The 59560-nt window shown below is 36.2% G+C and overlaps 6 protein-coding genes and 1 pseudogene across 7 annotated transcripts; 2 read left to right on the top strand and 5 right to left on the bottom strand.

Annotated features, from left to right (window-relative positions):
* Positions 1-1923: 1923 nt before the first annotated feature.
* LOC132186542 (red chlorophyll catabolite reductase pseudogene) lies at positions 1924-2553 on the bottom strand (annotated as a pseudogene).
* A 3834-nt stretch (positions 2554-6387) lies between these two features.
* HSF4 (heat shock factor 4) lies at positions 6388-9159 on the bottom strand. Its single transcript, XM_059600688.2, has 2 exons — positions 8165-9159; positions 6388-7408 (listed from the first exon to the last, which is right to left on the bottom strand). Exons 1-2 carry the CDS (start codon positions 8366-8368, stop codon positions 6821-6823), a joined length of 792 nt encoding a protein of 263 aa, XP_059456671.2. The 5' UTR covers positions 8369-9159; the 3' UTR covers positions 6388-6820.
* A 9240-nt stretch (positions 9160-18399) lies between these two features.
* On the bottom strand, positions 18400-19588 carry LOC132186681 (uncharacterized). The gene is made up of 2 exons (XM_059600687.2): positions 19003-19588; positions 18400-18697 (listed from the first exon to the last, which is right to left on the bottom strand). The coding sequence occupies exons 1-2, from the start codon at positions 19499-19501 to the stop codon at positions 18615-18617; spliced, it is 582 nt and encodes a 193-aa protein (XP_059456670.1). The 5' UTR covers positions 19502-19588; the 3' UTR covers positions 18400-18614.
* Positions 19589-22502: 2914 nt separating this feature from the next.
* LOC132186680 (CLK4-associating serine/arginine-rich protein) lies at positions 22503-27858 on the top strand. The gene is made up of 13 exons (XM_059600685.2): positions 22503-22834; positions 23202-23240; positions 23361-23509; positions 23702-23777; positions 25006-25294; positions 25406-25515; positions 25645-25692; positions 25794-26003; positions 26246-26347; positions 26605-26738; positions 26853-26997; positions 27333-27461; positions 27544-27858. The coding sequence occupies exons 1-13, from the start codon at positions 22638-22640 to the stop codon at positions 27569-27571; spliced, it is 1656 nt and encodes a 551-aa protein (XP_059456668.2). The 5' UTR covers positions 22503-22637; the 3' UTR covers positions 27572-27858.
* A 2708-nt stretch (positions 27859-30566) lies between these two features.
* On the bottom strand, positions 30567-33068 carry LOC132186679 (uncharacterized). Its single transcript, XM_059600684.2, has 2 exons — positions 32807-33068; positions 30567-31936 (listed from the first exon to the last, which is right to left on the bottom strand). Exon 2 carries the CDS (start codon positions 31934-31936, stop codon positions 30887-30889), a length of 1050 nt encoding a protein of 349 aa, XP_059456667.2. The 5' UTR covers positions 32807-33068; the 3' UTR covers positions 30567-30886.
* Positions 33069-41189: 8121 nt separating this feature from the next.
* LOC132187393 (uncharacterized) lies at positions 41190-42738 on the top strand. The gene has a single exon (XM_059601690.2). The coding sequence runs from the start codon at positions 41335-41337 to the stop codon at positions 42535-42537; it is 1203 nt and encodes a 400-aa protein (XP_059457673.1). The 5' UTR covers positions 41190-41334; the 3' UTR covers positions 42538-42738.
* Positions 42739-48119: 5381 nt separating this feature from the next.
* ABA1 (zeaxanthin epoxidase (ZEP) (ABA1)) lies at positions 48120-56261 on the bottom strand. Of its 2 annotated transcripts, none has more exons than XM_059600709.2 (16): positions 55557-56261; positions 54150-54312; positions 53863-53937; positions 53444-53504; positions 53186-53254; positions 51830-52041; positions 51335-51426; positions 50752-50866; positions 50402-50505; positions 49868-49913; positions 49677-49741; positions 49479-49565; positions 49172-49226; positions 48974-49062; positions 48803-48890; positions 48120-48432 (listed from the first exon to the last, which is right to left on the bottom strand). In XM_059600709.2, exons 1-16 carry the CDS (start codon positions 56060-56062, stop codon positions 48358-48360), a joined length of 1902 nt encoding a protein of 633 aa, XP_059456692.2. In that variant the 5' UTR covers positions 56063-56261; the 3' UTR covers positions 48120-48357. The 2 variants fall into 2 exon arrangements, with proteins under 2 accessions (XP_059456692.2, XP_059456691.2); XM_059600708.2 differs by having other exon boundaries at positions 53139-53254; positions 53404-53504; positions 55557-56258.
* Between the last annotated feature and the right edge of the window lie 3299 nt (positions 56262-59560).

Below are 59560 nucleotides of genomic sequence, written 5' to 3'. Positions count from 1 at the left end.
CCGAACTATGATTTGAAATATGAGATATTCGAGATGAATGTAAGCAATTGTGAATTGATGATCTTTAGTTTGTTTCTTGAGATTTTTTTTTTTTTTTGTACCAAACATTGTTTTAAATTAGAGATTAGTTAGAGATGAATATGTTTTCGTTTTATTTTGTGAAATTTTTTGTTCAACTTTTTTTTTTTCCCCTTAATTAATTCATTTTGACCTTTCGTTTTATTAACTTACATTTATCTTTCTCACCCTAAATCACATCGGTCTCTCTCACTCTAAACTCACCCTCTTCTTCTACAGCAACAACATTTTAAAACACTTTTCTATAGAAGTTGACGGTTGTACAAAATTTATTTGATCAGTTTCATGGAAATATAGAAGTTGACGGTTGAAAATTAGTATACATTTTTCGTGCTTTTTTTTTTTATGCTTTTCATTTTAAACTACACACATGGGAACGAATTTGGTTTGTTTTAATTTATTTTTTAGATTAAGGGAAGATTGAAATGATTTATTTGATTGTATTAAATATTGAGTGAAAGATTTTGTTATTTTTGTATCCATATAAAAAAAAAAAAAAAAAAAAAAAAAGATTTGTTATTTTGCCTTATATTATTTTTTAAATGTCCAGAATTTTATGAGTTTTATTTGTATTGAAATATAATAGGTATTACACAAAAACCTATTGGGTTTAGGGTTACTCTCAATTTTGCTATCATTCTCAATATATTGTTATAGGGTTTAGGGTTACTCTTTCCTTATTTTCGGTTCTAATTTATATATTATTTTTCACTCAAATTTCTTATTGTTCTTTTGTAAATTTAATTGACTTTGTTGTTTATTATGTTTATTTGTGTTTCAATATTCCTTCTACGATTTTTTATCTATTTCTTTGATGAAAGAAATAAAACTACTCCTAGGAGAATAAATATTTTAATATGTTTTATGGGTCTTACATTTTAACTCATTCCAACTGGTTTTAAATTACACATATGAAATTTTTTTAATATGTTTTAATTTATATGGATTAAAACTAAAATTATATATGGTTCTTTTGATAGTATATTTTTATGTGATTTATATATTCATGCAAACTTATGTGTAATTGTGTCACTATGTTCAACAAAATACTTTTGAATAACCTTTAGTATTTATTTATTTATTTTATTGAAATAGGCATGATAGATTTTTTTACACAACTTTTTTAACCTATAATAAAAAATACAATGGAGATGTGTTTTAAGCTTTAAAATCAAATTATAATGAATAATCTCGTGCATAGCGCGGGCTCTAAGCTAGTTTATTATAAAAGTTGACATAGTAATCAACTACAAATTTTCTAGCAACCAATAATTAGTGAAATGAATGTCTATGTTACATATGTTATTAATGGAAATTTTTTGATGTAGTGAGTAAGAGCTCTGATTGTTTGCTCTTCAAAATTTTTTGTTTAGGTAGTTTTTATGATCTAAGATTTTAATTATTCTATGTTTCAACAGTAGTATATTGTTCCACAAAGCTAAGGTCCAAACTATGAAAGAAAGAGGTGTTTCCACGACTCCATCACCCAGTCAATTCTATTCCGCTTAATCCCTATTTCATGGCTACAAATCTTTCCGGTTAAAGAATGGGAAACCTTTCTCTTGTTATATGAATCCCTATTTTATGTTTCTAAAACTGAAAAATTAACAAATATCATAAAATACAAAAGCATTCTTAAAAATTATATATATATATAACGCCAGGATACTTTTTAAAATAAAAAACAAACAAAAAAATCCCACAAAATTGTCATATCAATTTAAAATTGTTCATTCAATTTACCTTAATTCTAATAGATAAAATTGTGACATGCGAAAGAGAGAAAAAGAACAGGACATTTCTAAAGAAACAAAAACAGCTGGTTTTTTTACCCTTTTCTTGGGGTTAATCAATCACATTATTTACATTAATTCTCACATTGTAATGCACAGAACAAAATAGGTTTTCATGCAGTAAAAACTCCCGTACGGATCCCAACACTCGTTATGCTACTTCAGGCCCAAACAGCCTCGGCAGGCTCGAGCCCAGATCAATCTCAATAGTCCTGCTCTTAACCAACCCATCCCTCTTTTCCAAATAAGCTCTCTCAGTCTCTCCCACCTCTCTCTACCCACAAGCACATTGATCCAACCAGATTCTCAGCACTTCCTTTGCAATGGGATCTATATGACCTTTTATGACCTCCTCCATGCATCCCTGTTTGCTGGCCTCCGTCTCAATACGAACCGTAATGGCCATGGGAGACACTAGGGAACGTATGTAAAGGGATGAAGAGACATAGGGTCGAACCTAAGGGATTTTCTCTAGTGTTTGCCGATGTTTGTCCAGCTGGGTGTCTTCGTAGAATGTGCGGAGGTAGTCTGGGGAGAGAACAAGGTCCTTTCGAGGAGGCAAGTCAAGAATGAGAATTAAGTATGTTGGGCTGCTCTGAATGAGCTCAAAAACGAAATTTGGTGCATCGGTGGGAGGGTTCAGATAGGCTGACAGGCTTGTTATGTTCAGTGCTACTCCCATTGGGGAAGATGAACCAGAGAAAGAAAAAGAGGGAGAGAAAGAAGACGAAACTGGCCGAGTTGCTGATCATCATCCCTTTTGTAAATCATAGTTGCTGATCATCATCCCTTTTCCTTCTGGTTTTCTCCAAACTCTGCGTCAACCCCATCTCTTCTTTCTTCATCACATGCATCCAAATCCCAGATAAATAGGATTGAACTTTGAAATTTTGAGACTTGTTTATAAAAATCTCTATCGAGCAGAGTTTGAGTTCAAATCGGACTAAAAAAATGCTTGTCCGAGCTTAATTTGCTAGAGACTTAGCTCGAACTGGTTTAACCATATTCAAGTCGAGTATAATACGTACCAGCTCAAATTAAATTATTTAATTTTAAAACGCCTAATCCAAACTTAGTTAAAAAACATGTTCAAGACTTATTTGGGTAGCTCCGCTAGGTTAGGACTAGTCAAAATCCCACCCAAATTACGAATATTCTTGCTCTAAAAAAGTATAACTTTATTCATCAAGAATATTCTGTCAATTACAACAATAATCCGAAAAATTAAAAAACTGACATTAATTACCTTCAAACAAAACTGTATGTCGCACACTATATGTGTATTATCAATCTTCCTTGTTTCCTTATGTCCCCGACCGGGCCGACCCTGAGGGAACGCACAGGATTTGTTGCAGAAGACTCCGGTGATTGAGGAGTTGTTGAGAAAGGGTGTTCGTAGGAAGCTTAATTTGAGAAGATGAAACGGCACCGTGAGGAAATGAAATGGAGGAAGGCTGAGATTATTTTATGGGAAGTCAAAGTATGATGCGGGACAGCTGATGACTTTATTAACAGCTGGTTGGTTGGAGTTAGATGGATAATTAGCATAAAGGACAAAAAAACGGAAAGGGAAGGGTGGCTAATTGCTATACAACTATCTATGCCATAGCTTTCTTTTTCATTAACTTATTTCAAATTGCAATGCATACGTCAAGTCATCTCAGATTGCCTATACTTAAAAAGCATTTTCAGTTTTTTAGGTTATAGTTTTATTAAGGCGACAAACAGTGGTAATGAAACTTCAAATGCTTTAGAATTCACAAAAATGGTATACATTATGTTTAGGGTTAATAACTTTTTTGGTATTTGATTTTAAGGTTTTTCTCTTTTTTTTTTCCATAGGTTTTAAAACGTTATTAATCGAGTACCTCACTTATTGGAAAAGACAGAATCAATACTTCCGTTATTTTCCGTCAATCCCAACTAACGGAATTCCACATGTCACTCACACAATACGCCACATGTCCTAAAATAATAAATAAATAAATAAATAAAGCTCTTTCTTGCTTCCTTTCTCCTTCTCCCTCTCCCTTGTCGTCTACCCAACCCTCCTCCACCTCCTCACCAATCCTTTCCCCAAAAACACCCAAGTCCTCCTTTGTGCCCACCCTTTTGATTTCCATACCCACCACGATTATTTACAAATCGTGGCACTAAAATAAAGCATTCAGACTGAATTACATCTAAGAATTACAAAAAAAATCTAGAGAGAGAATCAGAATTTTAGAGAGAGAGAATAGATCGGATCATAATTTTGCTTTGTATTTAGTTTATAGAAATTTTTTCAGATCTGAAGATTATTGTAAGCCTTTGATTTTCTCGTCGACAACCTCAAATCCGATCCGAAACCCAAAATGTACAGGACCAAAATTCCGTTTCAAACCGGAATTTGAACCCGTTTTCTTCTATCCCGACCATGTTTTAGCTGAAAGCTGACATTGTTTCGGTTTTGTTTGATTCTGCATTGAATGCGGTTTTGATTCTGCATAGAAGATGTGGTAGACACTGAAGGTGTTGGAGCTGACGGTGAGTAGAGAGAAGGCACAAATGAAGAGGGAGTAGAGGAGAGAAAGGAGTTCGTTGTTGGAGAATATGGGTTCTTGTTGATGATGATGATGGTGGTGGGTATGGAAATCAAAAGGGTGGGCACGAAGGTATTTGGGGAAATGATAGGTGAGGAGGTGGAGGAGGGTTGGGTTGACGATGAGGGAGAGGGAGAAGGAGAAAGGATGTAGGAGAGAGCTTTTTATTTTATTTTATTTTTTTATTTTTTATTATTTTATTTTTTATTTTTTAATTTTTAATTTTTTAGTTTAGGACACGTAGCGTATTGTGGGAGTGACACGTGAAATTCCATTAGTTGGGATTGACGAAAAATAATGGAGGTATTAATTCTGTCTTTTCCCATAGGTGAAGTACTAGATTAGTAACGTTTTAAAACCTAGGGGAAAAAGGAAAAACCTTAAAACTTAGTACCAAAAAAGTTATTAACCCTTATGTTTAAGCAGCATCATTTATGATGTTAAATATAAAAATATAGATATTTATAAAATAACTAATTTATATTTTACTTGAAATAAAGAGAATATTTACTTTTTGGATTAAGGGTGGCGACTCTGACGAGCTGTTCATTATGAATGAATACGATTTGAACAGGGTTAAAATAGAAACAAGTGAATTGTTAAGATATTTTTTGGGTAAATGTTTGGTGGTCGAACCATCGAAGTGGGTGGTTCAGCCATCTAGAAAAGTTGGTCTAAAAGTTTGAGAATGATTCGGCCACAACTAAATCTAGTTAGAGAGAGTGAGTCAATCACTCCAAACAATCCTTGAATACCACTAAGGTGGTAGTTGAGTTGGTAAAGCAGCAGGGGATAAGGTTCAATTCCCCTCCCCCCCTTCCTTTTTTCTTAGTGGTCACAGATTCAAACCCACTTGTGGTAGTAGTCCGCGAATCAGATGCTACTAAGAAAGGGCTTTACCAACTTGCACTTTGATGGAGTTGTGGTGATGAACTCGCCTTCCCAAGCAGTAGCTACGGCTCAAACTGAACATTCTACAGCGGGTGGAAACTCCGATGGTCATACCTAATAAGGGAAATTACACTGGCCACCACTGCCTCCCTTAAAAAAAAAAAAAAAAAAACCTTTGGGTGTTCGACCACCAAACATTCATATATACATACCAAAAAATTACTTCAAGAACCCACAAAACAAGTATTGCATGGAAATTCAATTCTACTTTTTCATCGCCACCTAACATGTTGAATCTCAAATACACAAGCAAATTATGTAGTGTTGCAGAATATATTATTATAAACCATCAATACATTCATTGGCAATGAGCTGATAACATGTGAATCCTAGGCGCTACCCAAGGAGTAAGCTTGAAGGCAAGTGACTAGAAGAAAATTAATGATCATATTAAAACACAAAACACATAAACAAAAATACAAAATAATCCCTAAGCAACACAACCAATTCGTCCCTGGAAGCTCTCTCCGGTGACTGGTTTCGAAGAAACTAACGGGGACACTGGGGGGTGCAGCCTTTGAGGTGGCGCTACCAATTGTCCGTCAAGGCCGTTAGGGAGAAATCAGTTTATGCAGGCTAGAGAATTTGTTAAGGATTGATTATTTGTGCGCTGGTTTGTTTATTAGTTGAGTTTTCTCCCTAGCTTTACTCTAGTGGAGAAGGACAAGTTTTTCCAAGCAATATAAGTCTGTGAAAGAAATCGAAATTGATATATCTCAAATAGAGGAGGATCTGGCCAAACAATGGGCAAACCTCAAGTTGACGAAGGATGAAGATACTGAATTGGATATTCAAATGGAGGAACTAGACGACGGCATAGCTTGCGGTAAGGCATGTGTTGTTGGAAAATTGGTTTTAGTTAGAGAGATATACCCCCTGATTGTATTCGTCACGCTTTGTTACTTGAGCAATTCGCTCTTGTTTCTTGATAAATAATGAGAAGGTTATTCTTATCAACAAAAAAAAAAATACAAAATACAAAATACAAAATAAAACAAAAATTAGACATAATCATACGAGAAAATGCTGAAGTTATTACAATTTATGCTCATAAAGCTACAGTAACACGATTATATTACATCCAATTCTTGATTAACCTCAAGGTGCACATTGTACACATGGTATGTATTGTGACTGTCAACGGTGAGGGATGGTGGAGACCCATTTGCCTTTGACCTCCACCTTTCACGACAACTACTCTATGACACCTACATTATACAAAGAGAGATTTTTAAAACCACCCATGACCATCCTTATTATACTTTTGCACATAATAAGAAAATTAATAAACCTTACGGTCGCTGTACTTAAAAAGAAGAGGGTGCACCGGACCTTATCCTATGCACCTCATTTGTCTATTTTGTTTCTAACGTGGCGTGCGCTGGTTCGTCAATTGCAAACCTTCATTTCCTTACCCTAGGCCCCACCGAACCCAATTTTCTCATCACGCGCCCTCTTCCTATTACCTTTCAACCAAACACCGAACAGTTTCAAACTCTCCCCGTTTTCTTCAACCCCGTTCTTTTCGTCATCATCATCGTCGCCGTGGGATCCAACCCCACTGGCCCCACAGCTTCCTTGCCGCATCATGCTATTGATCTGATCGGGCCCCACCTTCAGATACCCGGTGAGAAACGCGATCAGCTCGTCGCACTGCCGCTTCGTCCGAGCCAGCTCCGAGCTCAGGTTCTCGTTGTCCCTCTTCAGTTTCTCGTTCTCGTCCGATAAGTCGGCCGCCAGTACCGTGGCAGTGGCCGTCGTTGTCGTCTCCACCGACCCCGGGTTCTTCGAATCCGGGGACGAGGTGGAGGTGGACCCCATGTCATCGCCGGAGTTAGACGCCGACGAGGGACCACCACCGGCGGATTTTCCGCCGGGGGAAACATTTTCGGGCGCCGATGTGACCGTTTTCCGGCGACGGATCTGGGAGAGTAGCTCCTTCTGCTCTCGCCGGAAGTTCTCGTTCGCGAACTCCCATTTGTCCGGCACGATCTTCCGAAAACCCTGGAAAAAATGGAAAATAATAATAACAATTAGTTTCTTGTTTGTAAATTTCCTGTAACCGTCAGATTGGAAAACAGATCGATGGTCAAGGAGTCCACACGTGTTGCATGCAAATCGGATGGCCCAAAAATCCGGCACAAAGATAATTAGGAGTCTAGGACCACGGATTGCATAGGCCTGTACTCCGATTGCATAGGCACAAAGATAATTTCGTTCCAGAAATTTCTTGAATGACAGAGAGTGGGGCCTGTACTCCGATTGTACAGTAGCAGAACCAATATTAATAATTATGCATAAATTGGAAAGACTTCTATAGCCCTCAACTACCCCCATATTTGTGTGCTGTCGAAGGATAATACCGTACTTTTGATTGATATATAAAAAAATACCAGAAAGAAGAAGAAGAAGAAGAAGAAGAAGAAGCAGCTTGAAGTTTCTCCCTAGAATTAATAAAATACTGACTTTTAGCAACGACGTTCTACCTTTCTATATCGTGTCACTCACATGAAAACTATTGAAACTAGAACAGATGAAAGAAAGAGAGATGGAAATGTTCAACTTAATATAGAATATGTTTATATCAAACTCAAATTCAAACCAATCATTTTTGTTTATGAACGATATTGATGCATGTAGAATATATATGATCAAACAAATTAATCTTACACAAACAAGAAAAATGCAATAACCACGAAACAACAATAGGTGTTTGAGAATATTTATACGATGAAATTAATTAAGGAAATGTGAACTTACATAGGTGTTAAGCTGCCGGACGAAGCTTGAGAAATTGTTGTGCTTGAAATAGTTAGGGAGCAAGTCCCTGGCGAAGTCGGCAGTCTTCCACACCACAAAAGTGGAGCCACTTTCACTCCACGATATCACGTCGTCCGTGCTCGGATCATCCACCAACTGAAACGTCTTTGTCAAAAACGGCGCCGGAACAGACCTTTGCGCCATTTCTACCCGATTTACCCCTCACCAACCACCCAAATGACGTTCCTCAGCCCCTCCCCTTATTCACAAAAAGAAGAAAGAAAAATCTAGAAAATTAAGGTACTAAAAGGGATGGTGTATTTTTTTCTGGGGGGGGGGGGGGGGGGGGATTGTAAATTGTTTCTTCAGCAACTAAAAAGCAGGAGAGCGGTCAAGAACTCCCAGCCCCAGCAGTAGAACCCAGAAAGAAAGAAGCGAGAGTGAACACAAGGCTTGCTTCTGCGATGATCAGCTTCCATTGGTCAGCAAGAAAACCAGGTCTCGTGGTTGAGTTGGAAGCACTACCATAACTTCCCGTGGAAACACTGGGGAGGATTCTTTTTCTCGTTTGTTCGGGGAAAGCTACTGTCTTTATAAAGGAAAAGAATTAAGGTCACAGAAAATGATGTGGGTTCTAGAAATCTTGAGAGACGCCAATGAAAGAAAAGAAAGAGGAACCCACAAAGCCCATTTTTGTTTAGTCGTCTTTCAAACGTAAGAGAGGAGAGAGAGAAAGTGAGGAGCGAACAGAGACAAACCACACGCTTTTCTTGGTCTTTATTTTCTCGAGGGAAGCTTCTGAGACGTTTCAAAAGGGAAGATAGATAGGCAGCTTAGCTTGGGTGGGTGATCTGGGATCGGTGCTAATTGGACGCGTGGATTTCACCGCTGCTACTTTTTTTCTAAGAAGAAGAAGTGGCTTGGCGAAGAGGGTAAAGGAGGGGAGAAGGATGCCTCTTCCTTTCCCACCTAACACCTTCCAATTTTCAATTGCTTCTTTTCATCGTTACTTACGCTACATTACATGTAGCCGTAGAATGAGACATTTATATATTTATTTATCTAAAAAATAAATGGATATTTACGAGTCAAACTAGCTAGCATATTCAATTTCTCCCATTTTTCGTTTACCATAGAACATCCATGTGTCCTGTTCGATCATGTGCAAATACATGTTACTTCATGTCCTTTATCTTAATTAAAATAAATACCACCACCAATATTACATACGAGAGAATTTTTACAAAATAATATTTGTTTAAACAAATAAAATTACCAAAAATTTCTATCCGATTGTTTTGAGGATGAAGTTACTAAAAAAAGTCTCTAATAATCTCCTCTTGCCCCTTTTATTTATTTATTTATTTAAATCCTAAAACAAAAACACATGATCGATCATGTCTTCTCATCTTATAAGTATGATCTATTTTAATTTGTATATTTACAAAATAATCTATTGTTTCTCTTGTTGATTTCTTTTTTTGTAAACATCTTCATTTAAAAAAAAAAAAAAAAAATCTAAAATCTACTGCGAGAGGATATTTGAAGGTTAGGCAAATGCAAAGTGGGGTTTATGAAGTTGTTGGCGGAACCTATAGTCAATTAAGCATGATTAGTTGACAGCGTACGAACACCCTGCTTCTGAGAATTTGGAGAATGTAAAATTAACATTGAAGTAATTGACTTTTAATTTGGTGAGGGAGATTGAAATTTAACACCACTCTATCCCACTATAGCATATCATCAACTTCTTACTGAAGAATTAAGGTTGATAGTATCTTCGTAATAGATTTAGAAGTTATGGGAATTAGCATTTAGGGATTTGTGAGAGAAATATAAATGAAAATGTTAAGATCATTTGAATTTGGAAAAATAAAAAGAAATATAGTTTTTCTCTATCTTGAACAAAGAAAAATTATTTTTATGGTGTAGATAGAAAAATGAATAGTCTTAGCTACTTTAGTAGGTTATTAAAGGTCTAGATGCTTTGATAATTAGGCTTAATATCTAGGTTTTAATCTTTCATTGTGCCATACAATCAAGGAAACACAACTTTGGTTGTTCAAATTAAGCATGGAGTTATTGTTAGTTGTTACTTAATTACATTAAAGCTTCATTTGGTTGATTAGAAAAAGCTTCATTTGGTTAATTTTACCCATCTTCCAATATTAATAAGAAAGAAAAAATAAACACAACTTGACGATATAATAGTAAAAATCAATTCTTGGTCTAATAGATTTAGAAGTTATATAGCAATCTACTAAAAATACTTACTCTTTAACTTCTATTTTGTTAACCCGTATGGGTTGGTCTAGTGGGATAGGATAAGGCATAGACCCGCTCATGTTAGGATCCCATTAACTTTCAAATAATTGAGATGCTGACACATTAGCGACCAAGAAAAAGAGGGAGTGCCACATCTAATGTTTGAAAAACTTACTTGTCTCCTTCTTTAAAATATAAAAATATCTTATTTGGCCTCTAAAATTTTAAGAAATTCCCATGCATCACTCGTAAAAATTTTCTTAAATTTTTTTTTAAAAAAAACCCTCAACCCTCCTCCATAAACTTGAGGAAAAGATGTATATATAGTTTCATCAATTCAATCTACAAGTCATTTTTTTCTAAAATAAACTGAAACCTTTACAAGTTTGTATAAACCAAAAGATGTCTTTTTTCTGAGACGCGTTTGATTTTTCTTCGTCCTTCCCGAAACTTCTTCTCTATCTCATGCTTTCTATCATATATCTTATCCGAACTTTTCGAGTCCCAATTGAAAAACTTTCTTGTCTTACTTGAAAACTATTAAAATATCTTATTCGGCCTCTCAAATTTTTATGAAAATTTTTGTGGATTCATCCTGAAAATCTAAACATGCCCTTTAATCTTCTTAATTTTTTTTTTAAAAAAAAAAAACCTCAACCTTCATCCAAAAACTTGATTAAAAAAACATATTGGTTTTTTTTTTTTTTTTTTTTTTTTTTTTTTCTAAAATCCAAAAATTCTAAGTCTTAAAATGTTTTTATAAATCAAACGATAAAACTTTACTTATTCCCTGAACTACAATGCATTTTTCAATATCTTCCTGAACTTTCAAAATTTGTAATATGAAGTTCTGATTTATTAATCTATTTTAATACTTGTATGTTAGAATTATTTTTATTTTATTTATTTATTTTTTTTAAAAAAATTGTTAGAACACGTGGGTTATTTTTTCTTTTTCTTTTTCTTTTTCTTTTTAACGGAATATAGACGGAAGTACTAATTCCGTTTTTATCAATAACATATGTATCATGATACAAATTAAAACCTAGATAAAAAAAAAAAATGGTTAAAACCTAAATACTAAAAAAAAATTATTTAACCCGGTCAAAATCTTACCTTGTAAATTTTTAAAGAAGTAATTTTCTTCATCGTTCCGTCAACTCCTCTCTCTCTCATGCTTTCTGTCTTATTTAAAATTTTCAAAATTGCCTTTCCAATTCTCTTCCCTTCTTTGAGACACGTGTTCGTGAGGTCTTAAAACAGGACATGTGTTTTATATTTCATACGACTGTATACCGAGACGTAAGTTAGAGCTGGACCGTCTGGGTTATTTGTTTTTTTTAAGAAATAATTAGTGTTAATATTTTGTTTATATTTTTTCATCTTATAAATTAATTATTAAATTTGTTTACTTTATCTCATATAAGTTGATGAATTTTATAAATTTAATAGTTGTTCCATTAAATTTATAGGAGATCATTTATCTTCTTTCTCTCGCCACCGCCACGTGAGCATGGGGTGTAAAATATCCGCCCAACACCATCGTTCGGCCATCTCAGGCGACACGGCTTTCGTTTTCTTGGACCTAAAAATATCTTTATTGGTAGCGTGACGTGAAAGAAAGTCTCCCATACATACATGTATCGTGCCAGCACAGATCTTGGAATTTAATCACCCATCATATATTGACTTTCCATCTTTCTCTACATAATATATATTTTTTCTTTGTCAAGTTCTGACTGCGACGGGAATGTGCTTCATGCGTTAGATGTTGAGATTTTAGAGGGCGATTTGTTCTACGATTTTATGCCAACACAAATTTTTAAATAAAATCATATAAAGTATTCTTTTTGAATATGTGTTTTAAAAAATAATACTTAATTAAATAATTTTTTTTTATATCAACTTAAATTTTTAAAATAAATAATAATTTAATATGATATTAAAATCAAAATTTTTAACATCCAACCCCCAGAGTAGACTGTTGGAATGTTTTAAATGACACTGAATTTCTGTTGTTCAAACTTCAAAGGCTGAAAAGCTAGAGGACCATGACCATGAGGGAGCCTACATGTATGAGAAGCCCTTTCAATGTGAAAAGAACGACGCCGTAAGGTTGCCATAACTTGATTTTGTCAATGTTTGCAATGGAAGAGAAGCAGCGTATGTTGACCTTTTCCAATAAATTGAAAATTCAACTTTTATAGTATAATTAAGGTAAATATCAAATTATTTAATCCAAATAAATTGGAAGTGCACGCTACGGTCATTTGTTGGCCGCGTAAAACGCATGGAACTTGCATGCCAAACACTGACCATAATTTTTTATTCTTCTATATAATTAAATACTATTTAACAATAATAACTAGTAGCGAAAATTTAATTATATAAATATCTTCTGTTATTGCTTTGCTTTTTTGAACAATAGCTGACAACAGAAAAAAAATATAGAGAAAAATGTTATTCTGACATATGCCCATTAGTATAATACAGGACTTTTTATAGGTAGGTCAAGAACCTTTATTCTTAATTATTATTGATTTTGTTCGTCCCATTAAGGAGCAAAATCATAAATTTCATAACAACTTTTTGAATTCCATGAGTTATAATAAATTCATTGATATTGTAACGGAAAGATTATAATGAATATAATCGTAACCGAAATTATAATAAATATAATCGTAAATAAATGTAGCATAAAGGCTATACCCCGAAAGAATTTTCTTACAGATAGTACATGCATTTTAGAAGAAGGTCAAATATTAGAGCAAGTATAGTAATTTAATTGAGTATTCAAAAATAATATTGCATAGCTTCTGATTATCACGCGTGATGCATATTAATTGGCGAAGGCGGCTCTTGACCAATCTTCCAAATAAATATAAATGAAAGAATACATTGTTTAATTCATGATATTATGATCGATCACTTCATAGAGTTGTACATATTCGATGATATTAATGAAAGTTTGAAATTTTTATTTAAAACAAAAAAAATGAATTTATTCTTGTTGTTATTATCTGTATGACATTTAATCAATTTGACTTTTTTTTTTTTTTTTTTGAAAAGAAATCTGTCTTTATTGCCAACCACTCTATGTAAAGAACAACAGAGAGTCTAGAGCGGTGAAACACTCTAAGTGTAAAGAGCATAAAGCTCTAGATTTACAATATCAGAAATACAACTAGGGGTTTCCTCAATCCAAGTATGATCGACCATGAATGCCGTTGCTTCCTTTGCTAGTCTATGTGTAGCCTGGTTAGCATCTCTCTTAACATGACAAACCTTCCAAGTGCGAAGAGATCCCAATACTACCTTTGTGTCCTCTAAAATCTATCCAAATGGCATCAGGCTGGTCTCTAGCTCCCCAATAGCTTTGACTACAGTTAAAGAATCTCCTTCTAAAATAATGTCAAGGAACCCCAATTCGCTGCAGAATTCAGCTACCCGAAGAGCCCCCCAAGCCTCCCGAGTACTCGGTTCTTGGATCATCTAAATTACTTCACTTTTTGCTGCACTAACCATTCCATCATGGTCCCTCACAATGACACCAACCCCCATCCTTTTATTCTTAAAATCAAAAGAAACATCCCAATTTACTTTGAAGAGTCCCACCGGTGGAGGAGCCCACTTCTCCTTGAACTCGCTCACCCCAGCCGAAGAACCCTCCTTCATTCCCAAAGATTCGTTAAATTGACTCAAGAGGAGCTCGCCCTCTTGGATCATTTTATTTGGATGCATGAAGTCACCTCCATGAAGTCATTTTATTTAATCAATTTGACTTACACCAATATACTTGACTAATTATAACATGTCTTAAATTAATTACTCCAAACTCGCATTGGTGAAACACAGTTTGATCAAATTAGTGGAAGTCAAATAGTCAACCTCCAAAGGTTAATGGAAGTCATGCTCTCGCACGGTAAGTCGTTTCAGTTTGTCAGATTATATATGATCAACCAAGCTCCATTTGGTAATGCTTTATGGATTTTTTTTATTTTTTTTATTTTTATGTGATATACATGTGAAAATATTTTTACATATTTTGTGTTTAAATAATAAAAATACCACCAATTTTATTGTTCATATTACTAACAATTCAGGCAACAAAATTACGAAAACAGATATTGAGCAGCTCACCTATCTACTTGGACAGATGAATTTGTAAGACAATTCAGACAACAACTTACTAAATATATGGATTATTGGATACTTAATTTGTGTTTTGAAGTGTTTGTTAATAGTTTTGTTTTTTTTTTAAAGAAAAAAACAAAAAAAAAAAAGAAAAAAGAAAAAGAGGAAAACAAAGATTGTAACATGATGTTTTATTGAAAGACGACCACCACAAAGTGAAAAAATGGCGAATTGGGTACGTTTTGGGGTTCATTCCTCTAGCTGCCCCGGAACTCCGATCCTGCAAAGTCAAGTAAATAGATCGCACCCACCACAAACAAGCAACAAAAAGATTAGGTGATAATAAGTTGAAGAATTATAATTATATTTCATGCTGAAGATTAAAAAAAGAAGGGAAAAAAAATGAAAAATAAGAAGAAGAGACTAGTCTTCCACAGTACCATGACGATTGCATATAATTTATCCTTAACGTTTTTTATACCTCCATTTTTTTTTTTCTTGAACAAATTAAAAACTTATTTTAAATCATGTTAAATCACCACTTATTTTAAAAACTTAAATTAATAATAATAAAAAAAAAAACCTAATTAATACTTTGACACATAACCACGATACAATGAGTCGCATGAGACCCATAAGAGCAAATAGGGAAGATAGTCGGAAGCACACAACAATAAAAAAAAAAAAAAAAAAACACCATATAAATAGCATTAATAAATTATTCGTAGTCAAAGATCAATGTATTTTCCTCATTCTTAGATTCTTAGTATACACACATCATCGTTTGTTTAAGCTGGTGGCTATTTTATGGATGCTCATCGTGCCAAAGTTGGCTTTAGATTCCTCCAGCACCTTCTAGAAACGTATAAGGCGGCTCTCCATTAACAGAGTGTCGCATGTCTTTGTTTGAGTGTAGAAGAAACGTCCAAATGCAAAGAGTTAGGAAATCAAAAGAGGTAGATAGTCCCATTAACCTGCTGTGAAGCATATATACATATATATATAACCCAATAATTCACTTACTGACTAATAACTATGACTGCTGCTGAAATGACACAACATAAAAAATATGAAATGAAAACAGTATTTTTGGAAGTGTTGTACTTTTGTTGCCAAAACCACAACCTATGGTTGTAAAATGTAGTGACAAAAGCTTTCTGGGCCCAACAAAATGCAGTCGAATGATTTGAATGCAACATACTGTATGGTTGTAAAATGTGGGGCCAAGTCTTAGGCCCCATCTATTGGGCTATATGATTACAGGCAGTTGCTTAAGCCATTGGGGTACTAGTCACTAGAAGGGGTCCAGTTGGCCCACAAAATGGCCAATACAGGTTGGAAATCTTTGTTCCATGGCCCATCTTGACACCACTAAGAGTCCGTTCCACCAATTTCGAGCGTTTTTAAACTAAATCACAGAAAATATATCTTTTAAGTGGGTGTGTTTTTTTAAAGGCCAAAACAGAATTTTAAATGCTGAATCGTAACTTTATCATACGTTTAATTGTGACTTTAAAAATTATTTTTGTGGTAACTGCATTTTCAAATTGCTATATATCACACAAACGTAAAACAATATCATGGTTTTGATCATTAAGATGAGAAAATACAATAAAAGGCCATGACCAAGAAAAAAACTATAATGTCTTGGGGTCCATGTTGTTACCACTAAAAAAAAGAAGAGAGAGAGTCTCCTGATGAAGCTCCCGATTTGGAAGTTCTCCTAAACAAACACATGCAAGTAACAGTAGCAAGTGTCCCTTAATTAGAGAGCATAAAGTTTGAATTGAAATTCATAGTGGTCTCTAGTAATGATAAGGACCAGGCTTAGTGGTCGATCGGGCCACCTACTTTAATATATATGAGTTGCACACTTCATCCTCATCCACCTAATGCTTTTTGAACATGATAATAATAATAATAATAATATTTAATTTCTTCCATTCCATTATTTTGAGGATACGAACTACCATGTGAACTATTACTTCTTAACGAAGTAAATACAACCTTCTGCTTATTTATTGAAAAAATAAATAAATAAAAAAGTGCATCATGGGCCTTGAGTTTAATAGATCAGTTGTGCCATATGGTAAGGGTATATTGGAATTTCAATGTTACTAAATTACGATTTAATTGATTGACAAAATGTATATGTTATAGCTCCATTCTTTGTTGACATAGTAAAAAAGTAGCCACCCGCTCTTGTGGACCAAGGTTGCATCTTCGAATGTTGAGATTCTTCCCTATTTTCTTATTTCTTTTTCCCACGGTAAATATGATTTTTTTTTTTGAAGCGATCAATATGAAATTCGTTAAAATGGGAAAGAGATAATATTAATAAGTGATGTAATTTTTAAAATTACCATTATATTACATTAAAATTAAATAATAATAATAATTTTAAAAGTCACATCACTATTCAAAATACGAGAGATAAATAAAATTTCCTTCTAAAATTGATCAATACGAAGGGAGAGAAGCATAAAGTTTCATGACAAAAGAAGAGTTGCGGCCTCTTGAATGGGCATTGACTAGTCGAAGTCGAAGGTGTGGAAAACACGTTTATAATGAAGGATCAGCTGACTTCCATTTATGAAGGACGTACAAAACATATAAAATGAACATCCTCAAAATGGGAATAGGATTATATCTAGTTTATTTTGGCCTGGAGAATATCCAGTTCATGGATAAGATTTATTCTTAGAAATCTTAGAGCGATAAATGAGACACTTGTCCCACTAACAAAAAATAATAATAAAATACTATTTCATATTTAAAAAAATATATAAAATAAAATAATAAAATAATAAGGGGTGGCCGAAGCCACCCCATGGCCCTTGGGGGTGGTCGGACCACCCCCAAGGGCCAAATCTAAAAAACAAAAATTTACTTGGCCATTGGGGTGGCCGAACCACCCCCGTTGGGCCTGGAGTGGCTTTGACCACCCCAGACCAGCCACCCTATGGCCTTGGGGGTGGTCGGGCCAAACAAATTTTTTTTATTTGTTCGTTTGGCTTTTGGGGATGACCGGACCACTCCAGACCAGCCTTTTGAGGTGGCTGTAGCCATCCCCAAAGGCCAAATGATTTTTTTTTTTTTTTTAAGATTTGGTCCACCCCCAAGGGCCATGGGGTGGCTTCGGCTACCCCAGACCAGCCACCCCAGCTCACAACTGGGGTGGCCAACTACCTCTTATTTTTTTATTATTTTATTTTTAATATGAAATAATATTTTATTATTATTTTTTGTTATTGTGATAAGTGTCTCATTTGTGGCTCTAAAATTTATAAGAAAAAATCCTATTCATAAATTGGATATTCTGTCATCCAAAATAAACTAAAGAGCATTTGTTCCCTCAAAATTGTTAATTGTCAAATTCATCAACGTAATATTTTTTCTTGAAGATCAATACGTAATTAATTTGCCGGCATCATTGAATGTAATGATGGACACTCAAATGACTTTCCTTCTCACGAAAGAAAATAGGTTCTCCCTTGAAAGGAAAACGAGTTGTATCCATTAAGAAAAGCGATTCTTATTCGAGACCAGAAAAACCTATGCCACCCTTTATATGACAGAGAGATAGAGATAGAGATAGAGAGAGAATGTTGTCGTATTTACATAACCTTAACTTTCCCAAAGCAACCAAAAACTACAGAACCCTATTCAATCTGCAGACACAAATATCCTTTTTTTTCTTGACCTTCCTATTTTAAGAGTACTTTCAGACGTGAAAAATCTACCTAGACCAAGTAAAAGAGAAGACAGGACGTTAACAACACCACCAAATATAACCAATTAAAGTACCAAAAGCCAAAAAAACAAAGGAAGAAAAAAAAGAAAAAGAAAAAGTCAATCCAGTACAAGTTGGTTTTCATATTTAATGGGTTTCGTTCAGATTACTTTAATCTCACTGCTAATAACAAAACCAAGCAAAGTCGGTAGGGGGTGATTGGAATCATGTGAAAGGAGGTCGACATTGATGATCATATGATGTTTGGTTAACTCGGGTTTGGTTCACACATAATTAATCCTGGTCCCAATATCATCATCAGCCCGAACATTGCCGTACCGTACAAGCAACCACCTGAGCCCACTGCTTCAACCTCGTCTTCACCGTCTGTGGATTATCTCCTTCACCAGTTTCCAATTTCCCCAACAAACATGTACACACAAGATTTCAGTTTCATGTATATATATATATATATATATATATATATATATATATATATATATATATATCCAACTATTAACTATATCAGAACATAAAATCTAAATCACTAATTACATGTCACAAATTTTTGGAGTTTTCTCATGAAAATTCAGACCACAGAGTGGAAACAACGAAATTAATCTATTATAAGTTCAAGCATTCATATTTTTAAAACCAAAAAAAAAAAAGGTAGGAAGTTTCACACAAAATCCAAATATATATTTACCTGGGGAGAATATATTGGTGTGGGGGCTGCCGAGGGGAGACGGAGCACTGTCGCACTCGGACGGCGTTGAGGAAGGCGGCGGAGTGGTGTTTGGCTTTGAAACGGTGTCGTTGTACTGCTTGTTGACGGCGTAGTACAAGCCAAGAGCAGGGAGCGTATCAGACAAGCGCTGATCCAGCTCGGGCGATGACGAGTCGTCGAAGCCGAAACCGAGCTCGATGCAGGCCTTGAGCTCGTCGAGGTCCTCGTCCGTCACGCTCTTGCTCCGGCGGTTCTTGCTGTTGCCCTTGCGCCGAAGCCACGCCTCATCGCGGTACGCGTCTGGAGACCACGAGTGCTGCTTGTAAAGCGAAGATATCAGCCGCGGCCGCGGCTGCGGCTGCGGCTGCCCCTCCGATGGCCCTGGCTGTAGCCATGGTAGTGACGGCGATGGCTCGGCGTCGGCTTCGGTGTCAGACATGGGATCGGAGACCTCGAGCACAGCCCCTAGGGTGGGCATGTGCGGAGGCCGGACGACCTCACGCGCTGCGTCTGAGAGCGCTATAGCTTTTGTTTGTTTCTCGGTGAAATGCTTTGGGTTAAATGGGAGGAGACGAATTATTAAGGGGAAGGTGGTGGTGGGTCAATGCGGTGAGGACCTACTGTGGTTGGTCCGCGTCATCATGACCTGTTCTTTGGCTTTTCCTTGAATTTTCTTTAAGTTGTTTTCCTAGAAAGTTAATGTTTGCTTGTAGAGAAAATTTTGGTGGTATAAAAATGATATATTATATTTATACATTTTAATTTGATAGTCCCTTTTTCAATTTTAAATACAGTTGTATCCAATCCAGTATCTCCACTAACTTGTATTAAGGGGTTAGGATGGAGATATGCTGTAATGACTAATTCTCCCACTAAATTAATTCCATAAATAATTAAAATTAACGACTTTTAGGTCATGGGTGACGTTAATTGAATGACCAGCCTTTGAGATTTATTTATTGCTCGACCCAAAAAAAAAAAAAAAAAATCATTTTTTTCTTTTTTTCCCCGAATGGAAAGAAATATACAGAAAATGCTCCGTTTGTTAATCTGGTCTGCAGGCACATCGATCTCCAACTCGAGAAGAACACATGTAATTTTCAAAAGCAACAACAATAACAACAATAATAAGGTTGTTAATTACGAAGTTATTAAGAACAAAATCTGGGTAGAAATTAACGTCAAGTTGGTGACCAACGTGCATATTATGGGTGTCTTGCGAAACAGAAGCCGTAATTGAAGTGACAGAGTAACAACCAGTTCAACTACCAATCTATAATCTCTCCTGCTAGCTAACTGATAATTTCGAAGAGGAGAGTTTTGGAGAATAATAATATCTAATTGAGTCAGAGAAAGAAAGAATAAATATCTTTCAATATATCATCTCATCTGTTTCCTAAGATATTATTATGGCATGGAGTTGTTTTTATTCTTACTTCAGAATCTCCGAGAAACGAGCACAAGAAATCTCATATCAAAAATTTTACACCAATTAATGAGAAGAGAAATGGAATGGGGGATCAACGACTGACTTCATTAATTTGGAAGTTGGCTTTATTGCACTCTAATCTTAATCTTATAGTTATAGTAATTAAGCATATATATGCCGTGTTGATGCTGAGATCCATTTACAATAATAATAATAATATGAGATGATAATGAGCGATGGCGTCACTAGCTACTTCTCTTAATCATCTACTAAAATCCAACATCGCCATTCGCCAATAAGCAAGCCTCTGTAACGGAATTTCAGGTAAGCGAAGACGACCGGATAGGAGAAACGGCGGCTGCTTTTGTTTTATTTCAAAATTATATTTGGAATTTGATTGATGCGTGATTGCCGCGTTATTTCTTTTTTGTTTTTTCAAGGGAAAGAGGGAAAGACATCATTGAGGGACCAACTTTTTTTATTTTTATTTTTAATGTCAAATTGGTTTCCAACTAACTTTTTTAATGCAGTTTATTAAATTAATGTGTATGCAAAGTACATTAATTCGGGTTGCACTTACCTACTCTAAAAACACATGTTAATTTAATAAATTAAATTAAAACAAAAATTATTTCAATCTAGCTTAAAAGAAAAGTTTACTTATAAGCCCAAATATATATATATATAATCAGTAGTTAGTGTTTTCATTCATGATTTCAAAATAACCATAAATAAGTTGAGTATTTCCAAGTGCCACACAAGGCAATAACAAACGGATAAAATGACTCAATGAAAAACCCCAAGAGGTAAAGGCAAGGAGAGGCACTACCAAAGACCAAAATAGAGTCGTTGATCAAGAACGAACACCAATTACAAAAGTCTCAACCATTGAATAAAACCACATAATTATATAGAGTCAGCAACCCACAAAAAACGAAAGTGCAGCAAAACAAAAAAGCAACAGAACAACAAAAAAATAAATACGACCACTCCACAAAACAATGGCTCTAACAGAGGATAGGCGGACGGAGGAAGATGAGCGGCACATGGGGGCAGATATAAGATTGCGTTAGGGAGATTACAAAGTATTTTTAATATGTAAAAAGACATGTCAAACAAAATAGAAGTGCTGCACATCTTACTCTCATTTTGAAAATTAATCATCAAATCTACCCTCATTTAATTGGGTCTTACAAATTTAATTGTTGATTTAAAAAGAAAATATGGATAATGATAAGAGAAGAATCGAAATAGATGCTCTAGCATTTCTCCATATTTTTTTTATTTTTTATTTTATTTTTCACTTAGTTTTTTTCTTTTGTTGGTAGGTTATATTTTTCTCGTTGTTTTGAGGTGCCAAAGTAAATTTTAGTCGTAACACCGTTGAGATCAAGCCATTGCTTGTGGACCTTCGAATCGAACATGGATCAACCCTTGACGAAAACCTATATTTTATCATGTCAATTAAAGAACAAGAAAATCCAGTATACTTTGTTTGGTTGATATCAGTACAAAGTAATGTTATGTACCATCTTTTTATCCTCCTAAAATTAATGTGATTTTTAAAATTACTATTAAATTTTAAATGAATCATACTTTAATTTTGATATAATGTTGATTTTAAAAGTCACATCTACTTTAGAAAAATTTTAAGACGATAAAAAGATAGTACCTAACATTATTCTTCCGTATATGTTAAAATATTTACTGTATATATGTCAACATATATACTTTTATGTACATTGGTCACCTTTGCAATAAATTTAAAGTGATTTGATGGGAATTATTTCTTAAGATAATGCCAATTGGTAAAAAATTACTCTCATAATCTCAATTATTGAACTTGACTTTATATTTTATATTTTAATACGTAAAAAGCAGATATTTAACAAACATTTAAGAAACATATAACAAATTTATATACCTACCGCCTTGGCCCTTTGGGGATATTTATGTCCTTAATTTTATGGCCAGGACTTGGGCCCATCAATTCCTAAAGGCCCCATAAGATAGACCAAACCCATTTCAGGCTTGTTGTGACTTGTGATGTACGAATTACGATGGAAGTAAACCAGCAGCCATTTATCATTTTATCTCTCTCACTCGGGAAAGGGCGCTAGGGTTTCGTTCCTCTCAGCTAACAATCCAATCCAATCAAATCCAATCGATCAGAGAAAGAGAGAAGATGTGGCACGAGGCGAGAAGGTCGGAGAAGAAGGTTCACGACATGATGGACGCGGCTCGAAAGCGAGCTCAGAGACGAGCCGTGTTCTTGGCCAAGCGCCGTGGCGATCCTCAGCAGTCGATCCAGGCCATAGGCGCTCGCTGCCGCGTGTACCGCGACGACGCCCTCTACCAAGCTACTCAGGATCAGCAAGGCCTGTAAGATTCGTATAATCTCCTAGATGACGACGATTTTGGTGTAATTTATAATCGGCAATTAGACTCTTCAAAGTCCAATTGCCGTGTGTTTGTTATGGCAATAATTCGAGTTTTTATCTGAGGGTTTAGATTCTAAGACCAAGCAGAAGGCACATATTTATTTATTCGGATTTATAACCATTGAAATTTTTGTCTCAACTGCTCAAAAAAGCGCAAAACCTTATGTGGATTTTATCAGTCAATTGTGCGTTTAATGTAAATTTTATATTTGACATAATCATCAGCTTAGTATAATGCTGCATTTTTTTTTGGTTAATTGTTATTTAGTTCCATCTAACTCTAATTTAATTTGTGCCTTCTATATCAGGATACCGTGGAATGGTAAACAGGATATTTTGATTGATAGGTACGGTGTTTTTTTGTTTTTTTGAAAGGGTCGTAACTTGGATGCAAAATGTATTCAATTCTATTCCACTTTCCTGACCAGTCGCTTAAGATTAGGGGACGATTTTCTTTGTCTAAGCAGATTTGATGGCCGAGCCCTTCTCGATTTCATTCGGGATCCTGGGTCGCAGCATTTTCGGGTCCCGGAGAAGTCAGAAGAAGAAGAAGAACTAGAAGAGTTTGTTAGTTTTGAGCGTTATCGGGATTTAATTAAGCATCGACGTAGAGGATGTCGGTACTTTTCTTTAATTTTTTGGATAGTGTCTTAAATTCTTGAACATTATAAATGTATTTTTCTCTTTATCCTCCTCTTATTCATGACAAAGCCATACAAGACAAAGGTTATCCACCTTTGGAGCCAATCATTTGGTTAGGGGGTTAGTTTGAACTTAGTTTTACAAGCTAAACTTTGTACATTAACAGTTACTGATGAGGAGGGTTTGCAACATGTAAACCAAGAGATGGAAGCGAAGGCTGTTGCTCCATTTATATCAGACAGGTTTGTTTCTACTCTCCCCCCTCACTCTTCCGTTGGTTCTTAGTTACTTCTTACTTTCTATATTTAGTAACTAAAGTGATATCAGGGTTGTCACTACTGAATAAATTGTGAGATCTGTGTGCAACAAATGTTTTAGTCCTGAACATTGACTGTAGAATAGGTTTCTAGCTAATTCTTGTGGTATTTAAATAGTTTGATGCTAAACATGTGTTGATCTTGATCTTGTGTAGTGTTTTGTCTTTGGTTTGATAAACATATGTAAACATGTTAGCAACATTAAAGTTTTCTTTGCATTCAAGTTTTTGAGGACTTTTTGGAACTGAGTTTTGCTAAGGACTAATTTCTTGGGAGGTATTTCTTAGATGTTGTCTTTTCGATTTCTGTCTTTTTCCCTTCTAGGTGGTCTGGCCACCTGAATCTTTTAGAATGAAATAACTTGGATACTTTTGTAGAAGCTTAAAGAATGTAGCAATGGCTTGATTTTCTCCTTTTTAAACATCCTAGACCTTTTTTTTTTTTTTTTTTCTGTCTATCATGGGTTTCTAGGCAGAGATTTGGAGTTGCTTCAATGGTGTTCATTGTGGGAGGACAACATTTTAAAGACTTTCTTTTTAATGAAAAAGAACTTGATGATGTGAGTTGTCACAAGATTCATGGTCTAGTTGTTTTTGTTTCTTTCTTAAGCCTAGTCTCACATAATCTAGTTTGTGTGACTGTTTTCAGTGTGTCAAACTGTGTTTTATTTCTAGTGTTATGATCAGGATTGTGGTTGGGTTGGCTTTGCAAGATATACTGAAATTGCATAATTTTTTTTTTTGTTTACTTGTATATGCATGTGCACATATACACGCACACATTAGTGTGTATTTGTGTGTCTATATATATATATATGGGAGGTAATCCCAAGGGGTTGGCCAAGTGGTGAATGCCTTGGTCTTGAGGGTTTACTTCCTTCAAGGTCTAAGGTTCAATACCTCATGGGTGCAAACAATCCTTTGGGGCCACATCTCCTGGTAAAAAGCCAGCGATTTAACTAGTTTCGTGTAGGGAAACTTTTGAGGGTGCGGTGCACGGGACCAGGGTTTACTCTGCAGGGGTGGGTCCGAAGGGCCCTGCCTTGGAGAGGTTCCCCGACATAAAAAAAAAAAAAAAAGTATATATTTGGGAGGTGGGGGTTGTAGATTACATATATTTACTATCCCTTCTCTTTTTTATGCATTTCTTGTAGATTTCAGTCACAGCCTCCTGCAAGCAAAGGTTCTTATTCACAGGTGGGCTTTTCCTATGAAGGGGATGTTAAAGAGGAAGCCCATCTTTCTGATGCTGATGATAATGATGATGATGGTGATGACGACGATGATGAGGATTTCAACAGTGATGATAGCAATGATGAAGAGATGGATATTATAGCAAAAGAATTTGGTGTAAAAAGGTATGGATGGCTTGTTTACATGGATAAAAAGGCGAAGGAGGAAGAGAAAAGGCAAAAGGAAGTTATCAAAGGCGATCCTGCAATTGTAAGTCTGTCACAATGGCTGATTGAAAGAATCGTTTGTTTTATTATGTTCAGCAATACATGCATTTTATAGTCCTGGATATAAATTTTTATTTATTTATTTTTTTTGTAGAGGAAGCTGAGTCGTAAGGAAAGAAGGAAGGTTTCTCAAATAGAAAGGGAGAGAGAAAGAGAAGCTGCGCGGGTAACTGGAGCCAGAGTGCTCCATCATGATCCGTACAGGTGGAAGAAGACCTCCCCCCCCCCCCCCCCTGTTTTGACCCCTAAAGATGTCAAATTTCGCTTCCATTTCCAAGTGTTTGAAATTATCATGCTGTTATGCTTATGATAGCCTTCTATCTATAAATGCAGGGAACCTAGGCGAAGCCCAACATATGAAGCTTATCCACGTTCTAGAAGGTATGCTCTTGTAGGTTGTTTCGGAGGCCGTTATATCTGTGGTTTTCTTTCTCGGGAAAGGAGTAGATTACATGCTTGTTGTTAATGTATTGTATCTGCAGATCTAGATCAAGATCACGGTCATACTCCCCATCATACTCGAGGCGTTATCCTCGCGGAGGGCATGGTGATGATGTTTATCGAAGCAAGCCAAGGACACCTAAAATCGAATTTATTACTGAATTTGGGGGTTCCGGTGCTGGGGATGAACCAAAGCTTGAACGATTTTCTCCACCACCATCTCCACAATCTCAGGCTGACTTGTTAAACCGGTCGGCGCACTCGACCTTTAATTCTTGCAAAGATAGATTCGACAATCTTTACTCTGCTGCAGCTTATCTCCCATTTTGTTACCCGAGGCAAACTTTTCTGGTTTAGAATTAGGGTTATCAGCATATGCCAGAGGAAGAGAGAAGGAAGCTTATTGTTCCCTGAAATGGAGTTTTATTAGAAAGCTTCTGACTTGGCTGGAACCAATGATTTGGGTTTCTCTAATGTTTCTCCTTTTGTGCAGGCCGTCATCTGGTCGCATACTTGAGGCACTGCATGTTGATCCTGCATCTGGTGTATCCCTTGATAAGGAAAAGAGTGCTAAAGTGTTGAAACCATCAGTGAGGTATCTCTTGGTGTCTAAAATTCAAGATCCTTGTTTTCATGCTTTGGTTTTTTTTATTGAATTCAAGTGGATAAGCATGTCTGGATAGGAGGTTATTGGCTGTTTCATAACTTTTTACTTCTTTCTGTTCACTGCTTTTGCCACCTGTAAAGCTATTCTCCATTATTTTTAAAATTAATATATATTAATTTATCTGTTAGTTTTTTTTTTTTTTTTTTTTATATTATAATATTATAATTGTCAATCTTTTTTCACAGCACAACTTCGGCAATAGCAAAGTTAACAAAGGGAAGTACTTCTGGGGGGCCCTTAAACAAACAACAGGTGGAAAAGAAGGAAACTCCTCAAGAACGACTTAAAAGGATTATGAGCAGACAGCTAAACAAACAAAGTATGACTTACTCCATAAGTATTTCGGTGGTGTAGCAGTTATCTTAGGAGGGGGGAATGGGGGACTGTTTCAAGGTCTTGGTACTAATGATTGCCTAACTGTTTTCTTTTGCAGTTAAAAAAGATACTGCTGCTGAGATGGCTAAAAAACGAGAACAGGAGCGCCAGAGGCTTGAAAAGCTTGCAGAAACAAGCCGCTTAAGTCGATATAGACATCGGAGCCGCAGCCGCAGCGGAAGCTACAGCCGGTCTCCTCCAAGGTAGTTAATAGTGTGCTGTGCATGTGGAACCTATTGGTATTGCCATTCATGGAGAGTCTGCCAGATGTTTAAGCACCATAAAGCATAAACTCGTCTCCTTATGGCAAACTTATCTCAAATTTCATAAATTCATTGGAGGTTAAATAACGAAATGTGTCTGTTGGCGTCAATGAAGATGCCTTGACGTTGTAGTTTCTGGCTACCAAAGGAAATTAGCAATTTTATATTTCCACTCATTTGAGGATTAGAGATATGCTTTGTGTGCTTATTACGTCTGGTCATTTTGGGTATGCATATCCAAGTATTGAAATGGACAAATGCTGTGTTTACCGCAGGAGACACCGACATAGTAGAAGTCCAAGTAGAAGCAGGGGTTCCCGAAGATATTATTCCCGTTCTCGCTCTCGATCTCGCTCTCATTCCCACACTCGTTCCCGTTCCCACTCCTGCTCCCGTTCGCCAAGGTTATTACTGTTTTACTTTTTCCTAATGACTATCCATATATATCAAGTTACTGGAGACTGATTCAGACAGCTGATATTGCAGGGTAAGAAGCCATTCAAGGTATCGGTAGCGACATTGCTGTAAAATTGGCAATCGGTGGCAGTCGGTGTTTTATCTTGCGTATGGAGTCTTTTGTATTATCATAATGTAACGGTGGGCAGGCATTACACAGTTGCTTCAATTAGTAAGGTCTTGTCATCGTGTGGGAGGATTTAGTATGAATCCTTTGTTTAATTCAGTTGCAGTCTCTTCCTGTTTTAGACTCTTATTAATTGGTTTACTTACACGTTTATGTAATATAGTAATGAGCATTGGTATGTGCTTGATGATATTTATTAAAATTGAACATTTTCCATCTGTTTAGTTATCATAAACCCCAAATCCATCAGGGTGTTCAATTTTATTGAAGCCTGTGAGACACCATAATCGCATTTTCTGTGCTTCATATTGCACAAAATTTTGATAATCTGGCAGATGAGATAGAGACTTTGATCAAGACACTGGGGGGTATATGGACATGGGACTTTTTGGAAATAATGGATTGAGCTTCGACAAAGTCACAAAGGGAATGGAATGAAAAAAGGCGGCATCACGTACTTTATTGGCGGGTGCTTTCTTACACCGACGAGATATTTTCAAATTTCAACTATTGTTTTGCCAATGGCTATTCTGTATTTTTCTAAGCCACTACTCGAGTATGTACTACTTTGGTGAGTATTCTCGCTTCTTCTACCTTGACTTTTTTTTTTTTTTTTGAAAGATACCTTGACTTTTGTTTATAGACGCATACCCCACCCCCCCAACTCACCCCTAAAGAAGGGTAGGTTTCTCATTCTCAGCGTTGATTTTTTGTGACCCCGGAGTTTCTGATTCCCCTTCTCTGCTCTTATCTGCCGAAGCATCATCTACGTCCTATCAATTACTTATTTACTTTTGTTAAGGGAGGGCCCTAGCCTATGAATCTGCAAAAACTCAAAATCACCAGCTTATAAGTGGGGAAATCAGTGACAAATGAGTTTTGCTGTTCTGTTGCAAATGAAATTGCATGGTTTTGACGTATCGCATATATATATATATATATATATATATAGGGGAGTTTTAGATAGGAGAAGCTAAATACTTGACACATGGCATTTAAAACTGGGCAATTAAACTTTGACACGTGGCTTGGGCAATTAAAATTAAAACGTGGCATTCAAAATTGGGTGGGCAATTAAAATGAAAAACTGTGCGTCCTTCTTTCGTGATCAACTATCCAACCGTTTTCAAAATTAAGAAAAAGTGTTTACAACTCCTACAAACACGAAGACAAAAACAAATCAAAGGCAAATCATTATATCATTCTACCAAAGACAAACCGGTAATTCTGGGGTTGAGCGTAAATGCTTTTTCATTTTTTTTTCTTGCTTTCTATTTCTATTGGTGCGTTTTGATCAATCGGATTCTAGGTTATGGTTCAGGAAGGATTTGGCTGATATTAATTTAATTCATTACCAATTCCAATTTTAGAAATCATTAAATGACCGGTAATTCTATTATTCTATTATATATATATAGGGGAGTTTTAAGTAGGAGAGGCTAATATCATGACATATTGCATTATTTTATGCTAACAATTGTCCATATTTAAGTGTAAAACAAGCGTTTAGTTTTTTTTTTTTTTTAATTGAAACCAAAATAAACTCTGTAAAATGTTGTGCCTTTCTAATAAAATAGCATATCTAATCTATATATATATATCAACTGCCATGTTTAAGTGTAAAACAAGCAATTTTTTTTTTTTTCTTTAAAAAAAAAAATTATTGAAACCAAAACAAACTCTGGTGAAACGTTGTATCCAATAAACATTAAAGCAAACTTATTTTCCATACCTCTCTCTCCTCACTCTGTTTTTCTCAAACGTCCATGGAAAGCTTCTCAATGGACAACTATGGAGATGAAGATGGTTTTGGGATTGTTGGAAGTGCAAATAAAAATGCAAAGTCAAAGAAAGTATGCAAGAAGGTTGTACACGTTTTCTTCTAATTAATTCTAGCATTTCAACGCAGCTTTCTTTTACTTTAATTAGCTTAGTAAATTATGTATGCCTTAGAAGTCAAAAGAATATTTGTTAGGCGTCAACCTTATTAGACTTTATGATTTTTAGTTTTAGCGTTTGAGTGCTAGCCACCTTTGTGGACTTTGTAACCATAGTATTAAGTGTTATAATTGTTAAAACAACTTGTATTGACTTTTAGTAAGCAAGTTAGGCGCATCTATTTTAGGATATAAGGATATTATGTACGTGTAAGCAATTATCAAGCAAGAAGCAAGTGGAAGCTTGATATTTCTCTTAAATATTAAAGTATTATTTTTATCTTGTCTTTTGTTCTTTCTATTTTTGTGAGTGTCCGCATATTTAGGTATTGGTTTGTAAACTTATTCCCAACATATTGGTATCAGAGCTAGTTTATTATGGTGTTGGTGTTGCTCAATCTGAACAATGTTTATTACATGCTGCATCCACGTTAGCTAAAGAAGATTGAACACTCGTTAATGTAGTAGTAAGCATTGTAACCATAGCTTTCATGGACACTAGATGCTCTTTTAGTAACTGGAATTGGTGATGCGAGGCTGCGACGTCATTAGATTTTACACAAGTTGAGATATCTTGCAGCTGGAGGGAGAGCGTTATCAACCTCAGAGTGTGGTGGTGCTTCAGTCTACAGTGTTGTGGAGATTCATCATGCAAGCACGGGTAACATAGCCACACAGCTTTCTGGTCATGGCAAGGTCGATTTCGGCCATGCATTAACATTCAAATACGTCACCTAGAATACAGCTGCCCAGAGCCTTGTGTGCCGTATGTGTAATTTCCAGCATTATACAATATCTAGTCCTTTCTAATTTTTCTCTGGTTAGTGAAGGATATTGGGTAGACTAACATGGCACAGCTACAGGAAAGATTTACCATAGTTTCTTCTGATATAGTGACGCAAGCCCCACGAACCCAATACATTTTAAAATTCTGTCAACTTTCTGCCGTTATTGCTCTAGAATTGTGAGCATCTTATATTAAAGCATCAAAAATAATTTAATTTCATTACCAGCATTCAAAATGAAATCTCAAATAACATACAAAAGTTGAAATCTAGCGAAGGTAACTTCCTTTGGGCTAAAAACACCTAATATCAGCTACAAACATTTGCAGCTATCAACTGAAAGTCAATTCTTCTACAACATTCGTCTACTTGGTTGAAGAGGCGAAGAGGGAAAAAGGAAGGGGTACTGTGGGGGATCTATATAGCAGAATCCCACAAAGTAAAATTTTCCATGAATTATGAAATGGGCTTTTATGCCAACTCATTTAAAAGCAAAAGAGAAAAGGCAGAAGCTCGTATGAAGTTTAGGAGGAGGCACCTCCATTAACAAAACCTTCCTTTCGACCTTCAAATCCTGGACGCATTAGCTTTTTCTCTCTTTTTGCAATTCGCCGCATTTTCTTGTCTTGAATCCTGTGTGCTATATTTTCTGATCTCTTTTGCTGCTTCTCTCCTTTCATCTTCTCTGTGGTCTGCCTCCTCTCCTTCCATTTCTCAGCATTCTTCTGATGCTTCTTCTTCTCCTTCTTTATGCTCCTTTTCAACAGGCTTGGATCATCATGAACCTTCATCCCGGCTGCTCTACTTGTTGCTGCATTCCATGAATGTTTCTTCGAGATAATCTCCCCTTTCTCAGGATCTTTCTTTGCTTCTTCCAATTTCTTTGCCCTTTCAAGCTCCTTAAACTTTGAAAGTTTCATCTTTTTCTTCTTTCCAGGCTCTTCCTCATTCCCAAGTTTGACATGACTGAATGCGAGCCCCTTTGAAGCTTCTATTACATCCTTCTCCACTTTATCTGCAGAACTACTAGTTGTTGGTGTCTTTTCTTCAGAAACAGAGTCTCTCTTGCGCTTCTTCTGCTGAATTCCTCTATTGTTGTCTCTCTCATTCCTCTTCTTTGCTCTGTTTGAAACTCCAGGATCCCGATTTGCTCGGGACTCTTCGATTTTTTGATGCAGCTTTTGCCGAAGTTCTTCTAACGTCACCTGTCGATCATTAACTTCAAGGCTGGACAGCATAGGTTTAATCTCTATTTCCTCATCGTCGCTCTCATTCAATTTTTCCTTCTCCAAGCTTTGCTTTAGCAAATCAAGGGTTGTCGTGGAAGACTTTTCTGGATCCAAACGATTTCTTCGAGCTTTCCTAATGTTCTCCCTTGATTCCTTCTTTGCCGAAGCTTTTTTGGCCTTGCTGAGACCCTGAAACCATGGCCTATCCTTATCATCAGGTAGATAGAACTTTGCAGGGATTAACTCAACCAACTTATCAAAGAACAGAGAATGCTGATGAATGATAGACTTCAAATCAGTATCAGGTCTGGAATCAGTTACAGGATTTTGCTTCTTTTTCTTCATCTGCACAGTGATTGAAATGATATGTGAGAGAGAGAGAGAGAGAGAGAGAGTCCATTATTGCATAATGTCAAAATTTACATAGATTCTGAATTTTCAGGTCCACACTCCACTTAAAACTGGGAGCTTTAGGGGAAAGCAAACAACGAAAAGACCTGGCATACATTTGCTTCCTCAAATAATCTTTTTGTAAAAATGAAGGAATGTCAAAATTATAGTTCGGTTAAAGGGGCTTAAACACAAAAAAGACGCTCTTCTAGTAACAAATTTTATTATCCCTTCAAAATTATTGGGATTTTTTTGGGTATAAATACACATCATCATATTTCGCACTCAATAAATTTCATTGAAAGTGAAAAAAAACAATTGTCTGTTTTCTTTCCAATTCTCAAATTACAAATGACCTCCAAAGATTATGAATCAATCACAAAACATAGCTATTCTCCAACAACCTTCCAGTAAGTAAGCCACAAATGCACATTCCAGTTTTAATACAGAAAAAAAAAATCAGCTGCCAAATTTTATCTAATTACAATTTCTTTTTTGATGAAGGGAACCTCGACAAGGACCCATCTCTGCGGAGTAAACTTAATTACATTTCTTTTAACATAATTACAGTTTGAATCTTTCACTTTCCTTATCCTAACACTCCGATAATTCACAAAATTCCAAAGAAGAAAAATCCAATATATAATTAAGCGACAAACCGTTTTAACTCTACGTTAGAAATAGCAATTTTTTTTACAACAAATTAAAGTCATGCTTGGTTCAAGTTTCGACAACAGAGAAATTCAAACAAATCACAATCCGAAAATCCCCAAATTTCTCAAACACCAATTATTTTCAAAAAAATAAAGAATTAGAGAACATTACCTCTTAGATATAGCAGTGAAGAGGCTGAAATGAGAGCCAAAGACGGTGGCTTGAGAGTGTGGCCTGTGAGTTGGGTCTCAGGTGAAGCCGAGAGAGAGTGAGAGACAGCGGCGCGATCGATCAGGGCGGCCAAGGCCCATAGTACAACACTGGCTTTCCAAGGTCCGCGCTAAGGTTTAAGCAGCTCGGCTGCTTCTGAGTTCTGAGTCTTCCGACTTTGAGGACCTCTTTCTAGGGTTTCCCTTGGCCCTGCTATTACAATTTATATCATATGAGTAAAGGGCTTTTATATTTTCCTTTTCTTTCGTTTTTTATCAGTCCCGTAATACTTTCATATTAAGAAAAAATATAAAATCAGTGCTCTCTGTGTGGTATAAAAATTTGCTTAGAACTAAAATGTTTAGGAAATTTGTTTACGTGCCATGTTATATCCAATCATATAATAACATGTGTCACTCATAATAATCATAAAAAAATTAGTGTCAATATTTTGTTTATATTTTTCTCAAATTATCTTACAAATTAACCATTAGATTTGTAAACTTATGTGGATTTCACATAAGAACTCCACAAATTGAATTTATAAGATAATATGAGAAAAATATGGACAAATTATTAATACCAATCATTTCTCTAAAAAATATAAAAGTAACAGTAAATACCATCTTTTTATCCTCCTTAAAGTTGATTTGACTTTTAAAATTACCATGTGATCAAAACTCAAGTATGATTCATTTAAAATTTACTGATAATTTTAAAAATCAATATTGACTTTAGAATGATAAAAAGAGGATAAAAAAAATGGTCTCCAGCAATACTCTAAACAAAATATAAATACAAACATTTCCATTCTTTTAAAGTACCCAAAAAAAAATATAACCTACCTTGGGCCTCAAAATGATAAAAATACCCCAACAATAACATCTAATGGATCTTAAAGATCTTGTAACATCTAATGGACCTAACTTGGGCCTCAATTATGTTGGTTGTGCATATAGAATTTGCGAATTCTAGTTGCCTTCCCCCTTTTTCTTCAAAACTTCTGGTTAAATTATAGCTTAGGTTAATAACTTTTTTGGTATTTGGGTTTTGAGATTTTTTAATTTTTCTTAATAGGTTTTAAAACATGACAAAACTAGTATCTCAGATTTTGGAAAAGACTGAACCACCACCTCTAGTTTGAAAAATTCTATGGGGTGGCCGAACTACCCCCGGTTTGACCTTAGGGGTGGCTCACCCAAGGCTTTGTCTAGGGGTGGTTTCGGCCACCCCCTTTTTAGGGGCCAGACCGGCCTTGGGGGTGGCCCTAAGGTCAAACTAGGGGTAGCTAGGGTGGTTTGGCCACTCTCATAAAATTTTTTAAACTGGAAGTGGTGATTCGGTCTTTTCCAAAATCTGAGGTACTAGTTTTGTTGTGTTTTAAAACCTAGGGAAAAAAAATTAAAAAACCTCAAAACTCAAAGTACCAAAAAAGTTATTAACTCATTATAGCCTACACAAATAGATGTTTGGTCTATAGCAAATGCTGAAAAGGGAAACATTTACAAAAGTATCTCTATCTCATTATTAACCTTAACCGCATAAATAAAAGGAGTACAATTGAGAATGTTTCCAAAATTTTTTATTGAAAGCGGCCATTTGCCTAACAATGTGCTATAGAATTAGTACCGCTAGAGACTTTGGAGGCAGTTTATCTTTGAAAGAGCTAGAGCTGCTGGTGCATGTCGCTAATGATTGCAGCAAAATTCCAATCCAAGAAAACTCTGTCTTAATTTGTTGATTGCTAGAATTATAACCAAAGAATCACCTTCCAAAGAGAGTGACCTGCAGGCCCAACAAATGGCCAAATTTGCTGCCAACAGTGCAGCGTTGGCTTCACCAACATCAACATCTTCCCTAGGAAACTGCAGCAATGATAGAGCCCGAAGAATCATTTAAAACAGCAGCAGCTACTGCCCTATGTATGTTTGGTCTACTTGGTTACATTGGTGAGCATCTCTTTCTGTTTCTGCTGTTTCCAGCAGTGAGTTTGGTGGGAACCACGGCAAGGGCTGTAAGTACAAAGGATATATTGGTGAGAATCTGATCTTTCTTTGTTTGCAATGCTGTCCTCTAATCTCATCATGAGTTCCCTCCCCCTACTCTTTTTTATTAACTTCATTCATTTTTACATTTTGGATGCATGTTCAGGACGCTCCATATTATTTGAACTGGAAGTTACTTTAATGATTTTTCTCTTTTCTGTTGGCAATTATATTTCAGAAAGTACAGTTTGATAATTACCCCAATGACAGTTTGATGGACCTTCAATATTCTGTCCTACATAGCAGATAAGAGACACAGGATAAGTGCAAGCATGGCTCTTTAGTTCTCTGCTGCCGTACCCTGGGGAGCATTTTGGCCTCAAGTTCCTATGAGCCAAATTTCAGGCAAGCCCACCTCAAATTGACCTCCTAACAATAGGTGGTGGGCTTCATGCGTTTAACAATGGGTATATCATGTGTGACTTGCCAGTTTTTTGGCAGTAGTCTAGAATCTAAAATATTTTATTCATCTTTTCAGTTCTAATTCTAATTCTAATTATTGCTTAATTGTCACATTTGCTTTTATATCAACCTATCCCAATCCGATATCAATGTTTAAGATTAATGTCTCAGAAGGTTAAACATTGGTCTGCATAATAAAGATCATGCCATCTTCCAAAGTTTATGCTTATTATGAATAATCTCAAGAACTATAATTATTTTCCTTTGTGTCAGGAAGGTGCCACCCACCTCTGTTTTGTCTTACCTCTGACCCTTGGTCACATTGGTGAGCATTCTATATGGCAGATTTAGTGGCAACTTTTCTATGGTGTAATGCATGCAATACAGGCAGCTAATTGCATCCGATTCAGATTCCCGTTTGGCAACTCGGATAAGTTTTTTAATCACAGTTTCATGTCCCTTATCTGATCTTTGGATTAACGTAAGAGTCAGAGGATTTTTGTTTCCTGACAACGTCTTCTGTCTTAATTGGACATCCACTAGCTAGCACTACTTGTTAATGGTGGCAGAGGGTTCTTAAAATAGGCTGCCATCTGGAATCTGGTTAAACCCAACAAGTAGTGATTTTCAATCTCATGTTCATCAAATAATTATGGGAAATTCATTCCCGTTTATTCAATTTGCACCGACTGACAAGGACATCAACGTGGAAAAAGAAAACAAAATGAACTGAAAATATAAAGACAAAATAAGCGATCTCAATGCTAAAGACAGAATAAACTGCAGGTGGTACCAAAAGTCATGATTGATAAAGAAAGCTTCTTTCTTTTTCTTTTTTGGTTGTTGGTTGGTATGTTCTAATTCTGGAAACGATCGAGCACAAACGTTGAAGAAATATGTTGCAAAAGACCTGATTAGTGCCGGCTGATGCAATTTTAGCACTTGGAGGATATCAAAGCAACTGTTTTAGGATGTGACATTGACAGCCCATGATATTTTTCCCCCCCTGCAGAGTAATATGGTATCCTAGTCAAACCACATATACTCTTGAGTAATAATTGTTTTGTAGATTCTGCTTCAGCTTAATTGGTAGAGGGGCTTCTGAATCAAGCTGCCATAAGGCAAGATATTCCTCCTACTCCATGAATAGTTCAAGACTATAAATAAAGAGCACACCTGAAAGAGACAGAGATGGGAAACTTTTAATAAAAAATCTACAAAAATAGCTGAGATGAACGCAAGTTACTATGGAAACACCCTCCTTTTTGTGACCTTTTTTCATCTTTTGGTGCTCTTTGGCATCACTTGAACCGCAAGGGATTTGTTCTGGTTTCTTTTCAAGCAAAGCCATCGAAGAACCTGATATCACTTTATTCCATCCTTATTGCACGCACGCATCTCATGACTCCATGAAAGCGATAGCCTTGTATTCACCTTTACTTATACCTGCCTAGCTAAGCTACTTCATATCGAAAGAGAAAAGTAATCAAATAAAAAATGTGATCACCACACGAGGGGCCGGTGATCGACTTTAAATCTGATTACTTTAACTTCAAAAGTGGGATGCTAAACTAATGTTTATTGAAATGAAACTCAGCCACCAGGGGTTGGAGTTGGAGGGATTTATGAATTAGGAGCAGCAATTCGAATTCGTGTGTTGTGTTGGGTTAAACCCTTCAATCTTAACCAACTAATTTCCCGTTGGGTTCGTGTTAAAAATTGTCAATCCTACATATTGTGTGATGGGTTCAAATCGTGTTGAGATATTAGTATAAGATTACATAGATCAATCTGAATTCGACTCATTTGATTAAACGGGTCATGCCCATTAACTCTAATATGCTAATTTCGAGCTGAGTTCGTGTTAAAAATTGTCAGTTTTACATATTGTGTGATGGGTTCAAATTGTGTCGAAATATTAGTATAAGACTATATAAATCAACTCGAATTTGACTTATTTAATTAAGCAGGTTAAAACCTTCAACCCTAAACTATTAAATTTGTATTGAATTCATATAAAAAATTCTCAGCTCTATTGTGAACCAATGGTATAGTACTCATGGGTCACTAGCTTGATGATGGGTGTAGTTAGGCATATATTACAGTGGACCTCTCCTCTCAAATTAAAATCACTCAGCCGAAAGATTCATTATCTTTTGCTCTATTCTCACTAACCTCAATCTACATGTTTCTAGCATAAATCTTTTGGAAAAGAACCGCCAACAATTGATTGCCTCTTTGAACCCTTTTAATTTTTTCAATTAGTAAATGATGAGGCCTTTCTTATTTGAGGATATACAATGAATAAATGAATCCTTTTTTTTTTTTTTTCTTTTTTTTTCTTTTTTTCTTTTTACTTTCACTTGTTTGAAGCTTTACCTACCCAATATTCTTCCTAGAAGCCTTAGCCAAAGGCACATATTTTTGAACGAAGAATTAAATATGTTAGAAGGGAAGTGAAGCACATGGGATTGGGGTACACCTCCTGGTTATTATATGCAGTCTTCAATCCAAGAGTCTATACAATAGGGTTATATGTAGGTCAGATTCATACCCTACAAAATGATTTTATTCTTCTAAGCATGCGTTTTTGATCTCTTTATAACCCCTTCTATATTAGATTATCATCATAATCAAGACTAAACAATTCAAAATCTCTTGATTTCTTTGCCCAAACTATCTTTGAGGATAGATATATCTCAACTACAATATGAAATTCTAGTATATATGATCCCTCTCCCTAGCTCTCTCTTCAACATCATTGTGACATCACCTTTTGTTCATGAGTCCTATACAAAAAATTTGAGTCAACTCGAAAGATGAAAAAAGAGAGAGAGAGAGAGAGAAAAAAATATATGAATTTTATTTGTTTGATATCTTTTGGATGCCCTAGACGGGGACCAACCACTAGAGCTAGAAGAATAGATGGGTCAAAATAATTTTCTCCATGGCCTAGACCATCAATGAAGCGTGGATAACGATCTTTAATAATTTTGTTGTCTAGATTATTAGTGACACATTTGCTTGATCGAACAAGTCACGAGCAATCCAGATCATAAAGTGTGAACGTGTGAACATGCGTGTCTTTTGATTTAGGACCAAACGGAATTTATTATGAAAACTTACACATCGTAACAAATCCCGACCGGGGCATTTTCTAGATGTCCCTAGTGTGTGTAGGATGGCCGGAGGAAGAGGGGTGATAGCTTGACTAATGAGCGTGCAGGGGAACAGAAACGTAGGATTGAGGAAGACAAGCAAGCAATGTTGGCCACTACGTCCGCTAAGCCAATATTGATCCGGCGATTTTTCTTGTTAATGTTAAATATGGAACCCCACCTGGTCTACTGCTTCCAAACACAAGACAATGGCATCATCCAAATGCTTGCATGGAGCGTGCCCAAGTGGTTCCTCATTGCCACAACCAACGGTGACCTTTCCTATGCTTTTGTTGCTTCTGATTTGGATTTGTGACAATGCCATTTTGTTCATGAACCCAACAAAAATCTAACAAATATTGTTTTGTGTTTGAGTTAAGAGAGTCAAGAGACCACGCTACATGGTCCAATCCAAAAGTCCCACAAATCTAAACCCAACCTCTCTCTCTCTCTCTCAAAAGATCCTCCATTGACTTTGCAAGGATGCATTTGCTTAATAAATTTCCATCCCATGTGGCCCACGCTAACCTCAGAAAGTCTATCAATTCACAGTCGTCGTCGTCGTCTATATTATGATTGGCGTCCAAGTTACTTCCAAACTAAGATCTTGCAAGTAGAAGGTTTGCTTATTAATCACCGATTTAGTAGCTATTTTTCAACTGAGTTAAAAAAATTTCTTTCAATTCAATCTTTTAAATTGACAATTGTTCAAAATATATATATACATGATTTTTACATGCATTTTTAAGAATTAATTAAATACCCAGTTGGTAAAAATTTACTGGACATGCAATGGAGCCGCTCGTTGACCCCATTATGTAATAGAGACCCAATGATTATGACGGTAAACCCAAAAAATAAATATATATTTTGTGTGATGAAAGAGCGAAGATCAGGGCCACTCCACATGTTACCCTCTTTAATTAGATTCTTAATTAGTCAATCAGACATCTGAGAAAATTAAGAATTGTAAATTGTAATTTTCCGGGAACATCACGTGCTTATACCTATCGCCCAGGATGGATGTAACCGTTAAATGTCCAACTAACGTCTCTTTTTTCTTTTTTCTTTTTTTAATTGAATGTCCAACTAACGTCTCAATTAGAAGAAAATAAAGCGTAAAAACAAGATAGATCCCTCAGCAATGCTGCCAATGCATGAGACGTAGAGGGCCACCATGTGCATCCATCGTCAAAAGAGACGTTGAATTTACTGCAAGGCTCCAACATTTTACCTACTTCTTTTTTTTTTTTAATATATACAATAATTACATTTACAAAATTATTTGGAAAAATAGAAATAAATAATAAATGGTATAATTCTTTTTTTTTAGGGGATCATCACAAGGGCAAATAATACAATAATATATCCCTTAAGCATAAACTCAGCTATGCATGTGATCAGTTCTGTTGCAACATTAATTAGTGAGTGGTGTTGGTGTAGTTAATTCCAGAACCTCTCCACCGTCATCTTGGGGATGGAAGCTCGGGCAGTTCGTGAGTGTCATTTATGTTTCTACGCAGAAAATGGTATTTAATTTGCTGTACTTTCTTCTTTTAAAAAATTTCTCAGTAAAAAAAAAAAAAAAAGAGTAAATTACAAAATTAGTAACCGGGGACTTTTTAGTTCATTTGATGCAAGAAGAAAGTTACTGTTAGTTGTCAACTCAACAATTGGTGGTTAGGTGATGGTAGATGCATTATTCCTGAAAGATACCGAGTACTTATTTCATTGATACAAAATATTTGATATAACCCTTATTATTAGCTCAGATAAATAAATATTAGTCAAATTATTATTATTATTATTATTAATTTTTTCTTAGCTTTCCTAAAACAAAATGGTACAAAAAGGGGAAGTGAACACATGAAAAACCGACATGCTATTCATTAAGGTAGTACTTAGGTGAAGGCTAATCAACAAAACCAAGTGTGTACCCTCACATTGAGGAAAACCTCATTTTTTGACAACCAATAATTAATTGATTAGATTTCTCATCTTATATTAAAAATCATAAAGAGAAAGAGAAAGGGAAAAAGAAAAAGAAAATAAATAAAAAGGTAGTAGTTAACGTTAGAGTACAACTATGTGCCATGATGATTGTGTGCTTTGCTTTATCTCCGCTGTCTATCGAATACATGATTACCCGCTGGGCCACAGATTGCTCATACCAGACACAAAAGCCATAAAACTTAACACTAAAATAAACCTAAAGTTTTGATTGATTAGATTAAGGAATTCGAGACAAATGGTAATCAGCGCGTATTACTGTCATCTCCCAGTCACCGCCATACCTTTTTTTTTACCGCGAAAGAGCCGTTGCTCAACGGCTGTACTTTTTAGTCAAAAACACCTTCGTAATCAATGTCTGAATTACTTTTACTCTATATAATAATAATAACAATATGAATTGATTTGTGAAATTTTTATTATTATTAAAAGGAAATATTTAATCATATTTTTTGACGCATTTTTTCGTGTAAATTAACAGATAAGGCAAGCGTGTAAGAAATTAATTATCATTTTCTGAAGTTTATTGAGGCGATTACATATAATATAACGGTGTTAAATAAAAGTAGAACTGTTGCTCCCATTAAAAAAAACAAAAAAAAACGCGAATAGTGACGAAGGAAACCAAATGGAAGGTTTCCGATACCCAAAATCTGAGAGTGGGCTCCATTCTTCCACCAGCTATAAATATGCCAAGCTTCCTTTACATGCCAAAGTCCCTTCCTTTCTTCCATCCTTCCCCAAAAGCACTTCGCTACCACACTTCCCCTGTTCACATTTCACACTCACAAACAAACCCAAAAGTTCCGGCACCGAATCCTTTGCATTAGCAGAAGCAGAAGAAGGAAAATAAGTAATCTCTAGTTGGACGACAATGGTCGACGTGGACCGGAGAATGGCCGGTCTCAACCCGGCCCACGTAGCCGGCCTGCGCCGGCTCTCGGCTCGAGCCGCGGCGTCTTCTGGCGCTACGTCACTCCCCGTTCGCAACAGTCTTGTTTCGTTCGCTTCTCTGGCCGAGAAGGTCATGATCCACCTTCGGAATTCGGGTATTCAAGTACAACCTGGGCTCTCAGACGCTGAGTTCGCACGGGCTGAGGCGGAGTTTGGGTTCGTTTTCCCACCTGACCTCCGAGCGGTCCTCTCTGCTGGCTTGCCTGTCGGCCCTGGCTTCCCCGCCTGGCGTGCCGCCGGCGCTCGGCTCCACCTCCGCGCCTCGCTGGACCTTCCGATCGCTGCGATATCCTTCCAGATCGCTCGAAACACTCTCTGGTCTAAGACTTGGGGCCCGAGACCGGCCGACCCGGAAAAGGCCTTACGGGTTGCCCGGAATGCATTGAAGAGAGCTCCGCTTTTGATTCCCATCTTCAACCATTGCTACATTCCTTGCAACCCGTCGTTGGCCGGAAACCCGATATTCTTCGTCGACGAGAATCGGATCTTCTGTTGCGGGTTGGATCTTTCCGATTTCTTCGAGCGCGAGTCTCTCTTCAGGAGCTCCGAGTCCGATCCCCAGGTTCTGAAGAGGCAAAGATCAGTCAGCGAGAAGTCGGCCGGGTCGTCCTCGAATTTCTCACGAAGAAGCCTGGACACGGGTCTGGGATCGGCTGGAGCGAGGACGCCGAGATGGGTCGAATTCTGGAGCGACGCCGCCGTAGACCGGCGTCGGAGGAACTCATCGGCGTCGGCGTCGTCCTCGCCGGAGCGGTTTTTCGAGATGCCCAGGTCAGAAATCCCGAAATGGGTTGAGGAGTACATCGAGCAAATCGGATCCGTTTTGAAAACGGGCGGTTGGAGCGAGTCTGATATATCCGAAATCATCCAAGTCTCGGCCTCCGGGTTCTTCGAAGGGGGAGAGATGGTTTTGTTAGACAATCAAGCGGTTCTGGACGCTCTGCTTCTCAAAGTGGATCGGTTCTCAGACTCGCTCCGAAAAGCCGGGTGGAGCTCCGAGGAGGTTTCGGATGCGTTGGGCTTCGATTTTCGACCGGAGAAGGAGCGGAAACCGGTTAAGAAGCTGTCCCCGGAGCTCGTCGAAAGAATAGGGAAACTGGCTGAATCGGTTTCCCGGTCATGAGCATCGAGATTCTCTTCCTCTTTCTATTTCTTTTTTCTTTTTCTGGGGGTTTATTATTTTTTTAAAAATTTCAAAGCCTCGGGGTTTGAATTTTCCCTCTTGTGGGGGTTAAAAAAAAAAAAAAAAATTGGAAAAATACGTGGAACTTGTTGTGTAATACTATGAAACATAGCGTATAAAAGTTCAAACTGCATTATTAAATCTTTTTATATATATATATATATATATATAAATACTTAATAAAATTTATATATACATTGTGTTTTTTTTTTTATATATATTATATATTCCTTCTGAATTATGTGTTTACAGGCTACAGCTCATAGTTTATAGATTAATTTTTGTTGCTTGGGGAGAATATATGGTTTAGCTGAACAGGCTCTTGTTTCAAAAAATCACGCCCAGCGCACGTGTGTGTCTTTTTGAGTTGGAAGCTGAGCTCCAGTGGAGAGCCTCTGCGCTGGGGCGCTGGTGAGGGACAACTGCGTATCCTGGCGTTTGGAGGAAACCAATTAAACGGCGTCGTGCTCTGCAACCGAAGCAATTGTATGGGAAAATGGGTTTTTTGTGTTTGGAGAAGAAACGGCAAGTGGGAGGATTGAGGAATCTCTTCTTTTTAAGAGGGGGGGAGGATAGGAGGAAGGAAGAAGGGAAGGGGGTGTTGTGTTTGTTTGTTTCACTCTTCACTCTCCATACCCTTTTCCTTGGAATTGAGGAAAAGATAAATGAGAGGAAATCTGACACAGAAACCTCATCAATCCTCGCCGTTGGGCTTTTAAGAGACAAAACATCGAGGTAAACTGCTTGTTCGAGGGTGGGAAAGGGAAAGTGGTTTTGGATACGTGTAGATGGGGGGGAAATAAATCGCATTGGGTGGGTCCAAAGGAGAGAGGTTCGTACATGAGAATGGATAGTTTAGGGAGGGGTGGGGGGCTACAAAAGTGTGGAGGCTTTCGCAGCTTTCACACCTTTTTTTCTTCCTCTCTTGCCTGATTAAATTTGTTTGGTGTTGGGGACTACTTTGGGGTGTTTATTTTGTTTTGATTTGGTTTGGTTCTTTGTCAAATGCCCATTTTGTATACATTTGGGGCGCAACTACTGCAGGTCCGCATGTGATGGAGCGTGGGGAGAGGGTACGGATTGAGAGAAAGAGAAACAAAGCATTTGAATCTCCATAATTTTAAATTATTTTATTGGTTCAAAGTTTGAACCTTGTATTGGGTATTATGCATATGAATATGATAACCTTTTTTTTTACTATTTGATTTTAAAATAGTATTTTTATATAATGTGTGTCAAATACACTCAAAGTCAATTAGGTTAGTATTTCTAATGCAAATTAGGTTGGCTATATACACAACACAACACAACAAGTTGCCCTTTTTCGAGTAGTGATAGCAACTTCAGTACAAAGACACTTGAGTTTAAGGCATCACCTCTCCACATCTCTCTACCTGATCTCAATGATTGGGGGTAAGATTTATTGGTTCCGATGAAGTTATATTTATTTATATTACTTCATAAAGTCATGTGTATCATAAAGTTTGTGAACAGTCCATCAGTGATATGGACCATTCCTGAAAACCCATTTGCTCCAATCTTATCTTATTCTTTTTTCCAACAGTAAAAAGAAAAAAGGTAAATCAGTTTATTTATGGCTATGACTTTGGAAGCCCATGATATTGGAACAAAGATAAAATGAGCTTCTTTTTGAGCCAGACCCCCCCCCCATTCTCCCCCATGAAAGCAATGGATTGAGATTTTTTTTTTTTTTGAAATTCTGTGTCTGAATTATTTGGAATGAAAGAGGAGCTAGAGTGTGGCCAGAAAATATTAATAGATCAAAATCCGTACGAAATGATGAGCCAAATGGCTTTCTAATCCTTTATAATTGGACCTCACAAAACAAAGCACAAATATAAAAAAGAGAATTGGAGAACCGCCACCAAAACAACTAACAAAAATAAAGTATGCAGACAATAAATGCTCCAACGGTCACTGCCACCACCCAATTACCCTCTACCTCTGAACGAACCGTTGCTCTGGTCACGTGCAAATCCACCGCCCTCATTCACCTCCTTCACGTGCCAGTGACAGTCCCACGGCCACCCCATGATTCTCCCACGTGTAAGATGCCGTCACCTCTCTCAGATAACAAATTTAATTACCAAAGATATGAATATTGTTTATAGAGAAGCATGCAACAGTAACACACACGTAGGATCGATGGGCCATTTGACATGGGTGTGGGCTTATTAGCCCTTAACTCGTTGGCGTGTCTGTAGGTCTTGAGACACAACACGATGAGTTAAACTATGAACATCAAACTGACCCTTTCTTTTTAGGGTCCCCGCATATTATATATCACAGCCACAAATCAAGGTAAGACGTACGTAAAAGAACCCACAAAAACCATTAATAAACAATTCAAATTATCTAAATACAAAAATACCCACAAAAACATTCCATATTATTTTCAGACATGTTACATCAGAACACTATTCTTCAAATAAATTTTTTTTAAAAAAAATAAATAAATAAAAAATGTTTGGTGAAGCAGTTGATAAAAGGAGTGGGGAGGTGAGGATTAATCAAAGTATGTGTGTGTTTTGTCCGGGTGAAAGGGATAGGGGTGGGGATCCCTGTCCGGAGAAAGGGCCATTTCAGTCGCTCTAATAGGGATAGGGAATGGGGGGTGCTCCCTATGTCATGGTGAGGGAGACAGTAGCAGCTGCATTGGAATCTAACGGGTGCTCATTCAACTACAGTTTCACAAGACTTGAGATGGCGACCACACTTTGAAATTAGGTGAGGGAGTGCGTTGGACTTTTGTGCCATTGATGCCTCTCTTAATTGCCTGCGTTATTGTTGAGGACACTCTACTTGTTTTGTACATTTATAATAGGGACTATCTACTATCTAGTATCTAGGGTGTGTTGCATTGTCAAAATTGTGTCTTTGTCACATGTTAAACCATAACAACCATCCCCTCTTTTGGATATTTTACATTATCCCATCAAACTTTCTAATTAAATAACTCTTACTTATTAGAGACCGGAACTAAAATTTCTCCTCTCAATTTCGAGTATGGTGTAAATGAGTTATTTTACAGTTAAAATTTGAGATAACTTTATTGAAAACCTCTGAACTTTCACTTGATTTGACAAACCTCTTATAAACTTCAAAATCTCTCAATTTAGTCCTCTGAACTTTCAATTGCTCTCAATTTGAACCCCCTTCCGTCAAATTTAACCGTTAGAAATATCAAAAAAGACTAAAATATCCCTGATTTTCGTTTTTTTTTTTTAAATAAAAAAATATTTTGGAATTAATGGTAGAGTTGAAATTTTATAAAAAAAGTCAGGAATATAAATGTCATTTAATGTTTAAAATCTAACAAAGGGGTCTAAATTGATTTCAATTAAAAGTTCAGGAGACTAAATTGAGAGATTTTGAAGTTTGGAGGATCAAATCGAGTGAAAGTTTAAGAGTCTTCAGTGAAGTTACACCTTAAAATTTTGTTTTATTGTATTTTACACCATACATAAAGCAACGTTAATGAAAAATGAAATCTTTGAATAGTGGTAGAGATCTGCTTGGCTAACCCTAATTCACGATGTCGATTTTTGGGTTTTTTTTTTTAAAAAAAAAAAATTGTGGGCAATAATTTTTTTTTAAATTGTGATGATTTTTTTTTTCTAAGAAGATTATATTTAGTGTTGATGCAATAATTTTGTTGTTTTTTTTGGTTACTTATTGGAAGAATAAGTTAAATTTATTGTATGAAGTAAAATAATTTACTGAAAAAACATAACATTATTTTATTACCCTCCCCCACCCAAATAAAAATCTTGGCTCCACTACTGCCTTCCAATAAATGGTTCAATAGTTTCTACTGTCTAGTAACTTTATGGTTATAATTTCTCTCTATAAATAGTGGAGTGAATTCGCCATCAGATATTTGTTGGGTCTCCTGTTAAGATGCAATAATATCAGAAATTGTGCTTAATATTATCTACAATATCTTTTGGTACGTAGAATTTGAGTTGTACTTATTATTATTATTACTATTTTTCTGAGTAATAGTGTTTGAGTTGTACTTTATCCTTTACACTTCTTCCGCTATGATTGTGTTCAGTAAGCAATGGTGAAAAGAACGGCCCACCTTTTGTTGAATCCGGGCGAGCTCAACCACAGAAATGCGCAGTGGGCTGGGTTCACATCCATGTGCTTTTTTTCCAGGAGCTGTTTGCAGTCTGACCAACAAAAGAGTAGAAAGGTTTGGCATTTTTTTGGAGCCGACCACTACTTTTTCCCCATCATGTTATGGAGATAATAATTTTTTTAAAAAAAAAAAATGGCTTGGCCAGAATCCATGTGCCCATTGACTTGGTTGCAAGTCTTGTTGCTCAGCATACATCGATCCATCATATTGTCGTGAGCATTGGGCTTATTCTCCCGTCTCGGGAGAATTCGATGTTAGAATTGAGAGAATGAAGATTTCGTTCGAACGAAATTACTGTAGTTCTAATGAGAATGTGAAGCTCTAGATCTCATAAGTCATGACTTTCATACACCTCTAACAGGAAATGTTTCATTGATATTGGAGACGTTAGCCATTGTTCTTGAGCTTAAACAATTTCAAAACTTTCTCTTGTTTCAGTGTTGATTTTCTTTTATGCTTTTGTTGGATTGTGGTGATACTAACAGTGGTTATTGGCTTAATAATTGTGTTGTTTGGTGGGGGCTAAATCTAATTTTCAACCTTCTACCGCACCAATTATGTACAATTATCATGCGTAAAGGGAAGTGATAATAGTGACAAGAACGTTTTGGTGATATGTCGTGCCATTGCTCCCCGGGTCCCCCCCCATATTATTGTCAAACCTATTAATTTCACAGCACATAATGGTGAAATTATAATCATGCCTCAAACACGACAAAAAACAAGAAAGTAGTTGCAGACGCATTAGAAATTGCAGTGGGAAATTACCCCAGCAAAAGGATGTCTGTGTATATATTAACAATGGATGTCAGCTTGGGTTTAAGAAGACCCTTTGACACATGGCCATTCTGATTCAACTTCATGGGACCTAAGGGCACTGTCACTGAGCTTGTGATGCAGATCAGTTTTTTCAGTCAGGCCATTCTTAATAAAAATGTTTATAGCTAGTGATTTTGACATTGGAAGGAAGCAAACTTGATGGCGTTGAAAAGCTTATTCAAAGGGTTATAAAGTTATATTTCATTAAAAAAAATTCAATTCTAATGTTTACTATATCAAAACGGGCCATCAAGAAAGACAAAATCAGTACCCACAAAACTCGTTTGAAAATAAGTCCGGACATGAACGCCTTTTTATGAGTTTTTAGGTTTTATTGCAAGTCTCATCCGAACAAATATGCCCTATTAAATGAGATTGCGCCATAACGCCAAACCGACTTTATTTTAATGTTTTATTAGGTTTAAGCGTCTAGTTGCTATAAATACTTGTTAGGGGCTATAAAAGGACTGGATATCAATATGAATCAATCATGGAAGTTCAAATAAAATTCATGAAGGTTAGAAAAGGAAAACCATAATGATAATGCGACACCAATGAACCCTTTTGAATTATTAACAGATATATTTGCACTCTCTCAAAAGAATATGAAGTTAACATATAGCATGTTCCAACTCCGAGTGTAACAAAAAGGGGGTATAAATTTCATGTATAATTCTCTACGCTCTGCAAAATGCAGAAGATTTTACATTGCAGTGCCAGTCCGAATAAATGCTGTACAATTCCTGTGTAAACTGAACAAAGAAACTTAAGATTTTTCAAACTGTCTGGAGGATTCCACTCTCCTCTGCAATCTTTGGAGAAGACCTCACCACCTTAACCCGAAATGCCGCCTGCATGTTTACTTGGTTGCTTAGAAGATAACAATAACTGAAGAAGCAATTCATAACAACTGAGAACACAAGGGCACATTTGTAATCCAAATAGAATCATAACAAATTATTTTCAATGGCTTGGCAGAGCAAGTTAAACAATTATTATGAATCAATGAAATATAAAGTAAACAAAATAAAACCTTCGAATTTATTATGATCAATGGAAGATGTTAGTAAGATTTTTAAACGCATTAAAAATCATGTCAACATGTTGTGCTTCTTAATCTTGCTCAGCCAGCCAACACGCACCAAGTGCAAATTCATTAGACATTATAGTTTATTCATTGAGATTCATGCAGTAAACACAAACGAAGGGATTATATACCACCTTCTTATCAGGACCAAACTCAATAACATCCGATGGACGGAAACGAGTAGGAAAATTTGGAGGCACCCGATACCGTCTCTCCTCATTACTGCACATTTACAGCAAACAAAATTATAAAAGAGATTGTAAACTCAATGACAAAACAAATATACCCTGCTTTCCGTTACTTACTCCGCGAGCCAGGTACCATGTTCACTTCGCAAGTCAGTCAAGAAGAAGGCGCCTTCCTTATAGCTAACTCGTGCGTGCATTTCAGAAACCTGAGACAGTAAAAAGAACTTGTTATCTAACCTTGAACACAAAAGCGGAGGAATTGGGTTATTCCGGCTAATGAAGTGAAAACGTGAACTAGGCAACTGGCCATGTCACCTGTGGTAAAGGTATTGCTATTGACATCCCTGGAATGTCCTGATGTGCTATGCTCCTGCATTAAAGAATAATGCATCAGAAAGTGTTGTTTCATGAGGAGAAAAGAGTAGTAAATCAAGGGGGATAGAAAGTAGATGAGAACAGAAAAATTGGTGCACTCGATAGGATTGTCAATAAATAGATAATGATCCGTATTTTATTTAAGAATCATAAAAGCTGCTTAACTGATGGGGATTTGTATTTGATACATCTGAAAACCAGGCTAAATCAAACTACAAATTTATAGGTTTTGTCAAAATCCTCATACCCAATGATGCAGGGTTTGCTCTCATCTCTGCTTAAACAAATAGGTTGCAAAGCACCAGTTTCATTTCCACATGGTAACAAAAACCACCTACAAACAAACAAGATAGATATGAACGCTAATTATCGCAGCAGCATGTATATATCAACAAGAAGATATGCCAAGGGATGACATTCATAAATATTAGTCTTATGGACATACTCTCCATTAATAGTACGCTCCAATGCATCGTCGTCTTCAAACCATTGGCGTAACTGGTCACTTGCCTTCACAAAAGATTAACAACGTATCAGCATCCAGATCATAATAGAATCCATGATCACATAATGGAATGAGCTACATTTGTTTTCGAATTTACAAAATATAAAGTTATTATTACTTAAGCAACATACTTTGTCCGAGAGTCTGCAAGATGGTGACCTCCCTTCAAGTCCAGAGCTGCAAAGGAAAATATAGTTTTCATTGTTGATACAAGCGATCTGATACAGAAAAAGGTCTACTACAACAACAGCAGGTTCATTTTTTTTAATCAAATTTAAGATCCTTCCGCTTAATTCAAATTTGGAAATAAGAATATTTTGAAATACACCTTTTTGCATTGAATATTTGCTTACCGCTAGCCTTGAGCTTACCACTAGCCTTGATTTCTAACATGCACATTCAATATTTGCATTGAAGAACAGGAGTATAAAAGTGGAACAAGTATGCTCATAAGCATTTTATAATGTCGGAAATTATCCAAAACATTGAACAAAATCTAAAATCCTCAATAAATTATTTTCTGAGAACTAAAGCTTCAGAAGAATCCCCAGAAAAAAGACATGGAAATCACTGAACTTTTATAACTGGTCATGTTATGAAAGCTTAGAAGAAAATTAAGATAATAGCTTGAGCACTGTAGAAACACAGGGTTCTTAAGATCTTACCTGTTACCACCTAAGACCCAACTTAGCATCAAGGGCATCCCCAAGTCAATAAAAACTCTCCCACCAACTCTCCCTGGATGCGGTATCCTAAACTTCGTCAAAAACTGCAAATAGATTTGTAAAGCATCATGAATATAGATCCAACATATCAACTGCAGCATCAAGTTCATTTATTTTTTGCTATTGGAAACCTTGTCCAAAATTCTGGAAATGAGAGCTTATACAAACCTCACATTAGGGACACATCACACCCCTTCTAGAATATGGACACATCACACAACTTTTAAAACAAGGACACATCACACAATACATATCATTAATCTAACAGTACAATTGACCAAAAATCCTACCGATAATGGACCAAGTCCTACACCCAGATAAGCCTTGTAGGTTGAAGCCATTAACGCAGCCATTCTTGCCATTCCATGAATAATGGCAACTCGTAATCTTCTAGAATTCTCATATCTGGGGGACCAAGAAAAAGGACATAGAAACATCAAAGAGAGTAATAAATCAACCAATTTAAATCTGATCTAAGAAACTGTAGCGCACTCAAAAATTTAATCGATTTAAGGCCAGTAAAACTGACCATAATGAATAATCTTTATGTAACACAAGATTTGTCAAGTCAAGCACTCAACTAAACACAGTAGTGTTATTTCCAACCTTTTGGGTTTTAACTCAATGGTTGTGCACAGTGGCTAAAGACAATGCCTTATGAAGTGGAGATTCAGATACTGACTTGATTATTTGACTTTCTTCTCCTCCTTAATACAAAAAAGGGCCCCACCCAAGTATTTTTCTATACAATCTATTTTTTCCCGCTCTTGTTTTAAAGAGTTTTACAATTAGACAATTACCAGGTAAATATGCAGTTATAACCTTGAAATTCAATTCACTTTTGGAAAATTTGATAGATAAATGGCGCATTACCTCTTTAGAGAAGAAACAATATCAATAGGAGTTCCTTCTTCAATGCTTTGTTTCCAAGATTTATTGAGTTCCAATGCAAGTTGATAACCATCCTGCCATTATGGTATGAATGGTTTAGACGCATCTTAGTTCACTCTTGAAGTAGATTTTCCATAATTAGTGGCCCCATGTCCATTTGAGAAGCTAATAAAAAGCTGAGATGATATTGCTTATTTATGGATAATACAATGAAGAAAGAAAGAACAATTTTATCTACAAGAATTGAAAAAATGAAAACAAGGTGAAAGAAAAAAGGAAGAAAGAAAGAAAAGTTTTATCTACAAGATTTCACAAAATGAAAACAAGATGAAGAAAGAAGATACGGATGAAGAAAATTGTGCTCATCACATCCCATGCATAGCTCTAGTTGATGAATAGTGATAAAGCTGTAATCCATAATTATCATTAGCTTGAAATGGGATCAAAATGTGTCAAACCAAAAGATGCTAGGTATACCTCAATGGCCATACATCCCCCTTGACCCAAATTTGGCTGCATAGCATGGACAGAGTCCCCAAGCAAGGTCACACGACCCTTTCCCCAAGTTAAAATTGGTGTGCGATCATATATGTCACGTCGAAGAATGGCATCTTCATCTGTGGCAAGTATCAGATCCATCACATTATCGCACCAACCCTCAAATATTTTAAGCAACCTTTCCTTTTTACCTGCCAAGTTGTAAAACATTAACAAGTGATAAAACATCTTTTTTATTTACTAAGTACTTGACAGGTAATATTTCCTCTAACCCACTATAGAAAGGCAATTTTCAAAATTTTAAAAATGATGTTTTGACTTTAAGGGTAATATGGAAAGTTAAATGGATATTCATCCGTGAAAAGTTTCATCTATTTAGGAACAACCCAAAAAGAACAACACATAATCTATTGTGGGACAAGGGGGAAGTAATAAATGACTCAAATTAAAACAAAATGGATATAAATATTGAAAAGGTATGTTTTTGAATTTAAATGTAATATGGGAAGTTAAATGGATAAAGGCTTTCATTTTTAAAAACTTTAATCTATTTTGACAGCCCAAAAAGAAATGCACATAATCTATTGTGGGACAAGGAGGGAGTAATAAATGATTCAACACCATTGATCTGTCTGCAACTTATCTAAGGTTAGTCATAGCAGAATTGTCTTTGTACGACCTATTCTTAGGGGCAGGATTCTCACTTTAGTATCACCTATTGAGTTCAACTAACAACACAGTTCAAGAAGGAACATATACCTTACACTTATTGCTCATGCTATTAGAAATGAACACTAAACCAACACGTGCCTATAATGCAGGTTAGTCATAGCAGAATTGTCTGCATACGACCTATTCTCAGGGGCAGGATTCTCAGTTTAGTATCGCCTATTGAGTTCAACTAACAACACAGTTCAAGAAGGAACATATACCTTACACTTATTGTTCATGCTATTAGAAATGAACACTAAACCAACATGTGCCTATAATGCAGACAACCCCAAATCTTAGCATAATCAAAGAATTGACAGGGAAGGGCTAGAAAGATGATGGTGCTCCTCCACCAACCCCATTGAAATACAAGATTGAAAACTAACCAGACCAACAGTTGGTAATTTATTCCTAATTTATCTATTTTCTGTAAACTCTGTTTTATTTACATATTTTCATGAATTTCCCTCACACAGAGACACTCACAGCCACACATATTGCTGTGTTGTCCTGGCATTATTTTCACTACTGCTAATTGATTTTTCTGAAGAGCTTAAACATCGGAAGAACATAATACCATTAGGACTATCAACACCACCAGGTGCCTCATTGTAAAATGCATACCACTGCATCTTTCCTGCACCCACGTCTGAAGAAACGAAGTATTGTTTGTGTCCCAGAAAGACTCGGTACCTTCAGAAGAGAAGTACGTATATAAGACTCTACACATGATATATATAAAAGAACAATGGTCCAAATGCATGTTCTAAGTAGCTCGTGGTGTAACCAAGCCAATGAAGATGAAAAGCAAGCATCTAAACTCAAAAATAAAATGAACATACCCAACAGACTCAATGTCAGCAGGCACAAAATCTGCAATACCAGTATAACAAGTGTAGCCCGAGTAAATAGCTTCATTCGGTCCAAATAAGCTCTTCCTCACCTATTGAGAAGCAAAACAGCATTCTAAGATTTTAGTACTAGAGGAAATTTGTTTGACTATAGGGCTTCCAACCAGTGGCTGAAAATATCAAATATTTTGAGTTGATGTAACTTTTTTATTGGGTATGCTGGATAAAGATGTTTGTGAGCACCTCCAAAATAATAGGGAGATATTTGATGAACCAGATATTGTGGACACTTCGTCAGACAGTTTTCATACATATTCGTTATATGTTAACAAAAGAATACATATAGAAGGCAGAGAAATTGCATTATTTAAAAAAAAAAAAAAAAAAAAAAAAAAAAAAAAAAAAGGCCGGATAAATGAAAGGCTTTACATATAGAGTATAGAATGCTACCTTTGACCATATGCCATCAGCTCCAACCAGAAGATCACCTGCAAAACTCTGTCCATTCTCGAGCATCACAGTAACCTAAACATAGGATTCAAGAGAGAAGAATAAAATGTCAACATCTAAGATGTAGTTGAAACACTAGTATTTAGCGCATCAATCTATCACATGCATTTTTTTTAAAAAAAACACAACAAAACAAAAAAGTGGAAAAGAATTATCCATTAAACACATTCCTTGAGAAGAAGACAATCAAAGAACAATCTCCAACCAACCAGTTAACAGCAAATTACCTTGTCTCCATTATCCTCAAAGTCAACAACATTACTTCCATTTATAATGATATCTTCCCCAACTGCACGGGCAAGAATTTGTTGCAAGGTCATTCGGCTTATAACTCTTGTCACAGGAAGCCCCCTTTCCGCTGCAGGTGTGAATGTATCAAACTTGACGTACCTGATACCCAACTAGATATCAATTTATGTGACTAGATATTGTGTTCCAAATGAAAATTTATACTTCTGAATTATAAAAAATTGAACTCATTGACAATTTGACTCATCATTGAAGCATACAAATATGTCTGTGTACTAGGCATAAAAAGCTTTGAACTACATTAAATATCTGTCTTGGATGGGCCTACCTTAGTGGGAATAATTATACTGCCATCCTGTTCATACTTGCAGAAGTGAGTATCATTTTCTAGCCATGTTGTTTCCTTAATGTGGTTCAACTAACTCGTATCATGAGGGCCACTCCTTTGAGGTCAAAAGTATGTTTCCTTTTTATTTGGGATATGTTAGAATATAAATTAAATTATTAAATCTACCTTTCTTATCAACTTAAGTTTTTGGGATTAGTGGTAATTTAGCAGGATATGAGTGATCCTTGCTAGCGGTTAAATCAATAGGGTTCACCACATACCCAGTTTGCTGTATTATATTATCATAATTCAATTATTTATCCATGAAAGGCCTTTCCATATGAACTGATGCAATTCCAGCTCACTGATCTGTAGCGTGAACTTCAGTTCCGTAGCCTCGTTAACTAAACTTGTGAGCATACCTACGTTATCAGAATATGGCATGAGAAAGACTACACCACGAATCACAGAAAAGAATCATGAAAAAGGTTTTGTAATAATCACGATATCTATACTATACACGGTCCACGATCACTTCAAACCACAACTGCAAGCTTCAACATCACTATTTAGTACATCAAACCCAAAACCATTTGAACTGCCTCTACATCACCAGATATGAGTAACTTTAAGCAGTTTTTATCTGCTTAAAACCTTAAAGAGAGGAAAAAAGAAAAAGAAAGGCCGATTCTCAGAAGAACTGTTTTAAGAGTTCTTAAAAAAAAAATTGAAGTAGCTTCCTCAAACTTTGACATAGAATATACTACTCTACATCTGGCACAGACCCACATCCGTGAACCCCCTGATTTATAAGTTTATGAAACCAGACAGTTATGGAAAATAGCTAAGAAGTTAATTTTAAAAATTCAAAAAAGTTCACGGATTTGCAACAACACCAAATTCTTTTGCAAGATACAAGAAATAGCTACTAGTAGCATAATAATAAAATCAAAACGAAACATATATCATGAGCATTGCGCATCATAACTTACAGAATCAAACATATAACAAGAAAAGGTAAAAACCCAATTCAATCCCATAGTTCTGAACAACTTACCAAGTACCAGAAACCCCATCGACGAGCCCATTAATCCTATCCCCAGTTATGCACCCAGCCTTCATAACCTCGTCTGCAACCTCCAAATCAATAGCTTCCAAAGCAGCCAATGCGTTACTCTGTATTTGAATTGGACCCCTGTACTGTCCCTCCCCTCTTATAGCACTCATATCCTTCTCAAACACCACAACATCAAACCCCTTCTTCTTTGCCGCCAACGCAAAAACCAGCCCGCCGATCCCGCCTCCGGCCACCAGTATCCGAAGCTTCTTTAGTGGCTCGCCACCGCTCTGCGTTGGCTGTGGCACTGTGGGGCTGGCCTCTGCCAGTTTGGCTTTAACCTGGGCCAGTTTCCTCTTCTGCTTTCTGGTTTTGCAGTAATAGTTACAGTGAACATAAGGTGAGAATTCTACTGGGAAGTCCTTGGAAACCAGAGCTGGGAAGTGGGTTCTTGAGAAAACTGCCGTGGAGGAGTTGACTGAGTTGCAGAGCAAAGTGGAAGCCATTGTTTCTTGGGAAAGCCTTGTGCTTTGGTTGGCTTGAGTGGTAAAAGATGAAGCTTTCCCTTCTGTGGAAGGAAAGAGTGTACGCCTCTCTGTGTGCGCGCGTGCATTATTAGGAGCCAATCCAATAATCTGAAGAAAAGGATTGTGGTGCACCAATCGTGGAGGATTCCAAAGCCATGTGGCATCCTATGGTGGTGCCCCTCACGCCCCTACAGCATTTTCTACCTCGAGAAAAAAATCTTTGCCAGATTTCTGTGGTCAAGTGCTGTCTATGTTTTTTTAAACTCCCTATATCTAATGAAAGGGACTGTCCGATCAAATATATACTTAGTAGTTAGTACTAGCATTTTTTTCTGGTTTTCGGAAAAGAAAAAATAAATGAAAATATTTTAAAAAATAAATAAATTTTATAATTTAATTAATATTTTAACAAAAATAAGAAGAATAAAAGTTATGGGTATGTCTAGTTTGGAATATTTTTATATATAGGAAAAGAAATATGAAAAGAGAGGTGTTTAATGGGATGGGATTAAGAAACTATTTTCCTTTCCTCTAAATTAAGGAATTTAATAAATTTTCCTCTTATTTCCTATATATGTGTTTTCCTTGTCCTGTAATCCTGTTGGAGTGTAACAAATGGAAGACTAATAGATAGCCATGTCTAAACAAAACAAAGTGGAATCAAGATTCAAGATGTAGTGAAATTTGGTCTGCCTGCCTATGTCAAATTTTGGGACCACCATTAAACAATAACAAATGATGACATAAAATAAACAATAACCACTTCAATTATTTGAAAATGCCCCCCCAACAAAAAAAAAAAAATTAGTGATCAAGTGGAATTGATCATACCTAGAGGATTCTTATTGGAAGATCTTAATAATATCATCGAGTTTAGTGGATCTTGATTCAAGCATATGCTATTTACAAACTGAATAATAAAGTTGATCAAATTGTATAAATGATATTCGAAAATATTGTTCTCAAGAGGTAGTTCAATCGGCTGGGACCACGTTTAATGAAGTGGAAGTTGCTAGTTCGAATTTCCTCTTCCTCTTGTACGGACATATAAAATATATATATATATTAAAAATACTCGCTAAGATTTGCCTTATTTTGCTAAGATTTGCCTTATTTTGTTGTTGTACGGAATCCAAATATTTACAAAAAAATTAACAGAAAACTTCACATCAGCCATTAATATAAGAGTGTGGTGCCTCTAATTAGGATGTTGAAAGGGAAATCACCGTTGTTTCCTAACATTAAATAAAGAAGAATGAATGGTTGGTTTGTGAGGGCGGTGGTGGGGAATCTGGGGATGACCCCTAAAAGAAAGAATGTCATTGGTTGCAAGTGGGGCCCCTAATCTGCACGTGGCATGTGCTGGGCTGAATAATAGGCTGGCCCCACCTTACCCAAATTCCGGTGCCCTTCGGTGAGATGAGATAGAGAGATAAAAAGGGTAAAGACGGAAAGAGAGATATAAAGAAGGAAAGGTTGGGCTTCAGGCTTTGACGTGTGGAAGAGCGTTTGCCTAATTTCCTCCACTAATGTAAATGACTGCAAACGTGTCCAGTCCTCCTTCTTGGAGTCTACGAGCTCTGGGTCTGGGCTTGCAACTTGTCAAGCTCTACACAGGCCCAATACTCCCTTTCACTTTCAATTTCCAGGCTGCTGTGCTGTTGGCAGTTGCTGGGTGCCATACACTTCTTCTTTTTTTATTGGAAGAGAGCTCCACAAGCAACATTCACTCATCACCCAAAATATCAATTTTTTTTCTGTTTTTTTAGACATATTTAAATAAATGAAGCAAAACTAATATCTACTCCACAGGGACAGGTTTCTATGAGACTTTGATGGTGATTTATATACTAAAAACTAAGACCATTATTGAGGGAAAGGTTTCCATGATGGTGATTAATTTATACACTAAAATTAAGACCATTATTGGCTTTAGCTTCTGTCCTCTCTCTCTTCTGCTTGTGTTTAGTGTGCGAAACATAACTAACTTACAAGAAGGGTATTCAAAATCTTATATAAATAGGATTAAGATTAAACTTAACTCATGCGAGACACAAATATCGTAACATACTATTACGTACTCTTCCACAACTCATTATATTCTATAGAAAGACTCAATGGTAGTAATTTTTCTTTTAATGTCTTCACTCATCTATCAATATTTTAATCAAGTCTATAAATCGCTCCCTCTATAATTCATACTTGTGACGTAGTGTTTAGCACTAATACCAAATGATACAAATTCGAATAAAATTTACCATTAAAAATTGACTTACAAAGAGAGAATGTCCAAAAACTTATATACACATAATTAAGATTAGACTTAACCTATATAAAACACAAAGATCAACATAAACCCAACTCATTATTATTTATCGAAAAAAAAAAAAAAAAAAATTACCGTTGGTAGATTATCCAATAGACATAACGGACGAACTGAGTAATTTGGTTTAGGTGAGTGGTATGAATATGGAGTACAAATTGAGTTGGTACATCCCACCAAAGAAGAAAAAATACTAAGCTGACGAAAATAGATAACTGTTGTCCCTATCAGAAAAGGATATATAGTCAGTCATGTCGATCACATGAGGAGGCATGGGTACATGGTACCTTCCATAAGCGGCTAACACCACGAATTCCATGTGGTCTTTGTTTTTATCTCATGCCACAAGAAACATTGCACGTTATGATGACTATGGGGGCCTGGTTACGATCAACATACATTGTCTATGCAATAATGCCTCTCATGCTCAATCAAGTTATAGGGATTCTCTGTAATATTCAGGATATTAGACACGATGCAATATATTTTATTTTGCCGTTCATTTTAAATGAACCGTTCAAATCTTGACAACGACTTTTTTTTTTAAGGTTGTTAGGATTTAAACTAACCATCAAAGTGATAATTCGACCATCCCAACATCTCTCTTTATGTTTCTTTCTTTTAGTTTATTGTCACAATTTGAACAGTTCATTTTAAACGAACGCTTAAATAAAATGTATTGCATGTTGTGCAATATCCAAAATATAACACTATTAGCGGGTTTGCTTGTTTGGTGAGATAATTTAGTTTGTCAGGTGAAAAATATGGTTAAAATCATGGCAATAATTGAATAGCTAATTAGAACACCAGCACTCTGTACAATCCAAATGGTCCTTTCGTCCCATTGCCTGGCTGTTTCAGGGGTAAAGGACCAAGTGATGAGCATCCAAAGTCTTCTTCAATCCCATTCATTATTCTCGATCCTTCCCCTCAAAAACATTTATCCCCACCCCCAATCTTTATTCACAGCTCACATGGGAAGTCTTGGGCTGTACATGCATACTCATCTCTTGTGAAGTGGTAGGCCATGTTTTAGTCTCTGCTATATAACATGCAATAATGCCCCTGCACCTTTTATTAATTATGAAAAATATGAATTACATTACTAGCTATCTTGATCAAACGAGTCTCCATGGTAACTTAAGCTGGACCCT

The sequence above is a fragment of the Corylus avellana genome, chromosome 6, assembly GCF_965113065.1.
Source record: "Corylus avellana chromosome 6, dhCorAvel1.hap1.2, whole genome shotgun sequence".
Lineage (NCBI taxonomy): Eukaryota > Viridiplantae > Streptophyta > Magnoliopsida > Fagales > Betulaceae > Corylus > Corylus avellana.
The sequence above is the reverse complement of the archived record's forward strand: the minus strand, read 5'-3'. Positions and strand labels throughout refer to the sequence as shown.

Bases quoted from the DNA above. Each gene is read 5' to 3' on its own strand.
- LOC132186680 (XM_059600685.2), top strand. From the start codon at position 22,638: ATGTGGCACGAGGCGAGAAGGTCGGAGAAGAAGGTTCACGACATGATG. The intron at 26,998-27,332 runs GTAGTTAATAGT...TGTTTACCGCAG, and splicing joins TACAGCCGGTCTCCTCCAAG to GAGACACCGACATAGTAGAA. The intron at 27,462-27,543 runs GTTATTACTGTT...CTGATATTGCAG, and splicing joins TCCTGCTCCCGTTCGCCAAG to GGTAAGAAGCCATTCAAGGT.
- ABA1 (XM_059600708.2), bottom strand. From the start codon at position 56,062: ATGGCTTCCACTTTGCTCTGCAACTCAGTCAACTCCTCCACGGCAGTT. The intron at 53,938-54,149 runs GTAATTTGCTGT...TCCTATGTTTAG, and splicing joins TTGAGGATAATGGAGACAAG to GTTACTGTGATGCTCGAGAA. The intron at 49,566-49,676 runs GTATGTCCATAA...GTTTGTTTGTAG, and splicing joins GAGCGTACTATTAATGGAGA to GTGGTTTTTGTTACCATGTG.
- LOC132186681 (XM_059600687.2), bottom strand. From the start codon at position 19,501: ATGCCCACCCTAGGGGCTGTGCTCGAGGTCTCCGATCCCATGTCTGAC. The intron at 18,698-19,002 runs GTAAATATATAT...AAACTGGTGAAG, and splicing joins CACCAATATATTCTCCCCAG to GAGATAATCCACAGACGGTG.
- HSF4 (XM_059600688.2), bottom strand. From the start codon at position 8,368: ATGGCGCAAAGGTCTGTTCCGGCGCCGTTTTTGACAAAGACGTTTCAG. The intron at 7,409-8,164 runs GTAAGTTCACAT...CATTTTTTCCAG, and splicing joins TCCGGCAGCTTAACACCTAT to GGTTTTCGGAAGATCGTGCC.
- LOC132186679 (XM_059600684.2), bottom strand. From the start codon at position 31,936: ATGAAGAAAAAGAAGCAAAATCCTGTAACTGATTCCAGACCTGATACT.
- LOC132187393 (XM_059601690.2), top strand. From the start codon at position 41,335: ATGGTCGACGTGGACCGGAGAATGGCCGGTCTCAACCCGGCCCACGTA.